General features: G+C 46.4%; 2 protein-coding genes across 5 annotated transcripts in view; both read left to right on the top strand.

The window, feature by feature from the left end:
- Nucleotides 1-9,335: 9,335 nt before the first annotated feature.
- Nucleotides 9,336-50,733, top strand: Ascc2 (activating signal cointegrator 1 complex subunit 2). Of its 3 annotated transcripts, XM_051200471.1 has the most exons (20): nucleotides 9,336-9,444; nucleotides 12,021-12,118; nucleotides 17,104-17,262; nucleotides 17,596-17,766; nucleotides 19,247-19,376; nucleotides 26,196-26,263; nucleotides 28,297-28,407; nucleotides 29,502-29,614; nucleotides 34,537-34,611; nucleotides 36,098-36,205; nucleotides 36,403-36,471; nucleotides 36,656-36,730; nucleotides 37,950-38,136; nucleotides 39,414-39,628; nucleotides 40,409-40,528; nucleotides 46,322-46,415; nucleotides 46,501-46,622; nucleotides 47,084-47,180; nucleotides 48,340-48,419; nucleotides 50,377-50,733. In XM_051200471.1, the coding sequence occupies exons 2-20, from the start codon at nucleotides 12,038-12,040 to the stop codon at nucleotides 50,546-50,548; spliced, it is 2,247 nt and encodes a 748-aa protein (XP_051056428.1). In that variant the 5' UTR covers nucleotides 9,336-9,444; nucleotides 12,021-12,037; the 3' UTR covers nucleotides 50,549-50,733. The 3 variants fall into 3 exon arrangements, with proteins under 3 accessions (XP_051056428.1, XP_051056429.1, XP_051056430.1); XM_051200472.1 differs by lacking the exon at nucleotides 17,104-17,262; XM_051200473.1 differs by lacking the exon at nucleotides 12,021-12,118 and having other exon boundaries at nucleotides 9,393-9,444.
- Nucleotides 50,734-70,366: 19,633 nt separating this feature from the next.
- Zmat5 (zinc finger matrin-type 5) overlaps nucleotides 70,367-70,847 on the top strand; it is a 26,950-nt gene continuing 26,469 nt past the window's right edge. The window contains exon 1 of one of the 2 annotated variants that reach the window (XM_051200242.1): nucleotides 70,367-70,476. The gene's annotated coding sequence lies outside the window, so the exon portion shown is untranslated. The remainder of the gene's footprint in view (nucleotides 70,477-70,847) is intronic. The other variant, XM_051200241.1, reaches the window with a different exon arrangement.

Below are 70,847 nucleotides of genomic sequence, written 5' to 3' on the forward strand. Positions count from 1 at the left end.
GCTGAGGTCGGATCTCAGCATCTACATAAAAGCCAGATGCAATAGCATGCATGCCTAATTCCAGTCCTGGGGTGGACAGAGACAAGTGGGTCCCTGGAGCTCACTAATAAACTAGCTGAGCTGAATCAGTGAGCTCAAGATTTAATGAGACACTGCCTCAAAAAAAAAAAAAAAAAAAAAAAAGATGGAAAGCAACTAAGGAAACCATTGAAGATCAATTTCTGATGTCTACATGCATATGCACACACACATGAACATGTATACACACATACACACATATTCCCCACCCCCATATGCAAAAATAACAGTGAAAATTAGATACCTACTCTTTATAAATTACCCAGTCTAAGAAATTCTGCCTATATCTGCACCAACAGGTAAGATAGCTTCATCTCTGGGCCTTCCACAGTCCTTGGCATGTGTCTTGGCTGGAGTATTTTAAGGAAGTGAATAATAAGCAAAGAAATGTTAGATGCAGTTGTCTGGCCCTGGGCAAGTTGCCCATCTCTGGGCCACAGTTTCTTGGTTTGCAATTGGGAAGTTTGGTATAAAAGATTATACTGGGACTGGGGAATTAGTTCAGTGGCAGAGCAATTGTCTAGCAAGGACAAGCCCCTGGGTTTGGTCCTCAACTCTGAGAAAACAAATGAACAAACCAACCACAAGGATATCAGAAGATTATACTGGTACTTAAATCATTTTACTCATTCATCAAAGTTACTGGCCCTAGCAACACATGGATACAACTTGAGGGAGGCAGAATCCACAAGTTCAGGCCAGTCCTGATCACACAGAAAGACCCTGGTCCAAAAGCCCTATTTCAAAAACAGGTTTACTTCTTTAAATTGCCATGTGGGGAATCAAACCCAAGCCCTTGTACATCCTGGGCTAATAGTCTAGCACTAGGTCACACTCCCAGTCCTCACTCAGCAATTATTACTTGTGAATTTTTAGGTGCCAGGTACCAAGATAAGAACTGAAGATAAGGTTGGTGAACAAAACAGATGAAGCCCTTGAATGTCTGAACACATACTCTAACAAGGGAGGCATGGACTAAATAATCACATAATCAGTACAAAAGGATAAACTGCCCAGTGCCACACAAGGGAAGTGCCAAAAGTAGGAATGTGTGTATCAGGGGGCTGGTATAACCCGGATAAACTGAAGCTGGAGTTTGGTGGCTCTTGCCTTTGGCATTTGAGGTCTTGAGTTTGAATTCTCAGAACCTACATAAATGCCAAGTGTGCTACCAAGTGTGGATGTCACCCCAAGCACTTCCAGGAAAATGGAAGGAATAGACAGGGGAGTCCCACAAAGCTTGAGTGGCAGCTGCCTGATAAAAACATGTGAGAACAAAGAGACCATGTCCTAAGCAAATAGAAGGCAAGAACCAATACCCAACATTGTCTTCTGAACACACTCATCCACCACACACACACACACACACACACATCCCACAGAAAATATGAACACACACACTATCAAGTTTCCCAACATCCGGTCTGTTAGAGATGCCTTGAAAGTCCTTCCTCTCAATGAAATCAAATTTAAGAAGAAAAGTTTAAATGTTTATCTTGATGTCTTCACACCGCTCTCCCCGCCCCAGTGCCCTCTGGACTTTAACTGTGTCCAGCCCCAAAGGAGCCGTTTCCACCTCTTGCTTTGGTGGTTCTGACATCCCACACTGGTGATTACAGAGAACACTAACTGCCCCTCTGATGGGTAGTCTGAATAGAGCGTCCGGGCTGCCAGGAGCAGACCTGGACCCTCGGAGAGCTTTAGGCTGAAGCCAGTTGGGAGACTTCAGTGCCAATGCCCACTCAGCTGCCAGGCAACACTGAGCAGGTCCCATCCACTTGCTGGAGTGCAAGAGGCTTAGATCTAATGTTTATTAAGATTTCTCATTACCTTGTACTGCTGCCCTCTGATTTCTACAATGTGTTAACTCAGACAGTCTTGTTTTAACCTTTCTGTAGTTCACGGACTGGGGACAGGAGGCAAGACAAGGACTATTTGTAGATTATAACGAGAGGATAACCAGCTGCCTTCAGAGCAAACCTTCCACCTTCAAAGCCAGGAGGCCCTGGCCTTCATTATCTTTGAACTCAGTTTTTTCACTAAAGCCAGGGCTTGGGAGAGCAGGCGAGAATGTGAGCGGCTGCTTTGCTGTTAGAGGCCCAATGCTCATTCTCTGGATTCTTCCAGAATCAGCAAAAGCTTTGATGGACTCAGCAGAGGGCAGGGGGGTTGGGGAGATGCTGAGCAGAGGCCTATTGAAAGAAAGCCTGGCTTAATGGAAAACTGCTGGGGACAACAGTTGCTGACTGGGGACCGAGTGGATTATGAAACCCTTTATTTATGTAACACTTTGCAAAGACATTTTAACTGCTATTAGTTATTTCTCATGAGGGTGCTTCTTTACACATTGTCAACCCTCACTCCAATCTCTCTCATTCAGTAGTCTTCCTGGCTTTGGTAGATTGCAAATGAAAACAGCCTCCGAGTATCTGTATAGAGACAAAGAGCTTGTGTGAGGAAGAAGGCTAGTTCCTCCCTCCCTCCCTTAAATCACAAGTACCTTATGCTGCTTGGGAAGTAGCTTCATCAATAAAGTGCTTGCTATGGGGTCCTAGTATGAGGACCCGAGTTGGAGCCTTAGTACTCATGTAAAATGCTGGATGTGGGGCCAATGAGGTGGCTGAGAGAGTAACTCCACCTGCTACCAAGCCTGAGAACACCTGCATTCAATCATTGGAACCCACATAGTAAAAGGAAAGATAAAGTTGTATTTTGACCTGCATGGATGCCCACATACATAGTGTGTGTGTGTGTGTGTGTGTGTGTGTGTGTGTGTGTGTGTGTGTGTAGCTTGAGACAAGGTTTTTGTTATTTAGCCCTATCTGGTCTGGAACTTGCTATCCTCCTGCATCTGCCTCCTTGGTGCTGGGACTACAGGAATGTACCACCACACCCTGTTTTAACTTGCTTCTATCTAAGACATGAAAGAATTGACACTGTGTGAGCTTCAGAGCTTATAGCTTGAGAAATCTGGAAGCTCCTACTTTTACCCTTTTGGGGTCTCATGGTTTGAACATAAAATGTTCCCTATAGGCTCAGGTGTCCAATGCTTTGTCCCCAACTGGTAAAGCTATTTGGGAATATGATGGAAACTTTTATTTTTTTTTTAATTTGTTTTATGCAAGATCTTGCTTTAATTAAGCCTTCTGTGCTGGCTAGTCATTATTGTCAACTTAATTCAATCTAGAATCACTTGGTGAATTGAACTAAAGGCTCAATGAAAGTGGCCTATGGCCGTGAGAAATTGTCTTTATTAATGAGTGGTGCGGGAGGGCCCAGCCTGCTGTAGGTGGCATCATCCCTAGGCAAGTAGGCCTGGGCTGTTTAAGAAAGCCAGAGGAGTGTGAGTCAGAGAGCAAGCCAGAAAGTAGCCTTCTCCATGGTTTCTGCTTCAGTTCCTGCTTCAATTCCTGACCTGACTTCACTCTATGATGGTTTGTGACCTGGAAGTGCAAGCCAAATGAATCCTTTCCTCTCCAAATTGTTTTTGGTCAGAGTATTTTATCACAACAACATAAATCAAATGAGAACACTTTCCAATGACTGAATTCCAGTTGTCATCTGATTGCATCTTCCTGAGAAACTCTGAGCCAGAACCATCTAACCAAGTCACTGGGACTGTGTAAGATAACAAGTTATTATTAGTGTTCGACCCACTATGTTTCATAAGGACTTGTTTGCAGCACTAAATAACTAATACAATTCAAATACCTAAACTTTAAGTGTGTTAGGTTTCCATCACCATGCAAAGTACAAATCTACTTGTAAAGAGAAAGGATTTGTTTTAACCCATAGTTTTGGGCCACAGCAAATTTACCCTTTTGCTTTGGGCCTGTGGTAACATCTTGGCAGGAATGTGTACAGAGCAAAAGGTCCTCATGGCTGTGAATCAAAGGAGGAAGAGACCAGGATTCCATAATCCCCTTCAAAGACTCATTCTGGATGACCTCAAGGCCTACTAGTAGACTTTGCCTCTTACAGGTTTACTACCTCTTAATACCAACATAGTTCAGGCACAAAACCTGTAATACTTAAGTCCTTGGTGGAGATGGGGTGGGGATTCCAGATCCAAAGAATAGCACTGAGTAGGGAGTTATGTGAGGTAAATTGGAGGGATTACTCCATAGAGTAATTAAATTGGGACTAGTAGGAAAACCTAAGAAAAGGTTTGGACCAGTCAACAATGCCCTGAACACGCTTGCTGGAAGAATGAAGAACAAAGAAAAGCACAACTGATTCATTATGTTGACCCAAGTCAGGCAGGACTCAGGCCTGGATACTGTGTCCTATGCTGATTTTCTCATTCCAACATGATAGCTTTCTCCCTAATTACCCTCACACTTGGTCGGCAGTAAGCACTATGGATGCTCCTCTCCTTTGCCAATTGAAATGTCTGCCCTTTAAGTTAGCTGCTGTTCTCATCTGGAAGGAAATACAGGCCAAGAAATTCCTCTGTATTTGTGCATAATTGGTGCCTGGTTTGAGGCTTCATATGTTTTGTTGTTTTATGTTGTTTTATTTTGAGCTTTTTTTTTCTTTTTCTTTCTTTTTCTTTTTTTTTTTTTTTTTTTTTTTTTTTTTTTTTTTTTTTTTTTGAGACAGAGTTTCTCTGTGTATCCCTGGCTATCCTGGAACTCACTCTGTAGACCAGGCTGGCCTGGAACTCACAGATTCATCTGCTTGTGGCTCAAAGTACTGGGATTAAAGGTGTGCACCACCCCCGCCCAGCCAGAAACTTAACCTGCTGAGTTGGCTTTTTAATTTAATTCTAGTTGAATATGTGCTATCTCGGACAAAGATGCCTCCTTTGGAATCTCACGTTCCTTGTTCTGTTTTGGGACAGGAGAAGGATGAAAGGAACGTAGGGATAAACACTCCAAAAATAGTCTCCCTACTTTTTTTCCTTCCCTTCTCCCTCATTCCCTTGTAGCCTTCCTTGTTCTTTCCCCACTTCGGTGCTTCCTCCCCCTCCCCTTCCCCTCCCTCTCTCCCTCCCTCTCCCTTCCCCTCCCTCCCTCCCTCCATTCCTTCCTCTCTCCCTCCCTCCCTCCCTCCCTTCCCCTCCCTTCCTCCTTCCTTCCCTTCCCCCTTCCTCCCTCCCTCCCTCCCTCCTTTCCTCCCTCCCTCCCTCCCTCTCTTCCTTTCTCCCTTTCTTTCTTTTTCTTTCTTTCTTTCTTTCTTTCTTTCTTTTTTTCTCCCTCTACTTCCTTCCTCTCCACTAAACTTTCTTGAGCACCTGTGTTGGTTAGTTTTCAGTCACTGTGACAAAATGTCTGAGAATATTGACTTACCAGCTGTCCTACAGTGTTCATTTGCTTCCATTGTTTCTAGGCTTGTGTTAAGGCTAACATGTGGGGTGCACATGTGGAACAGAGATAGTCACCTCGTGGCAACCAGGAAGGAAGGAGAGAGAGGGGAGAAGGGAGGAGAAAGGTCAAAGGGGAAGGAGCTGGACCACTGGAAGCAAGAGGCATCCCTCCAGCCCCAAGGCTCCCACCGCCTCCTAGGACACCTCAGCTGGCATCCACACCTTTAGCACAAGGTCTTTGGGGTCATTTCAGATACAAAGCATAGCAACCTGCTATGTGTTGAAATTTTCTATATTATCTTATTTAAGTCTTATAGTGATGAGGTGAGAATTAGGGGACTTAGGTATACTTTTCATTTTTATTTAGAATATTTTGTACATTTACTTAGTGTGTGTATGTACACAATCCCACAACATGCAGTGCAGACAACTTGCTGGAGTCAGTTCTCTGGCTCCACCACACGGGTGCTGGGGTCAGTTCTCTGGCTCCAACACATGGGCTCTGGGGTCAGTTCTCTGGCTCCACCACATGGGCTCTGGGGTTGTCCCCTCTACCGTGTGGGCTCCACAGAAAGCAACTTTACCTACTGAGCCACCTCACAGGTCCAAAGGTGATTGTTTTTATTTTTATTTATTTTTTATTTGTTTTGGTTTTTCAAGACAGGGTTTCTCTGTGTAGCTTTGTAGACCAGGCTGGCCTTGAACTCACAGATATCCTCCTGCCTCTGCCTCCAGAGTGCTGGGAGTAAAGGCATGTGCCAGTACCATCCAGCCAAGTGATCCTTTTTAAAGATAGGGCATTTGCTACAGAAACAAGAGGGGCCCCGCCTCAACAAGGTGAAAGGTGAGAACAGGCTTCTAAAAGTTGTCTTCTAACCTCAGCATGCACACTGTGGTACTACCTCCCCCACGCCCCTCACCCCCCCCACACACACACACAGAGAGAGAGAGAGAGAGAGAGAGAGAGAGAGAGAGAGAGAGAGAGAACAAAATGAAATATATATTCAAAATAGAAAGAACTCTGTTGGGTCATATATGGTGATTCAAGCCCATAATTCTAACATTTACTGGAGTGACTGAGGCAGGATAATTGTGAATTGAAGTCCAACCTAAACTGCATAATAAACAAAATAACACTCTGTCAAAAGAAAGTAGGACAGTGGTGGCACATGCCTTTAATCCCAGGACTTGAGAGGCCGAGACAGGTAGATCTCTGAGGTCAGCCTGATCTACAGATTGAGTTCCAGGACAGCCGGGGATACACAGAGAAACTGTGAAAGGGGAAAAAAACAAAACAAAACAAAAAACAAACAAACAAAAAAAAAACTAAACTGAGCTGCGTTTGGAGAAATTAGATTATTTTCCATTCCTGATGTTTGTTGTTGTAGTGCTGGGAACTGAACCTCTGAAACCTACGGTCCCAAGTTGGATATTTCATCGGATGTATTTTGTCTGTGTATCATTAAGGTATGTAGCTCCAAGACCTCAGTGATTTGAGTATCTTTGTACTCATAGGAAAAGGTGAAACCAGTACATTCATTTCCCCCAAGAAGTCCTAACTTAATTGTTGCTCATACCAAAGTCTGTTACACATGATTTCCTCCCAACCAGCCACCAAAATACAGACCAGATTTCCTTTGCGCCCAACATGTATGTTGACAAAGAAAAACAAGACAGCCCTTTCCATGGCAATAGACAATTGGGTTGACTAAAGTATGACAACAGTAAGGGGAATGTACACTATCCTGACACATTTTGTGGCATGTGGCCACAAAGCTTTTTACCAGAATTGAGTCCCCTCTAAACTTAGCTTTTGAGTCTTGGGAAGGCCCTTGGGCAAGAAGGTCATGAAGACAGGTCCCAGAGCCACAGGGATGGTTATGTTCTCATTCTACTCTCTTACCACCTCTAGGACTGATTTATTCTCTATACTTCTCTACAAAATGACCTGAAACTTGCTATACAAGCCAGGCTAGCCTTGAACTGGTTATCCTCTTGTCTCAGGCACCCAAGAGCCAGGATTATGGGTATGTATCACTGTAACTGCCTTCTACTTCTTACAAGTTTTGTGGTCAAGGAAATAATACACATGAAATTCAATATCCATTATCTGGACTAAAGCAAGGGTGTAACACTATTTTCATTATATCACAACTACCTCTACCATGTCCTCAGACCCGGGTAGATGGGTGATTTCTACTTGGCAGGCCAACTCTAAGATGGTTCTTTTTGATCCCCATATTTTGGTGCTCATGCCCTCAGCAGAAGTTGTGATTGGCTTCTCACTAACAGAACACAGCAAAAAAATCATGTTTTGACATGGTAAGGTTATTTCTGTCTTCCTAGAAGCTCTCTACTGCCTTCTCAGTTTGCATTCTTTGAAGCAAGCTACTTAAAAAAATTTGTTTTTCTATGTACAGTGGGAATTTGCCTGCAAATATGTCTGTGGGAGGGTGCTGGATTCCCTGGAACTGGGGTGACTAACAGTTGGGAGCTGCCATGTGGATGCTGAGAATTGAACCTGGGTCCTTCGGAAGAGCAGCCAGTGCTCCTAACCACTGTGTCACCTCTCATCCCTATGCCTAGATCCTTTTTATTTTTTTCTTTTTGGATTTTTCGAGACAGAGTTTCTCTGTAGTTTTGGAGCCTGTCCTGGAACTCACTCTGTAGACCAGGCTGGCCTCAAACTCATAGAGATCAGCCTGCCTCTGCCTCCCGAGGGCTGAGACTAAAGGTGTGTACCACCACAGCCTGTCTCTATGCTTAGATTCTTAACCCACAGAGAATGTGGGTGGGCTGTGTTGTTATAAGTTACAAAGTCCATGAGAATTTGTTACATAGTGAAACATAACCAATTAGTAAAACTCCCTCATCCCATTTCTGGTTTAAAACCCATCACCCCACTTCTTCAATGAGTTCACACATATCACTTGACTTCATAGCTATTTTTTTTTTTTTTTTTTTTTTGTTTTTTTTTTTTTTTTTTTTGTTTCTTCTACAGTGTGAGCTCTTCCATGGCATAGTCCTGGCTGGCCTGGATTTCTCAATCATTCCTCAGCCTCCCAACTGCAGGTATTACAGGTTACACCACTACCAGCAGCAGATGAGTATTATCAACTAGCTTTCTGTAATAACTTTTTCCCCGGTTTTTAAATTTATTTTACATACCACCAGTTTCTCATCCCTCTTCTCCTCCAGCTTCCTCCCCCAACTGTGATGATTCTTAGTCAGGCTTGCGAGCCATTAGCTCTGCATCAATTGAGACATTTCCATGGAAAAATTGGATCCTGCTTTTAAGATAGCTTTCCTCAGTCTTTCTGATTTAAACAACTCCTGATGCTGGTGATACACTTGTAATCCCAGCCCCTAGGTGGGCTGAGGCAGGAATATAGCTACCAGTTCCAAGCTACCCTGAGTTACATCGTGAATTCTATGTCAACCTGCCTACAATGACCCGTCTAAATAATTTTGTACTGTGTAGATACACATATAGAAGAGTGGAAAAATCTTAAGCGTACAATTTGCTAAGTCTTCCTAAGTAAATCCATGTGTATATAGCCACCACCAAGATGAAGACCTCCATTGTCATTTGTGGGTCCAAAATTCTCTAATACTTGTTACTTTTGTTGTTTAAAACATTCAGTAAGTGGAACCACACCCTACACTAGCTTACCTCTTTTTCTGCTCTCTTAATATCACGTTTGTGATTTTGACTCATTAAAACTTTTCTGGATTAAATTTGTAAAACGGTAACTGAAGCAGTGGAAGTTTGGGATTCTGAGAGTTTCCCAAACAGGAATGAATGCCTTAATCCAAACGTGGCCACCAAAAGGGGAAAGAGGCATGCAGGGTCAAGCCCCAGCGCCTCTAGGGGGCGGGGTCCTCCTGTAGGGGCGTGGCCCGCCCTAGCATCCTCTACGACCGTTGGCTCCGGGGGACGGGCCCGGCGAGCAGCGCAGGGCTTCCTGTCTGCGCCTGCGGAATCGCCATTTGACCCCGGAAGTGTTGGCTCTGTGGAAGCTGTCACCGTGTACCGCGCCTGGGTGTGGAACCCGGAGGTGAGTGCATGCCTGGTCCCGCCGGTGGAGCTCGGTAGAGTCAGGGCCGAGCTTCGGGCACCCTCGGCACCCCAGCTCATGGGCTTCTCGACGGGGCTAGGCTTACACTGCCCCAGGGGCCGTGAGTCGCCAAGAGAACCGGAGCCTGGGGTTCCGGTTTGGTTTAAGGTTTGGTCTCAGAGTGACCTGGGACGAACCCCAGTCACCTCCTCCTCTCCCAGCTACAGTCTCCTCGGCATTCATGCATTCAGAATATGTTTGTTGACCGACTCCCATGTGCCTGGTACAGACCTAGGCTCCGGGGACACAAACAGCAAGACAGACAGCTGTTGTGCTCGTGGAACTTACAGTCTAGAGGAAGGAGACAGTCAACAAGTAAATGCATAAAGCAATTACAGACATGACAGTGAGTCACAGGGACAGAGATTATTTCAGGGAGGATCTGGGAAGGTTTCTAAATAGATTAATGTTGAACCGAGACCAGCAAAGTGATGGATGACTGAGGCGGCAGTAAGTAGCCCTGGAGATGCTCACTGGCCATATAACAGTTATTAATTTATCAAGCCGCTTCCCCGAAAACACTTTCTTAACTTTGGCCTTTGCTGTCCAGCCCAGAAGGTATATGTTGCACAGCTATCTTTTTTTTTTTTTTTTTTTTTTTGACTCAAAGTCTAGTCTTTGCTTTATTTTCTACCCATATTTTAAGTGAAAACTCAAATCCTCTTTGATGCCTTCCTCCTGTAACTCATCTCTCTTTGTTAAATGCTTCAGGAACCTTGCATATTCGGCAAACATCATGACACTGTTATTTGTATGGCAATTGACTTTGTCTCTGTTATTCTCATGAAGACTAAGCTTTGTGAATGGCACCACCCAGTCAGTTCATTGCCCATGTTGGTATTTTCTGAACGTCATTACCTGCTACATAGTAGGGACTGAAGTAGCTACAGCCACAAACTTGTAATCCCAGCACTCAGGAGGCCGAGACAGGAGGAGTGGCTCAAAACCAGCCTAAGCTACATGAGATCCTGTGTCTATCCTGTCTCAAAATTAAAAAAAAAAAAAAAAACAATGATAAGAGGAGAAAAGAGTGAGCCAGTTGTTGCATGTTGTAGTGTAGACAAGTACTCAGGAGACTGAGGCAGGAGATTACTGGAGTTAAGAATTAGCCTATATCACAAGACCTTGTCTCATAAATACTTTAAAAGGTATATTAAAGTGCCAAGGAAAGCCCTTAGACGAGTACTCAATATCTAACAAGCATGTTGCTATTGTCTTGTCCATACGTCTCATGTCACCAGGGCTGGGCCAGATATCTGACATTTGGGACACCTGGTAACAAATGGCTACTTATATCCTCAGTTTATCTGTGAGGAGGTAGCGATTTCCTCCTTCTAGTCTTGATTTGTTTTCCTGTTGTTGTTGAGACCATAATGGCCTTTTACTGGCATGTCTTTTGAAAGGCTTAATTGACCTACATTCCATGATTCAAGCAATACACATGTCCTTCCTGAGAATAAGGCAAGTGGTGTTATAAAAAGGGAACACAGAAGAGCTTGTCTGCTAGGCTGGCTTTGGGAACTGTGTTCACATATATGTGGGTACAAATGTACATGTGTGGCGTCAAAGATCAACTTCAGGAGTTGAGTTGTTCTTCAGAAGTCATCCATTTTGTTTGTTTGTTTGTTTGTTTGTTTTGAGACAGAGTCTCTCATTGGCCTGGAGCTTGCCTAGTGACTATGCTGACTGGCTAAGGAAGCTTTCATCTTCCCCTTTCTCAATGCTGAGATCACAAGCATATACCATCACATCCCGCTTTTTGTGAGTGGTTCTCGGGATTGAACTCAGATTCCCATGCTTGTGTAGTCTGGACAACACTGACTGAACTATCTCCAAAGTCCACTTGGGGGCCATTTCATTACTTTATTTTTGTTTGAGGTTGAGCCCAGGGACTTGTGTGTGGTAAGCACAGATTGTCTCCCTGAGCTGTGCCCAGCTGACCAACTCCTGGCATTGAAGCCAGTTTGGCACCTCTGTGGAAGGAATCATGTATTTACAGAATCCTATGTATTTTCTCTTCCTTCTGTTTGTCATGCCGTCCTCTGAAGCCTGGAGACCTTGTTAAGTCTTAACACATTCTACAAATGAGGAAAAGTCCATTTCCCAACCCCTGAAAGATCTAACGTCTTGTGAGATCTGAGAAGAGTATTCTTGTTCTGAAGAATGTAGCTCAGAGGCAGAGCTAGCCTAGCACTTGTGATGAATTCTCTCCCCATCACAGCAGTGAAAATTTCTCATCACTATCATTCATCCAATGTTTGGCGAGGCCTGTGCTGGTTTTAGAAAGGGAAAGAACTGTGAGTAGCATCTTCTCAGTGCCCACAGGCTGTTTCAGTACAGGGTGAGGCCCTGGTTCCATCCCAGCACTATAAAAACAAAAAGAGAAAAGTAGTCTAAGAACTTAGGAGTTCACTGTGACCAGGAGTTGATGGTGGTGCTGGGATCAGTTACAGAGTAGGCCCTGCCTCTAGGAGTCAGTGTGTCTGCTCTTTTTTTCCCATCCATATTCCTTTTAGGAGGGTCATACGGCATAATGTCAGCTCTGCCCCTGGACCAACTCCAGATCACCCATAAAGACCCGAAGACCGGAAAGCCGAAGACTTTGCCAGCACTGGTGAGCCAATGTCTTGATGCTGTTTAGCCTGATAAGAATCAGCTTTACAATTTCAGAAACAAAAAATAAAGTCCTCGTCTTCTGTTCCAGGAATGACCCTAGGTCCAATGGCTACTGTGGAGTAGTTGAGATACTGCTAGCCCCTTGCAAGCCTAGTGTAGAACTTGGTTTCTGAGAAGCAGTGCAAATTTGAGTAGTATTTTCTATGTCAAAGCATTTAATTTCCAGTCAGTCTGAAAGCAGTTCTGACATAGTCTGAGCTGGGCTAGAAATGGTTCTGAGTCCTGGTTTGGTGATTGGCCTTTGAGGGGGACTTAATGATTCATATAGGAATATATATAAATATATACGTTTAAATCTAATGTGTGTGTGTGTGTGTGTGTGTGTTTAAATCTAAGCTGCTGCTCATACTTCTGTTGGATCACTGATTTCAGAGGTTGGGTCAGTCTTTCTTATCTGGGACAAGAAGTGAGACATACATAGCCTCTGACAGGGCCTGTAAGCCCAAAAACTAAGGAGACTGAGGACCTGCCAGTTCCCAGCATCAGAGAGATTAGAGAGCCGTGGAGAAGTGCCAGGCTGCTAAAGGAAGAGAGAGAGTGGGGATCTGAGTCCTTGTACCCTCTTGTAGATTTCCCCAGAACATGAGCTTACTTGCACAAGGTGGGAAGAAATGCTTCTGGAGGCCTGAGTAAAGTCGTGGGAAATGGGCACTCAGTCTTTTAACTTCTGCATTTTGGTTGGCCTTTATAATTTCCCATCCAGTCTCTAATAATAGAATTTAGCATGTACAGGGTGCCTCATGTGAGCCAAGCCATTCTGAACAAGTCTTCCAAATTAACTTTCCTTCTTCGTTTTCCCCCTCTTTTTTAACTCGTTTTTTGAGAATTTTGTGCGGATTTGGCCCCCATTCCTCACCCAGCTAATTTTGTATCCTCTTGTTTTCTGAAGCCTATTAAGTCTGGTTGATGCTACCCATGTGCTCTTGGATGCGAGGCCTTTCTTGGAAGGTGCTCAACTCACCAGTGACTGTGCCTTTAGAGAGAAATGACTTTACCTTCCATCAGCTCTCAGTTACCAACAGTTCCATAGCTAGGGATGCGACTTCGTGTCCTCCTGCCCAGTTTTTCTCTTTTAAGCTGCATCACAGCCCTATGAATGGATGCTTTGATTGTCACTATTTTACAGAGTTCAAGGTCACAAAACCAGGAAACAAGGGAAGCTAGAACTGTATGTACTGTTCAGTGCAGGAGCCATCTGTTAGGAAGCATATACCTGTGTAACAGTCGTAATGTGTCTAGTACCCTGGAGTAGGGTATTTATTTTTTATTTTTCTTTCCTTTTTTTACCCTTCAAGACAGGGTTTCACTGTGTAGCCCTGGCTGTCCTGGAACTTTCTCTGTAGACCAGGCTAGCCTCAAAATCGGAGATCCGCCTGCCTCTGTCTCGCAAGTGCTGGAACTAAAGGCATGCACCATCATGCCCGACTTGGAACAGGAATTTTAACTAATCAAATCAAATGAAATTCCATCATATGATATGCTTACTGTGTTGTTTAGGCAGATGATGCAGTTGCATTGTCACAGAATATTCTGTTGGACAGTGCTGATGGCGATTTGAGTGGCAACCTCAGTCCTTTCCCTTGTGGGACTAGGGTGGGGACAGGGACTAGCTCAAAAACAATTGTCTAGCTGAAGACAGGTCTTGTTGGTCATAATGAAGAACATTAAACTCCTGAAACATTGTCCTGAGATTTGCATAGTGTTTTGTCTTTTGAGTCTCAGCTTGGGGCAAAAAGATCTCTGCCCTAGGAACAGTCATTACGGTACCTCTGCAGAGTGATGGGTGGAGCATATTGGTGTCTATTGAGTAGCTATTATTCAAGGAGCATGCACTTGAAAAACTTGTAAGAAATAGTGTTGGACCCTTGAAGGACAGTAAGAAAATGAGTTCCTATCAAGATACGTAGAAGGCTGTATTTTCCTAGTTTTCCATAGCAGATAGTCCCTAAGCCGGTCTTATTGAAAGGTGGGGTTGAACCTGGGTAGGAGAGACACACCTGGAACCTGCTGCTTCCCTGCTCTGAAACCATCTATGGCTACTTATTTTAGAGTAGAGTTCCCTCCTACAAAGCTTGCCATTTTAAGCCCTTCAGAGGCAGGATCTGGCCATTCATTCCTTTGTCCAGCTAATGAATGTGTGGACTATCCTCTCAATGCCAAGCACTGTGGAAGTATCATTGAAAGATATAGTAAACTGAGTATTTAAAGTCAACATTTGATTGTTTTTTGGCATTGGTAATATACCAGTGAAACCATTGCCAATGGTCAAGACAGTGGACATTTTTACTTTCCCTGAAAGTCCCCTGTGAACTTCTATAATCTATTCCTTTCTCCCTGTACCCAACAACAAGTGATGCCGTTTAGCAAGTGCCATAATCAGGTGAACACAATGCCCTAGTCCAGCCTAAAGGAGAATTAGGAAGGGTTTAGGAGGCAGTAAGGTCAGAAGGACAAGAAGTGAGATTAGGGTAGCACATGTGTGCCATAGATCATACTTGTTCTGCATCGTAAGCTTTGCTTCAAGACCTGCCTCAGATGCCTATTTAACCTCAAGGCCTTTCAGAAAGTTCCTGGACCTTACTAAGTATTTTATCCTCTGACAGACAAGAAGAATATTGTCTCTTTTTAGCTAATTGCAGATGAAAAACAGAAAGAAAGAAAGAAATTGACATACCTGTTCCACAGCTGGCATAGCATGGGCCCTCAATAAGTGATAGATTTATTGTCATCATTTGGCCATCTAAACCCATTCTCCAGTGCCCAGCTCTGCCTGTTCACAATGGTAGTACACACCTTTAATCCCAGAGTCAAGTGGATCTCTGTGAGTTCAAGGCCAGCCTAGCCTACAGAGTGAGATCCAGGACAAGCTTCAAGCTACAGAGAAACCCTGTCTTGAGAGATCAAAATAAATAAGTAAATAAATTCCAGAGGCGGGCAGAGCTCTATTAAATCTGAGCCCAGCCTAGTCTATGATAGCAAATTCCAGGCCTGCCAGGGCTGTGTGGTAAGAACACATGAGAGAGAGAGAGAGAGAGAGAGGGAGGGAGGAAGGGAGAACCAGGCAACTTTCCTCCACCTACAAAGTCCTTTTCCTCCTCCGAGGCTCAGTTTAGGTACTGCCTCCCCAGAGAAGCATCCCCTTCCCGGGGGGTGGGGGGGTGTGCTCCTATGACTCTTCAGGCCTACGTTGTCACTTCATCTGTTTAGGGCTCCCTTGGTGGCTTAGATGTGACTTGGAGAAGACCTGAGACTCTGAGCTGAGACTTTCAGCACATAGATGCTCTTATTCTTGTGTCTGACACAGTGGGACCCTGTAAAGGGTGTCAGCAGGTCAAGGAGGAAGGAAGCTTGGAATGCAAGAGGAGATAAGCTCTCTTCAACAGATTAGTGGCTGAATGCCGCCACTCTATATGTGGGATTTGAATGGGAGCAGCTCCCACAGACCTGTATGCTAAATGCCAGCAGTGGATCCTTGTGGAACCTGCATACTCCTCAAGGTTCCTAAGGAGACTGACCCATCAGTCTTGACTGTCCTAGAGCTGGCTCTGGAAGTGGGAGGCTGTGCTTGATAACAGCTGAGGCCTGGTCCTCCTCCTATTACAACCTCCCCAGAAAGCTGCTCTCAGCTCTCACGCAGACTGGGGTGAAAGCCGAGCCACTGAGCCCATGGGCTCTTCATTATGTGAACAAAGTGGGGTTTGTTCATGGCATGGCTAGGGTTGGGAGAAAGAACTTGTGACTCTAGGCTCAGATCTGCAGCTACTTGATTAGAATCTTTTAAAAAAAAAAAATTAGAGGTTTTCTGTTTTGTTTCTGGTTATATAAAAGGAAAAAAGTGATATATACAGTATAATGCTGTTTATATGAGAAAGGAAAAACAGGCTGAAACAAATAATTGATATGCATACACTATATTCTAATGTAAAAGCCTAGAAAGGTAAGGAGGACAACAAATGGTCAGTGATTTCCCCTGGGAGGTCGTGGGGACTAGCAAAGTGCGCGCCTCTCCCATTTCCTCCTCCTCACCTTTTCGTTTCCCCTCCCTCCTGCCGCGCCCCTCCTGGTGCTGGGGATTGACCCCAGGGCCTCACATACACACTCTGCCACCGAGCCATACCCTCAGCCCACGTAATAAAAAAAGATGTGTACCTGGTACTCGGATAATTAAATATTAATTTAAAAAATACATGTTCACTGTTCTTAAATGGGAAAATAAGGTCAAACATGGTGGTTACACCTTTATTCCAGTATTTGAGAGACAGAGGCAGGTAGAGCTCTAAGTTTGAGGCCAGCTGGTCTGCATAGTGAGCCCTTGTCTCAAGAAAAAAAAAAATACTGAAAAATATGTTGAAGCCATAATTCTCTAGCTCCAAGATAACCAGTGTAAAATTTGGGGATTGTCCTCTTCTTTAAAAAAAAAATTTTATTTATTTTTATTCTATGTGCATTGGTGTTTGCTTGCATGTATATCTGTTTAAGGATGCCACATCCCCTAGAACCGGAGTTAAAGACAGTTGTGAGCTGCTATGTGTGTGCTGAGAATTGAACCTTGGTCCTCTGGAAGAGCAGCAACTGTTCTTAGCCACTGAGCCATCTTTCCAGACCCCCTCCTTACTACTTTTTTAAAAACCTGTATCGATATGCAAATACATAGACTTTAAAAACATTCCAAACCTGGTTATATTGGAGTTTTGTGTCCTTTCTCTTCTAAAAATTCTCCCAAAAACATGTTTTTTAACAACCACCTGCACTCCCTGGGTGCAACCATGGCATCTTTGTTAGATACACTGGGTTCTTTATACTTACAAGCTCCTTGGAGGGTCTCTGGTTGGAACAGCCAAGTACTATCATTGCTGTGGGTTGGCAAATGGGCCCTCGCTGACTAACCTCTGCCACGTTAACACGTGGTTTTTGGATCCGTAGCACCCTGAGCAGAAGGCAGACCGGTATTTTGTGTTATACAAACCGCCCCCTAAAGACAACATTCCCGCCCTAGTGGAGGAGTACCTGGAACGCGCCACCTTCGTAGCCAATGACCTCGACTGGCTCCTGGCCTTGCCTCATGATAAATTCTGGTGCCAGGTAACATTCTATCAAAATTAACACTAAGACAAAGCACATGACATGTCTGTCTTTGGTTGGTTGCTGTTTTCTCTTCCCTAGGAGTTGCTTTTTTGTCTACTTTACTTGGATCCTTAACAGCAAATAGTGGTTTGGATTGTTGACTCATATTGCAACCTTCCTGATGTTTTACACACTGTCATTTAAGAAACTTGTATTTAGCTCTGGGCTCATTCATACCTCCTTGGTCCTTGGGTTGGAGTGTTTGCGATGTGTCAGGGTTGATGATGGGCCTTGTGCACCTGTGTAGTCTACCTAAGCAATGGGTCCTTGCTTTCCTCTCTCCTGGCATAGGTTGTTTTTGATGAGACCCTGCAGAAGTGCCTGGACTCCTATCTACGCTATGTACCCCGAAAGTTTGATGAGTGGGTGGCCCCGACCCCTGAGGTTGCTGACATGCAGAAACACCTACATCGAAGCATCTTCCTCATCTTCCTCCGAATGTCCACTCACAAGGAATCCAAAGTAAGCTTCTGATCCTGTGACACGCCTCCACTTGTCACCCAACACCTCTGCCAGGCTCTGCCCATGGGAAGGAAGGCTCTGAGAGTGTCAGCTTTCCTCTTTGTCTCCCTCTTCATTCCCATCTTTTGGGGAAAAATCTGTGCCACTCATTTCCCTTCTCTAATCCACCAGCCTACCCACAGTACACTCAGTGTTCTCATCAGCAGGGACCCAGGGTCCTTGTCACAGTTGGCAGTGCCTTTATTCATGTGACAGAAGGTAAGGATGTTGAGTCTGACTCTTTGAAGAACTCTTATGTATACTTTTTAAAAAAGATTTGTTTATTCATGTATTTTATGTATATGAGTGCTTTGTTTTCTTGAATACCAGAAGAAATCTGATCCCATTATAGATGGTTGTAAGCCACCATGTGGTTGCTGGGAATTGAACTCAGGACCCCTGGAAGAACAGCTAAGTGCTCCTAACTACTGAGCCATCTCTCTAGCCCTCATATGTTTGCTTTTTAAAATATTTATTTTATTTTTAATTAATTTATACATGAGAATATTTCTCCATTTATGTATATACATAAATATGTGACTGGGTCACCAGACTTGTTGGCAAGTACCTTTATACACTGAGCCATCTTACCAGCCTTCGGAGTCACTACTTCTAATGTGCATGGTCCTTCATGGAATCTAAAAAAATCCTGTTTTAAATATTTGTTTTGTGAGGAATAGTAGCACAAACCTTTAATCCCAGTAACTCAGGAAGCAGAGGCAGGCAGGTTTCTTCAAGTTAAATCCAACCTGATCTACTTAGTGAAACATACTTTAAAAAAAAAAAGATATATTTTATTACTATTACAAATATTATTTTGGTTTTTTGAGACAGGATTTCTCTGTGTAGTCCTGGCTATTCTGGAACTTACTTTGTAGATTAGGGTGACCTTGAACTCCTGCTTCTGCTTGCTGAGTGCTGGGATTAAAGGCATGTAACACCACCACCCAGTTTTGAATACTGATTTTTACAGGCATTCACCAACAAACCCAATAGATATTAATTTTTAAGCTGCATTTCATTATAATTAAATTTCAAATCTATGCATATATTTGAATGAAAGTTTCATGTATACCAAACAATGACTCAATCCCATGTCCTCTTACCAGTGTTTTGTTTATCTTGTTTAATCTCCCTTGAGTTTGCTTATTTTGGTGAACTGTTTTTATATAACCACAGACACTGGCTGATTTGCCCATCAATACTTAAAAACAGCCTCTGCTGACTTTTTCATGGTATTTCTGTTTTTATTTACATGAAAATGCAGAATCACTGTAATTCTCAGTCTTTTCATAAAATTCAGACATATATGTACAGTATAGACATGTGACCATTGATTAGCCTGTTCCCAGCTGATGAGCATCAAGGTGGTTTCTCAAGAGTTTGCTATTGCAGTGTCTGTACACTCGGCCTCCATCCTCTCTCTGTACTTTTCCCTTAGGATCACTTTATTTCTCCATCTGCATTTGGGGAAATCCTCTACGATAACTTCCTCTTTGACATCCCAAAGATCCTGGACCTCTGTGTGCTCTTTGGAAAAGGCAATTCACCACTGCTCCAGAAAATGATAGGTATGTAGGATGTAGGACCTGAGGATGTACAGGGGTGGCCCCCACATGCCAAAGCAGAGGTCACAAACGCTTGGTTTAGATAGCACAGGAGTGTTGGAGGCTTGTGGTGCTGGGATACAGATGTTTTATATATCACACATAGATGTGTCGGCCGTGAAATATGACTAGGGAGTTGAAAGAAAGTTAAAACATTGTATCTGGCAGTGCCTTGGGAATCTGCAAATCTTTCTGGATGGTGCATAACCACAATCCCAGCACTCAGGAGGTGGAGACAAGAAGGTTATGAGTTTGAGGCCAGCTTGGGCAACAGCCAAAACAGAGTGTCTGGATTTCTTAGTGTTAGGACAGGTGTCAGTCAGTGGTAGGAATGAGAAATTTGCCTTGGCAATGAAAGTCAGATTGCAATGACATTAGCCTTCATTGGAATGTGGCCTGGTCTCTGTCATGACATGCATGTCCTATTTGTTATCTCTACTGGATGTACACAGGAGCTGTCTGGGATCAGTGTTGACATTGCCCCCATTTATAAATGAAAAGACAGGTTGAGCTGTAAGGGACTTGCCTTAGCAGTCAACAGCCGCCAAGTGGGAACTTACCTGGATAAAGGTGACCCTGGAGCTCTTGCTCTTTCTGATTCCTGCTTCCAGGATAACGAGGCTGCCTCCAAAATAGCAGCTATATGCAACATTGCTGAGAGCAGATGGGGACATAGTTTGGAGACTCTGTGATTGTGAAAAGAGTTGGATTCCCTAACACAGAAGTGGGCTGCAGGTTCACTCAGAAGTGCGAGTGGTGGGGGTTGCTGCAAAGATGTCAGTTCATTTGAGCTCTCCTGCCAGCCTTGCCCATCCTCAGACTGTAGGGTGTAGTCTTCTAAATATCTGATTGCAAAAGCTGGGTAGCACTTGGGGAGCCTGAGGTAAGAGCCTCACGAATTCAACTCCAGCATAGACTTTATAGTGAATCCTGGCTTAAAAAAAAAATCTAGCCGTGTGGTGGTGGCATATACCTTTAGTCCCAGCTCTTGGGAGGCAGAGGCAGGTGGATCTCTGTGAGTTCAAGGGCAGCCTGTTCTACAAATCGAGTTCCAGGATAGCTGGGGCTGTTACACAAAGAAATCCTGTCTTGAAAAACAAACAACAACAAAAACAAAACAAAAAAAAAAAACCCTTACATAATTATATAGTTATATGTAAAATTTAGGTTTTCATATGTAACTTTATGTATGCAACTATATTTGTTTTATATACTTATAAAATTATATATAAAGTTTGTAACTTTACACATATAACTACATACATGTATATGTATGTATGTATGCATGCAAACTTTATTAGGGAAAAAAAAGGAAGAGAGGAAGAGAGAGAACTATCCCAAGGGATAGCTGTCCATTTGTTTGTTTGTTTTTTTTTTTTTTAATTACTCACTTAATATATTTATTTATTCTCAGTTTTTTGAGACAGGGTTTCTGTGTAGCCCTGGCTGTTCTGGAACTTGCTCTGTAGACCAGGTTGGCTTTGAACTCAAAAAGATCTGCCTACCTCTGCCTCCCAAGTGCTGGGACTAAAGGCATGCACCATCATCCAGCCTTACATGTGAAATTTTACACCTGTCATTTTCATTGAAACAGTCTTTGGTTTCTTTGTTTGAGTCTAATTATTGCCCGAGTATGGGTTAATATTGTTTATTTTCCAAGAGGAACACCTTTCATAAATTCATTGTAGACTTAGAGGATGGGGTGAATAAGTAACAGAAAGCATAGTACGTTAGGGAAATAGTTACCAGGCCAGTTTGGTTGGAGTGGAAGGTTCCAAGAGAGAGCAGCAGGAACTAGGGAGAGTCACTGGGAAGGTTCCATTCAGCTTTCAGAGAAGCAAGAGTGCCCACTGGTCCTCCACTGGATACCCTATCTCACATCCAGCTCTCTTTTGGGGTGTATCAGCTTCACCAAGTCAGTGAAGTCTCAATTTTAGTTAAGGAAAGGCTGATGGCCTGCCTTCTTTAGGTTGGTGTGAAATTAAATGGGAAAAAGTGGACAGCACACATAACACTGGGTCTGGCAAGACGCAAGCGCTTGGCAAGTGTGAGCTCTTACTGTGTTGAGGCTGTGGGGCCTCCAGGAGCTTGGAGCAGGAGGTCAGTCTGTTAGGGGGTGGAAACAGTAGGCAATTGAAAAGCAGGCACATCATCATGGGAATGAAGGTGAGTACCTAGTTGGCTACTGGAACAGAAAGGGACATTTGAGATGCAGAGCAGAACCCAGAGAAACCTTAACAGTTCTGGAGAAAATGGAGGGCAAGAGAATAGTGTGGAGAAAAACAGGCTTCAGGACCTAGTGATGTGGGTTGTGAGTTAGAAGCAAGGAAACCTTTGAGTGTGTTGTTCAAGATTGTGGTGAGGAGTTGCTGGGAGATGAAATGGCAAGGACAGACCAAGAAAGCCCTGCCTGCTGCCCTAGGTTTTAGTCACTTGTGCCACTGGCTCCTTTAAGAATCAGAGGAAAGATGGGCTTCACACATTTTGAGAGTGTTTCTTTTTTGTTTGAATTTCACTTTGTGTGGGAGTAGGTCTATCCATCCCCTAAGTGGATCCTGGAGATCAAACTTAAACTAAGGTGATTAAGCATGGTAAAAGGAGCCATCTTGCTGACTTAGATTTCTATTGCTGTGATAAACACCATAGCCAAAGGAAGCTTGAAGAGGTAAGGGTTTATTCAGCTTACAGTTCCATACCACAGTGCATCATTGAAGAGGCGTGGCAGGAACTTAGGGCAGAAATGGAAGCAGAGGCCATGGAGGAATTGCTCTCCATGTCTTGCTCAGCCTGCCTTCCTATACCATCCAGGACCAGCTGCCTACACACATTACCACCTGCAGTTGTCTGAACCCTCCTACATCGGTCATCAATTAAGAAAATGTCCCTCAAGCTTGGCTACAGTCCAGTCTGGTGGTGGCATTCTCTGAATTGAGGTTCTCTCTTTGCAAACTACTCTAGCCTTGTGTCTAGTTGACATAAAACTAGTCATAATACCGTGCCTTTATTTACTTTTATTTTTAATTTATCTATCTATATTGGTTTTTAGAGACAGGGTTTCTCTGTGTAGCCCTGGCTATTGTGGATCTTACTCTGTACACCAGGCTGGACCTTGAACTCTGAGATCTACCTGCTTCTGCCTCCCAAGTGCTGGGATTAAAGTTGAGTGCCACCACCACAAGGGTTTTTTGTTTGATTTATTTTGTTTTTCCTAATGATATGAAGCCCAGGCTTCATAGTGCTAAGATTATAACTGTAGGCAACCATGCCTGGCTTTTTTTAATTTATATTTATTTATTGAGGTTATTTCTTACTATGTAGCCCAGATCAGCCTAAAAGTTGCTACATAGCCCAGGGTAGCCTTGAAGACATGCTCCTCCTGCCTCTGCTTCCCAAATGCTGGGGTGTTAGGTGTACACCACTGTGCCTGGCTCCACATACTTTTTTTTAAACCACCAGGTTGAGGATTCTAAACTGACTTATTACGGAGAACCTCATTTTTGGCTCCTAGAAGGTAGTTGATTCAAAAAAAGATGCAGACCAGGCATCGGGAGCTTGCGCGTGTGCGTGTGTGTGTGTGTGTGCGTGTGCGTGTGCGTGTGCGTGTGTGTGTGTGTGTGTTGGCAGGTGTGGCGAGTAGAGAAGGAGCCTACAGAAGCACCCTCCCAACTCACCTCAGAGCAGCGCTCTTTTTAATCCTTAAGTAGAAGGCCCAAGAGCAGCCTCCACTTTGATATACAAAGTCTCTTGGGCAAAGCATTACTTGTAAGAAGACTGATGAGGAAGAAAAGCCAAGAGAGGGTGAGCTGCCCTGTGGGCACAAGCACAGTCCTTACTCTAGCCTTCTTAATAAACTGACAAGGTTGGCATTGGGTATCGGCTATCAGCTTTTCAAAGCAGGGCTCATCAGTCAGTCTTTCTTGAGCACATCAGGAGAAAATGAGGTCGTCACTCCTTCGTAGGTTTAGTGATCTTTGTGGCAGTGTCTCCTGCTCGCCCCGGGCTTGTCTGAGGAGAAGAGGCAGTTCAGAGGCCACCACTTGTTCCTTACCTTTGTAGTATTTCTTAAGACAGGTTTATTTATTTAACTATTTATTTTCTGTGTATGGATGCTTTGCCTGCATTTTTGTGTGTTCATATGCATGCAGTGTCTGCAAAGGCCAGAAAGGGGCATAAGATCCTCTTGCACTGGAGTTATACCATATGGGTCCTGAGAATCTAACCCAGGTCCTCTGGAAGAGCAACCAGTGCTCTTAACCAGTGAACCACCTCTCCAGCCCCAAGGTACATATTTATTTTTATTTTAAATGTATAGATGTTTTTGTCTACACACACACACACACACACACACACACACACACACACACACGTACGTACGTGCACTCTGTGTGTGCCTGACACCCATGGAGGCCAGAAGAGGGTGTCTGGTCTGCTGGGACTGGAGTTACAGATAGTTGTGAGCCACCATTTGGATCTTGGGAACTGAACCTGAATCCTCTGCAAGAGCGGCAAGTGCTCTTAACTGTGGAGCCATCTCTCTGGGCTATTTTTGGTTTTGGTTTTGGGGGGCTTTTTGTTTTTTGTGTTTTGTTAGGGTTTTTTTTTTTTTTTTTTCGTTATTTTGTTTTTTAATCAAAAGCAAAGGAGATCTTTGTTGTCATTAGAATCAGATAAAGAAGAAAAGAGACTCTGAAGACCTCAAGAATAGATTGTGAAATTTAAGCTATCTTTCTAGGCTTGGTGGTGCACACCTTTAATCCTAGAACTCAGAAGGCTGGGGCAGGTGGATCTCTGAGTTTGAGGCCAGCCTGATCTACAAAGAGAGTTCCAGGGCAGCCAGGACTGTTACACAGAGAAACCTTGTCTCAAAAAAGGAAGGAAGGAGGAAGGAAGGAAGGAAGGAAGGAAGAAGGAAGTAAGCTTGAGTTATCTTGATGTGTGTCAGAGGGAAAAAAAAAACAAAAAAAACTTCTATTTTTCTGAAAAGCAATGAGGGAATGTTCTGAGTAGTCAGGGGGGTAAGAGGGATATGCCTTTGCTCTGGAAGTGCCTATGTCAGAGTACTACCAGAGAAGGTGTCTTAAGGTGGAACTCTGGGAGGTCATTTCAAGCAGAAGGAAGAGACAGGGCTTGTTGTCTGAGGTTAAGGATGATTCAAAGAAGGGCTCCATTGCAGGGATTGGAAGCAGGGTGATCTAGCATGCCAGCAGGGGCTAGATTTCTCAGGGCTTTTTGTATCAGGAGTTTAGACTTGCCCTGGAGGATCAGGACAAGAGGAACAAGGAACAAAGTTGGTGGAGGGGCTGGCTCAGATATTCTTTGCAATATGGATAAGGAAGGTGTAGATGGTCCAGGCTCACCTGTATAGATTATGGGGTGAGCATCTATGGGAGGTAGGAGCCCTGAGCTAAGGAGGCAGAGCTAGAAAATAGCTTTTTGGAATCAAGGAGTAAATGCCATCCTGAACTGTGCTGATGAAAAGCCCAGCTACTTCCTTACTCATTAGCCTTACCTGGCATTTGATTTCCTTCATGTTTAGATTCCCAGGAATTGGACTAGGGCTACAGAGTAGTTCAGATTGTATGCTCTGGCCTTTGTACACAGTGCAAGAGAGAAACAGAGACAGAGAGGAAAACTTCTTTCTCCCACATAGTTTCTTTGTCCTACTCTTGGCCAAAGCCTTTGAATTCCCTTTATCTTTCTCAGACAGTACTAAAATCTAAACATTGTCTGGCACTTACATAAAAACCAGACCTTTGCTGAGCGGTGGTGGTGCACATCTTTCATTACAGCACTCAGGAGGCAGAGGCAGGTAGATCTTTGAGTTTGATCTGGTCTACAAAGGGAGTTCCAGGACAGCTAGTGATGTTACAGAGAAACTCTGTCTCAAAAAACAAACAAACAAACAAAAAACAAAACCACCACTGCCAACAACAACAAAACCCCAAAAAACAAAAACAACTAGACCTCCACAGAAGCAGGGGTTCCTCAAACTGACTACCAGCCTGAGAGGCAGAAGTGATAGTGAGAGATGAGGCATCTGAGGGCATTGGCCTTTCTCATCATGTCCCTAGCTATGATTCTTTCCCTGGTCTTCTTGACATTTGGACAGAGAAACACTGGGTTCTGTTCCAGCTACCGTATGCTCTAAGCACACCATGCAGCGGCAGGTAGAGAGTACTAAACATCGGAGATGAGCTCCATCTGAACAGAACGACCACAGATGTGTGCCAAGTCCATCTCCATGTGTTGCTCCTGCCTTCTGTTTGCAGGAGAGTGAATTGAGATGGTAGCACGTTCAAATCAAAGACTTCCAGACATCTCTCCCTGGCATCTCCTCACACTTTTTGAGGTGTAACTTGGCAAGACTCCTGAATTATTGTAGGTTTGTTGGATGAAGGAATTACAGTACCCAATTTTCCTGGATAATGCAACTCCCAGTTCCACAATGCTGTCATAGGAGGCATGGTGCCTAAGTTTGGTCACTCCCTAGGGACATCAGGACTAGCTGGTTTGACCAGGGCTGCTCTTTGTTTTATGTAATTCAGAGGTACTTTAAAAGTTAAATTGTACTGAATAACTTCCTTTCCCAGCCCTGAGAGGGTTCTCAATGAGGACAAAGCTCAGTGCCAGCTGGGCCTGAGACAAGATTCATCCTAGATCCTCCCTACAGACAGGCTTACAGAAAGGGAGAATGGTCACAGAGCATGCTGATAATCAATTTTAATGTGTCCTCTCCATCCATCCTGACCTCTCCCTGCTTCTTCCTTTCTCTTCTCTTTTTAGGAAACATATTTACCCAGCAGCCAAGTTATTATAATGACCTGGATGAAACCATTCCCACCATACTTCAGGTACCATCTCTTATCTCTGCCCAGGGTAGAGTAAGCTGGGTAGGGGAAGACAAGTCTTTGGCCTTTTCTTGAAAAACCTAGAGAAATGTTTGCTTTCCACTCCTTCTCCAGACACACCCTGAAGTGTGGCACAGTAATAGTGCACTTACCTAACAAGTGCAAAGCCCCGGATTCCACCCTCAGCAGGAGAGAGGGGAGAAGGAGAGGGAAGAGGAGGCTGGAAAAGAGAACTTGTCTCCCAGATTTTCTCTTTCTCCTACTTGCCTTCTTGAATGAGAATGAAATCTAAAGATTATCTGGCACTCACAACCAGGATTTGGTTTGCATTTTGTGTCATTTCTCTAAAAGTTACTTCTTTCAGAGACCTGTATTTTTCAAATAGGAACTGTGAAGGTTTATAAAAACTATTTCATGAAAGAATAATGTGTATTACAGAAAATATGAGGAATGGGGGCTGGAGAGATGGCTCAGCAGTTAGGAACACTGGCTTTCTTCTAGAGGACCTGGGTTCAATTCCCAGCACCCATATGGCAGTTTATAATTGTTCAAAATTTATACATACATGCAGGCAAAACACCAATGTACATAAAATAAAAATAAATTACTTTAAAAAAAGAAACTATGAAGAATGTTAAAAATCTGACAAGAGTTGGGCATGGTGACTCATATCTGTAATCCCAGCTCTTGAGGAGCAAATAGTCTTTAGTTCAAGGCTTGTCTAAGCTATATAGTAAGACTCTGTCCCTGTCTCAAAAAAAAAAAAAATACAAAAACAATCATTAAATAATATTATTATTCCTCCATAACCCACTGTAGAGATCCCTACACATACATCTGTTTAAAGTAACTTTTGGAATAGTTACATGCTAGACTGTTTAATGATAATGTGGCAGCACTCAGGAGGCACAGGCGGAAGGGACCTGTGAGTAGAGACCAACCTGATCTATGTAGTAAAATCCAGGCCAGACTCAAAAAACAAAACTAATATTTTAATTATGAAAATAAGGATAATATGCCCTAGCAAGATGGCTTAGTAGATAAAGGCGCCTGCCACCAAGCCTGAGGACCTGATTTTGATCCCTAGAACCTACATAGTTTAAAGAAATAATGGGTTCCCACAGTTGTCCCCTGACTTCACACACATGCTCCCCACACACAGAAAGGAAGAAAGAAAAGAGAGGAAGGAAGGAAGGAAGGAAGGAAGGAAGGAAGGAAGGAAGGAAGGAAGAAAGGAAGAGAGGAAGACGACACTACCAATTCAGTCTTGCTTGATTTTATGACTGGTTAAGTTTTCAACTCTCTGATAATTTGTCTTTTGTTTTAATAAAGCTCTGATACTCACAGAGTATGATGGCACACATCTGTAACCCCTGCACTTGGGAAGTAGAAACAGGAGGATTAGGGGTTCAAGTTCTTCATTCTTATCTGCATAGTGAGATCAAAGGCATCCTGGCCTACATGAGACCCTATTCAAAACAACAAACAAAAGATACACATACATACATGTATAAAATCATCCTATAAGTAATCGTCTTCAAAGGAGCCTAAACATTTCTTAAGTGTTGCTGAAGGTATTTCTCAGACATTATCTATATTGTTGAGTCTATCAGGTCAAGTCATAGGTGCAGAATTCTTGGGGCTTTATATTATATGCATACTGTGTGTGGGAGTACTAAAGATGGAACTCAGGGTCTTGTTTTTTGAGGCAGGGACTCACAATATAGCCTTGGCTGGCCTAGAACTGGAAATGTAGAACAGGCTGGCTTTGAACTCACAGAGATCCACCTACCTCTGTCTTCTGAGAGCTGGAATTAAGAGTGTGTAATACCACACCTGGCCTGGAACCCAGGGCCTTCCATGTACTTGGCCCTACAAGGGTTGCATTTAATCCTATTCACCATCCCACATTGGATGGTCTGTCCCTAGGTTCTAAGTCAGTTCTTGGGTCTCCTGTCCCTAGTTGCCGGGTGGGGATTGTAGGTGCTTGTTCAGGATGTGAAAAAGAGCCCCCCTTTTTTTTTTTTTTTTTTAAGGTCTTCAGCAATATCCTCCAGCACTGTGGCTTGCAAGGGGATGGGACCAGCACCACACCCCAGAAACTTGGGGAGAAGGGTCGGTTGACACCCAGTGACATGCCTCTCTTGGTAAGGTTGCCTCTCAGCCCAGCTCCTTCTGACTGGGATCCTTAAGCCTGGCTACCCTGGGACTGAGAAAATTGCCAAAGCCTCAGAACACAGTTGTTTCTTCCCCTGCCTTTGACCTCTTCCTTGGACGCAACCCGTGTTTCTACCTGCCCTGTGGGTTAGGCTTTTCTGCAGGTTTTTTCCTCCCCGGGAAACTTTGTGGAGTAGCAGAAAGGACAAGACACTAGGATTTGAGAACTGGGTCTACTCCTTACTTAGTTTTGCTCAGCAGGCCCATTCCTTAACCAGTCATTGATTGCTTGAGCACTATACTGAGGGACTGCGTCAGGTCCTCCTCTGCTGAGCTTGGGGGATAAAGCAGCAATCAGGTGCAGACATGGTGTCCATCTCATGGCACTTAGAACATTAATGAGGATGACATCCCAAAAGTAAACTCTCGGGAGCCTGGGTGCTGTGCTAAGCTCTACCAACAGCTGAGATGTGGCAGCTGTGAGCTTCCTTCTTGACATTTGCCACCTGGTGGGGAAATATCCATTGAGCAAGTGTTTCAGAGGAGTACAGGCCAGGAGCTGTGGGAGCACCCTGAGCCTCTTAGCATTCTGAGCCTCAGTTTCCTTGTCTGTAACATGAAGAGCCACCCAGGCTGCTCCTTCAAGTTGGCACGAGAATCAGCAGAGCAGATGAGCAGACACCCTGTGTTCTAGGTACCCTCTTCAAAATGTGAGCAAAGGGTGGCCTTGCTGCTCCTGTCTCACCAGGCTGGGTGATCTCTCTCGGCAGTGTTCAGACTCAGGGTTCATTTTCCTGCAGCGTAGAAGAGAGACTATGTCAGAATTACAGGTGACCTTAGCCATCATTGAGTGTAGGCCACTAAACTGCAACGGCAAACTCTGAGACAAGATGATTACATAGCTCAGGTTGCTCTCCTAGAGATGGACCGACCATTCAGGCTGTCTCTGGAGCCTCCACTTCCCTATTCCTCTCGAGCAACTTCCTGCCTGCTGTGGACTCTAGCTTTGTCAGTTACGATTCCGGCCCTCTGCAGAGCTGTCTGTGGGGCTTGAAAATAATACTGTGTCTTTTCTTGACAACAGGAATTAAAGGACATTGTCCTCTACCTATGTGATACCTGTACCACACTCTGGGCCTTTCTGGATATCTTCCCTTTGGCCTGCCAAACCTTCCAGAAACATGAATTTTGTTACAGGTATAGTGGGACTTCTGCCTGTTAAAGTAGGGGTCTGGTCCGTGCATCACACACATACCTATTGACTTGTTCCTTAGAATATACCAGTCCAGGGGCAGGAGAGATTGCCCTGTGATTAAGAGCACTGGCTACTGTAACAGAGGACTTGGGTTCAATTCCCAGCACCCACATGGCAGTTCATGGCTGTCTATAACTCCACCTCCAGAGGATCTGACACCCTCACACAGATATACATTCAGGCAAAACACCAATGCACATAAAATTAAAATAAATAAATCATTAAAAGGAAAAGAATATACCAGTCCATCTTCCACATTGTGGAGACACACAATGAGAAACACAGATAAGACTCATGCTGAGAGGAGCTCTCCCAATTTTGGTTAAGAATAAAACAAGAAGGGGGAAAACCCACAGAAAGAAGATGGCAGTTTTAAGTCTGTCTTATTTTGTGTGTCTTATCATGGAGCACAGAGTGACAGCCAGTAAGAACTAACATAATGAGGAAGCATCAAAGGTGTTCCTCTGTGCAAGCGTGTACAGGAGGAAGACTCCTAAAAACAGCCTTGAATACTGAGCAAAAAGCTGGACACACTGGCTGTTCCTTCATCTCAGCTCCTCAAGAGGCTAAGGCAGGAGGGCCACTCAAGCTCCAGGATTTGAGGCTAGTCTAGTCAGCATAACTAGATGTGGTCTCAGAATCTAAGGAGAAGAAAAGGGATCAGAATGTCCTAGACAGAAAGGTTATGCTGACACAAGGGTGTTGAAGCGGATGTGAAATGTACAAAAAGCACAGACTAACCACCAGGTGTAGTGGTGCACGCCTTTTATCCCAGAACTCGCGAGGCAGAAGCAGGTAGGTCTCTGTGAAATCATGACCAGTCTGGTCTACATAGCGAGTTCCAGGACCTCCAGGGCTACATAAAGAGACCCTGCCTCAAAAACAATAATAGAACAAAACAAAACAACATCAACAAAAAAACCAGGACAACAGGAAAAGGAGTTGGCAGTAAAAAAAATGAGGGATTCACTGTTTGGTGCCAGAGTGTGAAGAATGTTGAAATCCTGGCAGGAGTTGGGTCTTTATTCTGTAGTTAGTGGGAACCATTGGAGAGTTCTTGCAAAGCTTGTGCTAAGATGGAGAAGAACTCAGAGGAATTTATGGCAGAGAGGGAGACTGCCTAGTTAGCATCATGAGATCTTCCTGTGCAGTGAGAAGGTGGGGAGCATGGGCTTGGACATTCCCAGGCTGGTGTGAAAGAACCAGCAGCCTGCATATTGACTGGCAACAAGAAGTACTGGCCCATTCCCAGTGGCCTGTAACTGTTGTTCTTGCCAGGCATCTCTCCCAACCATTTGCAGCAGCTTCTGGGAGCTGCCCAATCCCATTTTCCCACCTATCTATCTGTCCATTTTGGCATTTACTCACCCATTCAGCAAAACATTTATCTAGCTCTGACATGTGCCAGAGATGGCAGCTGTTCCTCTGACTCCTCTTTGGTCTCCTCTGTTTATGAGAGTCAGACCTTAGAGTTGATCAGCTTCACAGGGATCATTAAAATAAAGTGCCAACTAATATTCTCCAGAGAAGAAAGGGCTTGGGATAGGGCTGTAGTTGTCCACTTTAGGGAGGAAAGGTATTTCAGTATGATAAAAGAGCATGTGGAAATGTAGAAAAGATAGAAAGCCAGAAACTGTGAAATCATTCTTAGGAATTACACTGCTCTTGGCATTTTTATACTCTGCCTGTTTGCATTTTTCTCATTTTGTCCAAGCATCTCTCCCAGTAAGCACAGATGGCCTCCGAGGGAGGAAGCTTTGGAAGAGCAGATTTTTCCTGCAAGAGACGCGGAAGCACGAGTCCCCACCCATCTTGGAGTATGGGGAAGAAAGGGTTGCGCTTTGGAAGTGACTCTGCCTTTGACTCATGCTTAGCCTGCAGCTGGCCCAGCCTGTTACAGCCTGTGCTGCTAGCGACACCCACACACACGCAAGCCCAGTTCCCACAGCTCTGGGTTAAGGGCCACACTTACCCAGAGAGCTCTTTCACGTGGCCGGCTCAGAACAGCTTCCTCCATTTCCCTCTCCCATCCACTCATCCAGTGCGCAGCTTATGCTCTTGAGTCATGAGTCAGTAGTACTTTCACTTTGACAGAGCTCAAAAAGTGTAAAATAGCGACTGGAGAGATGGCTCAGCAATTAAGAGCAGGTTCTTTCTTCCAAAAAGGAGAGCTCATTTCCCAGCACCCCTGTCTGAGGCTCACGACTGCTTATACCACCAGCGCCAGGTCTTCTGGCCTCTGGGCACCCTCACATATGTCTCACACACGCAAATAACTTAAAAACGTGAAATATATGATGAACTGTCTCCCACCCCCTCTTATGGTTCTTTTCCTCACGTGTCAACACTGCCAAAGTTTGGGTGGGATTTTCCAGAGATATGCAGTATAGGAAAATATGCACAGTATACCTTCCCCTCCCTTTGCTTTTGCAGGGATGGGCCTGGAACCAAGGCTTTATAAATGCTCAGTAGGAACCCTACCACTGAGCTGGGGCTGGGGGAGATGGCTCAGTGCCTTCAGAGTGACAGGGTAGTACTGTGCATCTGGCATACTGGACACCAGAGACAGGTTATTGTTTCTGTGGCTTTTTTCCCAGTTATTTGCTATTTCAAAATAAATAACATTGTACATACATCCTTTTGTACCTTTGCAAGCATATTTGAGGATTAATTCCTAGAAGTAGAAATTCAGGGACAGATGGTATGTGCATCTTTAATTCTCCCATATCTTGCCAAATCACCTTCCATGGGGGTTGTTCTGGTTTACCCACCAACAACACAGCCTGGCAAGTGTTGAATCAGCTTGGGCCAAACTGCCCTCTCTGGCCTCTGCTGATGCTGTGTCTAGTAGGACCTGTCTCTTTTGGCTTAGCTGTTTCTGCCACATGCAGTGCTGCAGTGAGGCAGACGTTGCAGAAAGCCAGCCAACGGATGTGACATGCTCACAGAGCACCTGCAAGCACTGTGAGCGCTACACTGGGCACTTAAGTGCATCTCTGACTCTGGGACACAAGATGTTTGGAGGAAGAATTCCATCATAGAAAAGCAGCAACTCTCAGTCAGTTATCAGGGCAGCATGTTCAGTGTGCAGTGAATTTGGCCCCTGGAAGGAAGAATCCTGTGGTTAAGTATAGCCGGGAAGTACACAGTGGGGAGGTAGGCCTGGAATGGTACAGGGTTTGAGGACAGGGAGGGGAAGAGATACAGGAGGAAAAGGACAGCTGCTTCCCTGTGTTGCTCACCTATTACTAGTCTAAAACTCCTGGGCTCAAGCCATCTTCCTGCCTCCGCCTCCCAATTAGCTGCAAGTATAGTCATGTGTAACTGTGCTGAAACTCATAATGTATGTGTGTATGATTTTTTTTAGAAAAATTTAGGTTTATTTTATTTGTGTGAATGGTTTGCCTGCATGCATGTATGTGTAGCATGTGCATGCCTAATGTCTGTGGAATTCAGAAGAGGGCATCAGCTATCCTGGAACTGGAGTTACAGATGGTTGTGAGTCACCGTGTGGGTGTTAGGACCCAAACTCTAGTCCTCTGGAAGAGCGACAATTGTTCTTAATCACTAAGCTACCCTTCCAGCCCTGTGTGTGTGTATAATTTTTAATTCTTTTGCTATTGAGACAGGGTCTTGCTGTATGGTCTTCCAACTTGCTATCATCCTGCCTCAGCTTCCCAAATGCTAGAATTACAAGCATGGACCACATCTAGTTTATAAACTTTTGTTAAGAGTTGTAGAAAATAGGCTGAAAAGATGGCCCAGTGGTTAAGGTACTAAGTTCAATTCCCAGCACTCATATCAGGCACCTCACAACCATCTGTAACTCCAACTGCAAGGGACAGCACCTTTTTCTGGCTTCTGTTGGCATCTGTACTCATGTCTACATACCAACTGCCAAATAGACACACACACATAATTAAAATCTTTTTTTTTAAGAGTTATAATTGTTGGGCCTTTAATCCTAGTACTTAGGAGACAGAAGCAGGGGGAACTCTGTGAGTTCAAGGTCAGCCTGAACTACAGAGTGAGTTCTAGGACAGCCAGGGCTTCACAAAGAAATCCTGCTTCAAAAAGCAAAACAACAACAACAACAAAAAGACTCATAGTTAAGCTAACTGTCATAAAACAAATGTAGAGTGTATGATACGTACATGTAAGTCCTGAACACATTTAGCCTTTTCTGAATAAATACATTGTGTTGATATTGTCACATGTAAACCATTTGTAGAGATTCCAGATCATGCAAAAGAACAAAACAAAACAAAACAAAAAAATACTTCTTTATATCTTAGAACCAGAGTGAGAAAGATTGTTGGTAACTAGGCATTTTGGGCTCCTAGAACTGGCAAATTTTGAGTAAGAAGGAAGATTGTCCCATAAACCCAGGGAGTACTGTGTAGCCCTCCGGTCACTTTGGTGGAATAGACACAGCCGTGGTCACTTCATGATGGAGCAGCACAGTACATCATTCTGTTGTGGGCTCAGGAAAGCCCCGGGGTAGCCCCAGAAAGTAGGTATAGGATGGGATGGGGGCAGGGGGTTGATTTAGTAAGGCAGAGTGAGGGCCCAAGTTTGATCCCTTCAAGACCCATGTACAAATGTAGGGTGTGGTGGTACTCAGTGCAGTACCAGTGCTAGGGCCCTCTGACAGTCAGCCTATCCTGATTGGTGAGCATCAGGGCTGCTTTCCTGAAGCTCACACTGAAGTTAGCGTGTGGCTTCCACACACACAAGAACATGCACGTTATGGATTTATGGGATAAATAAATGAACCTTTTTGCTCCTTTGGGATGGCTTTGTTTTCCACCAAAATGTGGTGTTTATGAATAATGTGGCCTTTTCCCCATGTTTACTTCTGCAGACTAGCTTCCTTTTATGAGATGGCAGTTCCTGAAATGGAGTCTGCAATTAAGAAGAGGAGACTTGAAGACAGCAAGTGAGGCAGGGACAAAACTAAGAATGTTGTGTGGGAAGGGAAGCCTGAGCACAGGCTGTAGCATCCTCACTGCTAGGGCAAAGGGGGGACCAAGGACTGTGGTAGCTTGGGCTCTTAGTTCCGGGCTTGGCGCTCTTCCAGCGCTCTGAGGTTTGAATTTTACTTTCTGTTTTGTGTGCTGAGGATTGAACCCTTGGCCTTGTGCATGCTGAGCACACCTCAGACCTTAAAGATTGTTTTGTTTGTGTGTGCAGGGTCGGGGGGGGGGGGGGGAGGAGGGTTCAACACAGGGTTTCTCTGTGTATCCCTGGATGTACTGGAACTCACTTTGTAGACCAGGCTGGCCTCAAACTGAAAGAGCTCCAGCCTCTGCCTCCAGAGTGCTGGGACTAAAGACAAGTACCACTGCCACCCAAAGAAGATTGTTTAAAAAAAAAAAAAAAAAACATGCTTTGTAAGGATCTAAAGAGAAATACTTTGGCAAGTAGAGATTTATTGTTTACTTGCTTTAAAAAATATTTATTTAGGTCTTTGAGAATTTCATATACTATATTTTGATCATATTTGCCCCCCCCCCCAACTCTTCCCGGATTCACTTCTCCTTCCCTACCTACCCAACTTTCTTCCTTCCTTTCCTTCCTTTCTTCTCTTCTTTCTTTCTCTTAACATACCAAGTCAAATCTGGGCTGCCCATATACTCTTGGATATGTGGCCATCCTCTGTGGTGTGCTCAACCTACTGGGGCCACACCTTTAACGAAAACTGACTCATTTCTCTCCCAGTAGCTGTCAGTTGCCAAAGCTCCTCAGCTAGGGGTAGGACTTTGTGCCCACCCTCCCCCTCCATACTGGGATTTGGGCTGGTTTGAGTTTGCACATGCCTTGCTCATTTTGTCACAGCTGCTGTGAGTTTCTATGTGCAGCTATCCTGCTGGGTCAGAAAACACTCTTGTAGCCACCCACAGCCTCTGTCTCTTACGATCTTTCCACCCCTTCTTCTGCAATGACCTCTGACCTTGGGAGAAGGGGTTTGATGCAGATGTACCATTTGGGGCTTAGCATTCTGTGGTCTATCATTCTCTACACATTGACTGGTTAGTCTGCGTTAGTCATCATATACTGCACAAATAGAGATTTAAACATGAATTGTACATTGGCTTGCTACAGGCCACCTTGTGAGAATTGTCTGAGAGTCCTTCTGACCACTAAATCCATTATTTCAGTGTCTCCCAAATCCTGGCAGATCATAGCTGGTCCCTGTATGTAAGCTCAGCAATTGCTTCAAGCTCTTGGTGACTGACCTTGCTGTTCCTGGCCCTCTGTTTCACTGAAGTGGTCTGGAGCCAGCTGGCTACCCCCCTTTTGTCAGCTGCTCCTATCAGTGACCTTTAAGACTACTGTAGCTGTGGGCAAGCATCTGCAACTGCTAGGAAGAAGTTCCATGGTTCCTTTCATCTCATACGTTTATTTCTCTCTGGCCATCAAAGGCTGCTAGGTGACATGTGGCAGAGGCTCTCCCATTCCAAGAAAAAGCTAATGGAGGTGTTTCACATCATCCTGAACCAGATCTGCCTCCTTCCCATTCTAGAGAGCAGGTAAGCTTCAAGGAGCCTCTACACATAGCAGGCGCTTGTCATCACCTCTCCTTTCTTACTCTGCCAAACATATCGGGAAACCAGAAAAATGCCTTTCTCCATCTGCCCAGAGACTACAGAGGGGTAGGGTGAGCATCTAGGGATTTGCAAGTCATCCTACACTGCATGAGCTCATCTTCCCTCATGTCCTATCCTAGCTGTGACAACATTCAAGGCTTCATTGAAGAATTCCTTCAGATCTTCAGCTCCTTGCTGCAGGAAAAGAGGTGCGTGGGGCTGAGCCCCTCTCTCCAGTCCCATGATGCCTTGCACAGTGGAGCCACTAATATATACTTGCATGGAATGGAGGTTCTGGAACCTGTGGTTGGGTAGCAGACACGGAGTGACCTGCCAGAGTACATGTTGCTATGGTCCCAACCCTGACTTTCTTTTCTGTACTCTACCCTGCAGATTCCTCCGGGACTATGACTCATTCTTCCCTATTGCTGAAGACATCAGCTTGCTACAGCAGGCTTCATCAGCCTTGTATCCTACTACAGCTCACCGGGCCAAGGCCTGACTAGATCAGACATGGCATGCTGGGGCCCAGAGGGGCAGAAGATGACCCCCCCCCCAGAGCACTCACATCAAGAAGTCTAACAAGGTCCCAGTTCTCTCTTTCTAGAAGTGACAACTGCTCTGAAGCCTGGGGCAAGGGAAAGGCTGCTCTCTTTAGGTGTGCTCTGAGGGTCTGGGTCTGTGTATTCAAGTTGTACTCTAGAAACCTGAACCCCATTGTAGGAGATGGGGACAAGTGAACGGACAGTTAAGATGTGTCAAATGAGAAGTAGGACTACACCTCACATAGCAGTACTCAGGGTGGGCACCAGAGGAAAATACCCAAGCCAAAAATAGAACAAGTAAGAAGAGATGGCCTGGTCCAAACTTAGGTTGAGGACAAGAGTGTTTGCAGGGGTTGGGAGGGCAAAGAGAGCTGACAAAGGGGTCTTCTGATCATGTGTCACTGTGTACATAGCAGTGGGCAGGAATGTCTGCTGGGGATGTGGCAAGTGAGCTGGAGTTGATGACAATTCAGGGCCCTTGTGTGAGGCTTGTGGAGAAGTTGGGCTATATGCTACGGCTGGCAAGCATGGGAGTCGGGGAAGCAGAGTGGCCTGGGCGGTTGATACTCTGGAAAGGCTCCAATTGGCTTTGGGAGGAGAATGACTGGCCTGGGACCACTAGAGGCAGAGATGGCTACTACAGGCCTCGCTGCATGGATCATGAGGGTTTGGAATAAGAGTAGAACAAGGGTGTGGCGCAACTGAGATTTCTCGCCCAATGCCCAGGGTGTCAGAGAGAAAGGTGGGCTAGGGAGGAGCTGGCCTTTGGCCCATTTCTGTTGCTGCATCAGGTTCAGTCCTGCCTCAAGGCCCTCAAGTAGGCCCTCAGCCTTTTCAGAATACCCTCAGCCTTGTGGGCAGAAAGTCCAGTGAAAGTACTGTTGGCCCTCCTGAATATCAGAGCAAAAGAGTAAGCTAAAATTCTGGGACACTGAATGAAATCCACAGCCCTGTCTGCTCAGAGCTGCTCTGCTGGGCTAGTGTCTGGCATGCTGTTCCATGTGACACGCACTGGGCAGGCCAGCAAGTCCTTGGGAAAAAGCACATGGTCAGATGCTGGACAGGGAGGGAGTGAGAAGTCAAACTACCCAGATCTGGGGAGGTGGGTCCTGAGTAAGCGAGCCCTTAACACTGCTTCATAGGGATGAGACCCGGACTGCCTACATCCTGCAGGCTGTGGAAAGTGCATGGGAAGGGGTGGACAGACAGAAAACCAAGGACATTAAAGACCCATCAAGGGCCAAGGATCCTAATAATGGTGTCACAATGACAGTGAAGCCAGTCACTGAGATGCCTTCGCAGCTGGAGAACTCAGAGGAGGATGAGGAGGTGTGTATCTGGGAGTTCCTGCCCCTGACCCCTGATTCCTTAGCCTTCTTGGCTACCTCTTGAGAGATAAGTCTCTCTTTCTCTCTCATTTTCAAACAAGATATCTTATGCAATGGTCCAGGCTAGCTTTGAGCTCACAGCAATCCTCCAACTGCTGGGTTTGCAGGCGTGCACTACCATGCCCAGCTCTTTTGTCTCTGTGAAATGAGGAGGTGAAGCTTTTGCTTGTGGAATCCTTCCCCAGTCCCCGGCCCCCAGCCCCTCCCACACCGAGTAAGGTGGAGCTCCTCTGGTGGCAGCGAAGCTCGGTGCCCTGGACCTAGTGCTTCCTGTCCCTGCTTTTCCCAGGTCAGCTGAGTCTGTGTGGAAGGGCCATGGAGCCCAGGACTTGTCCCTGTGTGGTACAAGCATGGAGACCACACCATCTCAGGGCTAGCTGCTCCGTGCTAGTCTGGTCTGCTGTGTGCGGCATATCTCTTGTGTTGAGTGTGGTTGCTCCTCTGTACATAGAGATAAGTGCAGTCCCTGCTTCCATGAGGTTAGTGGGGTTCCTGGGCTATGTGGTACACTTGATTCTAGCTGGTCCTCAATACCCAGTGGCAAATGCTGCTATTCTTCCTGTTAGACCCTGATCCGTTCTTCCCTATTAGGCAGCTTCTCATCCTTGTGATCATCATGATGTTCTAGTGTTGGAATCGAACCAGGTCCTTGCTGGTGCTATGCAAGCATTCTACCACTGAGCTATATCTCCAGCCCATCTCCTTAAAACGCATTATAAAATGAAGCCACATTGGGCAGTATGTGAAATGAAATCTCCTACTGAAAAGAACGTTACTTAAGGGACATGTCCACATGGTCCCACTGGTAGTTGTTCTTGCCCTTTAAAGGCAATCAGTCCCCTTGGTAGAGCTGGGCAAGGACCTTGACCATTAACACATGACTATCTGTGGAAAGCCTCCTGCATACCAGGTGCTCTTCTTCATTGAACCATTTGAAATAATCCATGAGATCAATGATATCTTGTCTATTTCATAAGGTGGGAACAGTTCACATACAGTGCCCCAAATCACAGAGGGAGGGCATAACTCACCTAGGAAGTCATAGAGCTCCCCAGTTCCCAAATGAAAAATTAGGGGCTCAAATTTAAGTCACTTGACAAAAGGTCTACAGCTAGGAGGGAGAAGGCCAGGGCCCCTGATGACAAATGCAGCGCTGTTAGACTCACCCTTTCAGTTGACTGCCTTGTCTCTCCTCCATCACCCTGGCTTGCATTGTAGTGCATGGGTGCAGCAGCTGCGCTGGCCCCGACTGTGTGTGGTGTGGAACTAGACTCCCTCATCTCCCAAGTGAAAGACCTGCTGCCAGACCTTGGGGAGGGCTTCATCCTGGCCTGCCTGGAGCACTACAGCTATGATTCCGAGCAGGTGATCAACAACATCCTGGAGGATCGGCTGGCCCCCGAACTCCGCCAGCTGGACCGCAGCCTAGACCGGTGAGAGAGAGATGGGAAGAGGTCCTGAAGGCAGGGCCCCCTTCTCCCCCCTAGACTGGGGGGGGGGACAGCAGTGCTTTCAGCAGCTCGAGCTAGTGCACCCCAGGTCCAGACCTGCCTCGCTCTTAGTACAGCCCCAGTTTCTGAGTTAGGGCAGCCACTCACTTTCTCTGCACTGAACCTCATGGTTGTGGCCAGTGCCATCCTGAAAGCCTCAGGAGACAGCAAGTACAAGGGCACAGTGGATGCTGCTTCCACGAACAAATGATGTTTACGAGAGAAATAAATGAAGTTAGCTCTGTGCCCTTAGACACATTCCTCAGCCTGTTTGTGTTCCATTTTAAGCACGACAGTGCTAAGACACACAGGGAGGTAGATTAGGAGCTGAGGGTGGAGCTCAGTGGTAGAGCATGGGCTTAGCTTGTGTGAGGTTGTATATCACATTCCTCTACCAAAAGCAAATACAACTGTTCTTCACCCCCCCACACACCCCCAGAAAAAGAGGTTGAGCGACCTATAACTCTGCCTCATAGGGCCATAGAACACTGGTATGCATGGCACACAGGGAATGAGGGTGAGGTGTGGCTGTGGGTTCTTGACAGGGGCCAGGTTAAGTAAAACCTAATTGAAGGCTCCCCGTTAAAGGGCTTAACTTATGTCCTAGGCATGGCTTTGGGATGGAGTGGACAATATGATGGGGAGAACCCAGTGGGGTTTGGGACACAAGTAGATGTCAACCAGCAGGGCTCTTTCAATTGATTTCTGTCTTGTGCTTTCCAGACAGGTGAAGCCGGACCCTACACCCCTGCTGACATCTCGTCACAACGTCTTCCAGAATGATGAGTTTGATGTGTTCAGCAGGGACTCAGTGGACCTGAGCCGAGTGCACAAGGGCAGGAGGTGAGTCTAGCAGGACACAGGGTTCTGCATCCCAGCTCTGGAGGTACGGAGAGAAAGCAAAGGCCCTTCTTGATGGGCAAATGCTCTGCCTCCATGTATGTGTGCACCCAGAAAATTGCCTGGGACTCGAATTACAGGCAATGGTGAGCTGGCATGTAGGGCCCAAACCTGGGTCCTCTGTAAGAGCAGCCATCTCTCCAGCCCTTCAGGGGTCCCCCTGAGGCCTAGCCTTGTGCACTGGTGGCCTATAAAAGCAGAATCTTTAATGATGTGCCTTAAGTCCAGCTTTGTGTGGGGTGACTGTTAGTGACACCTCGTAAGTGGTAAAAGTCCAGAGGGTCAAATCTGTCCCCTTGTCTCTTCTACTACGTCTTTTAATGTGTGGACTGTTGCCTCTTTGGGCGTGGAGCTAGTCAGTGCTTCCTAGAAGCCATTTTTTGACATGATTATCTCCAGGCTGTGACAAAACAAGATAATTAAGTATAGTGAGTAAGTTTTTTCCAAAGATGAAAGAATTCTGTTTTAAAACTTTCTTTTACTTTTAGTTTCTCTTCTTCCTACTTTTTCAGCATTGTAATCCATTCATGACCTATTCATTCATTCAACAAATATTTGCCTGGTGCTTATTGCCCTGGATTAATTTAGTACAGGAGCTGTAGTGGGAAGTAAAGCAGACACTGCCTACATCCATGTGAAATATGCATTATTCAGCTCATCAAACAAGCACAATAGTGAGCAGCCTCCTGGGCCTTTGCTAGGGCCATCAACCTAGACAGGAGGGCTCCCCTGAGAAAGTGACGGAGAGCTGAAGGGTGTGTAGGGTGGCTCTGCAGAGCAGGGAGGGAACTTCCCAAGCTGAGTGAGCAAAAACAACAGTGGCTTCAAAGCCAGTGTAAAGGTCCCATGAACTCATGAATTTTGTGTTTTAGAAAGGTCACCCAAGTTGGGCATGGTAGGTAGCTCATGCCTTTAATTCACACCCTCAGAACCTTTCCATAACTGCATACTGTGTTCTAATCTAAGGGAGACCCTGTCTTCCAACTAAGTAAAAATAAAATACTTCCCAGGTTTCCCCTGGGAAGAAACTGGAATCAGTGGTGATGGCAGAAAGAATGACAGCCAGGTAAAGAATGGGGGCAAGGGAGTTAGTAATTCTGCTTCCAAGTCCTGTTGTCACATTGATTCATAGAACCCAGAAATCCAGGGACTCTGTTCAAGTGCAGCCTTTGCTCTCCCCATCATAGTGGGGACAAGAGGGTCTGGGAAGGGAGGAGACTGTCAATCTTGTGGCCTTGTTCTGGTAAGAGCCCTGAGCGGAAACATCAATTGCTGCTTCAGTTAGGCCCCAGGGCTGCTCCCCTTCCCTGGGGCTGTATGCTGCCAGAAGCCTGCTGGCTGTGGGCTCGGCAGGCACAGGCCAACTCTGAAGCCATCTGACTGACTGCACAGGATGCCCTAGCACACTGCTTCATCAGTCAAATCGTGACATTCCCTAGATCCCGGGCAGAACTGTTATTCCTATTGATGGTTGCTGTCCGGGAGAGCTAAACAGCCTCCCCCTCCCCCCAGGCCAGCAGAAGGCGCAGGGAGCCTGCCTGGTAAGTCCCTCCACAGAGTTTAGCCTCTCTGGATACAGGTTTCCCCTTGACATTCATCTGTAGGTTCACCTAGGTCACTCCTCATCCCCACCCAGTTGGAGGTCACCTATAAGCTTTTGCCAGTGGAATGCTCTCAGCTGTCCAGGTCATCAGAAGAGCTGGACATCAGCCAGATGTCCTGAAGGCTATGTCCCAATTCCATGGCACTCTGACTGCCAACAGAGACTGGATGACCAGTGTTTACCAATCCCACTCTGCTGGGCAGCCCAGGGCAAGGATTGTAAAGAGGTAAAGCCTTCATTCATGGTTCAGTATTTATCCACTCAGCAAATATTTATTAAGTGCTTTACTAGCATGAGATCCTGTTCAAGGCACCAGGAAAACAAGGTGAACAGGGTACCCTGGCTTTGCCCACAAAGGGCAGAGACCGTGGGAAAGACTGATCATCAAATAAGCAGGTGCACCAGGAGTTCAACAGGGACACCTACCTAGTCAGGGAAAGGTGGAAGGGCAAGGTAGCAGGTGGAGAATCAAGTAGCACAAAGCAAATCACACCTGTGTACATATGCATTGAATGTGAGGAACATGCTTGGCAGCTCTAGTAACAAGTAGGCTCTGGTCTTCCCTTACAGGCAAAGAGCTATAGGGGTCAGAGGAGATTACTCTATAGTTTTTATTTGGTTACAAGCACAAGATGGGCCTTTTCTGTCTTCTGGGACCCTGGCTTAGGGGTTCTTAGAGGACTTGTGGGGGGCGCTCCAGCTGTTTAAACTCCAGCTACTAGACATCATAATGCCAGAGGGAGTCCAGATAAGGTATTCTTGCCTTTCTTCTATCTTTTGTTTGTCTTGTTTTCGTAATGCTAGGGACCGAACCCCAGGCCTTGCACATGCCCAGCCAGTGTTCTGCATTTGTGCCACTATCCCAGTCCCTGTCTCTTTTAGAAAAGAACAAAGCTTGCCCACAAGCTTCCATGTTTTCCTCATGTGTCATCAACAAACTGGGTCAGACTTTGGAGTGCAAAACTAGAACGATCTGAACCTGAGTCTGGACTAGGCCTGGCTCACACAATCCCAGCACATGGGAGGTTTTAGAGCTTGAGGCCAACCTGGGCTATATCGTGAGCTATTTCAAAATAAGTAAAAAGAGAAAAAAAAGTCTGTTAGGAGAGTACCTAGACTGAAGGGTAGCTTTGGTGTATACAACATGTGGTCCTCTAACTCCTTTGGACTGCTCTATAGAACCCTAGAAGACAATAAGAGGTCCCCCTCCACAAAGGTTCTGTGGCCAGGTATGTCTGTGTTTGGTCTGCCTCTTGGAGAATCACAGAGTACACTAGCATGTAAGACTGACAAACAGAAGAAACCGAATTCAATTTTTTGAGCACAGCAAATGCTGGTCCATGTCTGTATCTTTTTTGTCTTTTTTTTTCCCCCCTTGGTTTTGTTGTTTTGTTTTATTGTTGTTTTCTGTTTGAGACAGAGTCTAGTGCAACTCCAGTGAGCCTCAGACTCACTAAGCAGCCTAAGAGGACTCTGAACTCATTGTCTTCCTGTACTACGTCCCCAGCACTGGCATTGCAGCCGTGCACGCTGCTGCCTCACTCTGCTCAGCTTCACACATCATCTCATTTCGTTCCCAGCTCACCCCTGCGAAGTGAATACATTAGCAGAAACTAAGGGGATTTTTTATTTGTCTTGTTTTGAGATAGGGTCTCACTGTGTTGCCCTGGCTGGCCTGGAACTCACAGAATAAATACATACATACGTACGTTACAGATGGTTGTGAGCCCCCATGTGAGTAGTGGCAATTGAGCCTGGGTCCTTTACAAGAACAGCCAGTGCTCTTAACCACTGAACCATCTTTCCAGTCCATATCATGCATGGAACTATGATTTAATGAGGCTAGAGGCTTGATGTAGTCACCCAGCTTAGAAAGTGTAGAGCAAGCCAAGCAGTAGTGGCACATGCCTTTAATCCCAGCACTCAGGAGGCAGAGGCAGGAGGATCTCTGTGAGTTCAAGGCCAGCCTGGTCTACAAAAGCTACACAGAGAAACCCTGTCTCAAAAAAACACAAAAAGAAAGTAAGTGCAGAGCAAACCCAAGTCAGGCCCTGAACCTTCTCTTAGAAGCTGTGACGCTGGCCAGGTTTCTCTGCCTTTGTGTGTCCCAGAGCTTCCTCACCTGGAATGTTTGTTGTCTGTCCAGGCCACTAAGGACCTGTTTGAATCCAGTCTTTCTAGAACAGGGTTGAGTGGATGAGAAGAGAAAGGGCGACGAGCTTCAGGAGAGCAGGCATGCTCCCAGCCTTGCTGCCACTTCCTAGGAGGCCACGAGTTCAAAGGCAGTGAGAGAGCCCGTTGCCTGTGTCTAGAGGAGGGTGAAGGCCTAGCTTATGAGTGGATCTTTCCCAGCTGCTGGTGTGGGATCCTCTTTCGTCTTGGCTCCAAATCCAGTCAAGGAAGCAAAGTGCAGTGCCCTAGACAGACTGCCCAGGCCCCTGGCTCTGCGACCTGTCCTCTCCCAAGGCCCGGGGGGGGGGGGGCTCTATAAAGGGTGACTTCTCCATTTGGCCCTGCAAAAGGCCACATAACTAGACACTACCCACCTTCACTGCCCAGTGATGACAGAAACCAGGAGCCTCAGGGAGCTGCCAGACAATGACGACACCTCTCCTCTTCATGGACCCTGCACAGAACCTGGCATCTCAGAAAGCATGGCTGAGTGCGTGAATGTGTTCTCACCAGTGGTACCAGCCTCCTGGGGAGGCTTGGGTCCCTTTCAGTTTTTTACCTCTTTGCAAAACTAGCAAGGAGAGTCAGATGTAAAACCAAGGCCACTGTTACAGGTCTGGGAAGGATTCCTAGGTTGGTCTTTTTGCTTGTTTGTTTGTTTTTAATTGTTTTATTTAAGACAAGGACTCATGTAGTCTAAGCTGGCCTCTAGCCCACCATGTAGCTGAGGCTGACCTTGAGCTCCCGATCCTCTTGCTTCCTCTTCAGTTCTGGGATCATAGGCTTTTGCCACCATAATCAGGGGTCTCTGTAGCCCAGGCTGACCTTTAACTCTTGGCAGTTCCTCCTACCCTAGACTCTCATATCCTAGAGCTATAGGCATGAATCATCACAGCCAAGTAAGATTCCTGTTTACCTAAGGTTTCTCTCAGATCTAAATCAAATACAACATCCTTTGTGTCTCATTGTGGGCTCCTGATGTAATCAAATACCCTCCAGTCATGGGGTTTCCTTGCCCCTTCCTCCAGACCCACGCTGGCACCCTCTCTTCTGTCTGTCAGGTGGTAGCCCACCTCCATTCAGCATATTTTGTGCCTTTCACCCCCAATTCCACTGTGAGTGCAGATACATACCTGACCCCTTTCTGAATCTCTTCCCTGCTCAGCCTTAGAACTTGGCCTGGCACGTAGAAGCCCTTAATAAAGATTGTTACAGGGCGGCAAAGCCTTACTGACCATACTGAGACTGCAGTTCCAACCTGCTCCCAGACACCCTACAGACCCAGATGCCGGCCACCCACCCAGAGCCAGTCATTGGAAGGTCTACACAGAGTCTGCACGGTTCTGTCTCACTTTATTTTTCTCGGACCCCTTCTTCTTCTTCTTGATACATTCCAGAGACCAGATAGCATCACTAAGCTGGATTCGTTGCCTGGCATCTCTAATTGATTTTCCCTGCAGGGCCCAAAATCCAAAACCAAACAAACAAACAACCCACATCCCTTGAGCCTGTGTATGTGGCTGACAAGCCAAGATTCTCTACAGGTTTGCAAAGCCATGGTGAGAGGCCTGAGGCCCTGCCGACACCGTGATGCACACAGTTCAGGGTGAGCCAGGTGTGTCCCTTCCCCTCCACCGCTGCCATCTGTCCCCACTTTCGACACAGCTGATAGCAGTTGGACTACCAGACTTTCCTCCTCCCACGGTTCTCTCGCATGGGAGCTGCAGAACAGGATGGGAGCTGCAGTAGTGAAGGGGGAAAGAGGAAGAGGCTGGACCCCCCTCTTGCTTCCCCGAAGAGAGCTTGAGGCTTTCCTGGGCTAAGTACAAAGAATGCATGTGGCCTCAGCAGGGTCTGAGGTATAAAGAAGTGAACCCAGCATCTTTGTGGACCTTTTGCCCTCCGCAGTCTTTCAGAACTTGATGGTGTCCTCCCTCTCTCCCTGCTGTCCCTGGCTCCAGGAAGGAGGAGAACGCCAGAAGCCTGGTGAATGACAAGCAAGCTGTGTTGGCTCAGTGGCATCGCTACCAGCAGTACAGTGTGGTAATGGAGGAGGTAGGCTGTCCAGTCCGGGCCCCTGCTGGGTGTGGGAAATCCAGCAGTCCCCCAGCTGCTCTGACCTATGAGTCTGCTGTTGCAGGTCCCACTGCAGCCAGGAGAATACCAGGTTGATGACTATGAGGATGAGTATGATGACACATATGATGGCAACCAGGTGGGCGCCAACGATGCAGACTCTGATGATGAACTCATCAGCCGCAGGTGAGTTGTAAGGTTGACATACTAGTGTCAGGAAGCCAGGACTCAGCCCACAGCCAGGATTTCCCACCCCCACCCTCTGCTCCTTCACCCCAGCCCATACCAAATCAGAAACTTTTTTTTTATTTTTCTTTTTGATCTTAGCAAGTCATGTTTTTTTCCTAAGTGCTGAACATTTTTGTTAGCAGAATCTTGTAGGGATTCTCCTGTGCAGATCAAAGCAGAGGCTTCCCTGATGAACAAGAAGACTGGGGATCCCTAGGGCCCCAGCTCAGCTACCCCCTGCTCTCTCTACATCAGACCATGGGACCTTTAAAGAATCTGGGGACTAAAGCAAAGCCTGTTTGAAAACCCCTGTGGGGGTTCCCTGGCCTCCTGAACAGTGCACCTCCCCAGCCTGCTCTGGAGGCAGGAGGCCACTCTCCAAGTCAGTCTTTGATCTCACTTTCTTTTTCAACCCTCAGGCCCTTCACCATCCCTCAGGTGCTGAGAACCAAAATGCCCGGAGAAGGACAGGAGGAGGAATATGAAGCGGAGGAGGTTGAAGAGGAGGCCCCCAAGGTATATCCTGGGCAGGTGGCAGATTAAAAAGATGCAGCTCTGAAGGGCAAATTAGACACTGCCTCCAGTCTCTCCTGCCTCTGACCCTGCTGGTTTGGGGAGGGTCCCTTCAAGCATAGACTGTTTGGAGAGCTGCTAGCATTGATCTCTACTCCATTGCCCAGGGGCTTCCCAGGGGACAGATTAGAGGCTGGGTCTGTGAACAGCTGAGTCATTCATTAGGTGCTATGGTCTGGAAGAAGGAAGGGTAGATGTGGGCTGCTGTGCCCAGGCTAACGGTTCTTAAAAATTAGTGAAGACTTAGAGCCCTGAGGCTCTGAGGTCATCTAGACCTAGTAGGTCTGAAAAGTCAGTCTTAGCAGGTAAACTTCTTCAGCTGAAATCTTAACTTGAAATTCAGCATAGAAAACCAAAGAAAAGTGATTTTGTTCCATTTGAGGGCAGTAGCCAGTCAGCCCCCAACAGGAGACAAAGCCAGCCGTTCCCAGGGCTGCATGGAGGCCCTGGTGGGAACTAGCCCAAGTGATGGGAAGTACATGACCTGCCGGAGGGCTCTCAGACACTTAGCTCCATCCCTCTTCTGCCTAACCTGTGCTAAGTCCAGGTTTGCATATGAATCTCCCATGTCACTAATGCCACTCCTTTGGATTTTTATTTTATTTTATTTTTAAGATATGCTATTTGTCAGCCTGCCTGTTTCCTGAGGTCCCAACTTTCCCCTGCACAGATCCACCATACACCTTGAGCATACAAAGCTGTCCTCAAAGGGAGCTCTCACATAGCCCTGACCTGCACCAGAGTGAGCCCTGACCTTCGAGTTTCAGGGCAAGCCTGCCTCCTGGGGCCTTAGTCAGTTTTCGTGGCCTTTTGTGTCCTTTCCTGTTGGCCATCTCTGCCAAAGCCACACACACTCCCATTGGTGTGGCAACTGTGGTCTTTTCACCACGACAGCCTGCCTCATATCCCTTTAGCTTCTTCCCTCCCTAAAGGAAGCTTCACCTGGCAACAAGCTAGCTCAATCCTGAAGATTTCCCACCCTACCTGCGGTAGCAATCCCCACATGTTTGATGCATCAGGGTTCCTTCCAGCATGGATCCACACAGCCCCTGGGAATAGAAAAGCACATGATTGAAGATTTTGTCTTCTCTTCCTTCTACAGCTGGACCATTTCATCCAGGATCCTGCAGTGCTGAGAGAAAAGGCTGAAGCCAGACGCTTGGCCTTCCTCGCCAGGAAAGGGTGAGCATTGGAGGGGCTAATTCACCTGGAGGAGACCCATCAGGGGAGCCAAGCTGACTGTGCAGGAAACTCTGGGGGTTTCTAGCCCTGGCTGTCCTGAACTAGCTCTATAGACCAGGCTGGCCTCAAACTCAGAGATCTGCCTGCTTCTACCTCCCAAATTCTGGGAATAAAGGTGTGCACCCCCCACTGTCCAGCCCCTGGGGACTTTGGGGTACTTAGCTCTTGTCTAGCTCTAGCAAGTAACTGTTACTATCAGTTTCATCATCTGGTTTGGCCCAGAGATGTTAAATAACTCAGTAAAGGTCATACAGCATTAAGTATCACCCAAAGATGGAAGCCAATCAAAGTGTGTGCCTGTAGTCTCAGCTACTTGGAAAGCTGAACCAAGATTTCAAAACCAATCTGGGCAGCATAGCAAAACCTTGTCACACATGGAAGCCAAGCGTCACAGTGTGAGCCTGTGAGCACCGTACTCAGGTGACAAAGGACAGAGGGTGCAGGAGGGTTTGGTTTTGTTCTTTACCCTTTGGGAGGCCCACCACCCAGTCCCAAACAGGAATCACACGGATTCATTCTTTCTTATGAATGCCTGCCTGTAGCCTGGCTTATTTCTAGCCAGCTATTTTTAAGTTATCCTGTCTACCTTTTCTGGGCTTTGAGCTTTTTCTGTTTCTGTGCATCTTTTCTTACCTTCTTACTCTGTGTCTGGCTTGGTAGCTGGGTGCCCCCCCCCCATCCTCCACGCCTCTTTTTCTTGATTTTTCCCTCCTGTCTTTTCTTTTCCTGTTTATTCTCTCTGTGTGCCAGCCCCACCTACTTCTCTGTCCTGCCTAGTCATTGGTGGTTCTTCTTTTTATTAAACCATCCGGGTGTTTTAGACAGGCAAATAACACAGCTCTACAGAGTTAAACAAGTGCAGCATAAAAGAATCCACACATCTTTACATCATTAAACAAATGTTCAATAGGATAAAGGAATGTAACACATCTTTAACTAATACTCCACAAGAGGACCTCTGGTTCTAAGGGTACATAGTGAGAGTCTGTCTCGGAAACAAATAAAAAGGGTTGAGCGCAGATGGCTCAGCTTTGTGTTCCGCACCCGTAATCATTACTTCACAGTGTAAGTCTGTCACTCAGCATGGCAGTGTGTGCAAGGCTCCTGGTGGAATGAAAAGAGCCCAGGCGGAAAACACATCCTTGGACAAGAGTCATGGTGGGACACAGGGCACTTGAGCTAAGGCCTTGGGGTGGAAAGGTGTGGAAGAGGAGTTTTGTTTTTACAGACAGGGTCTCGCTGTGCAGCGTTGGCTGTCCTGTAGACCAGGCTGGCCTGGAACTCAGAGTGCTGGGATTAAAGGTGTGTGCCACACCGCGCAGGTGGGGAGGAGTTTTATTAGGGTAAAAAGTCCAAGAAACACTCTCAGAGAGAGGGTCTTAGCAGGAATCCCTGAGATGGCGGTCAGGTCCCCTCTTTCTTAGTAAAGAAACTGGCCAAATGGGCCAAGAGTAGAAGAAGCATGGGCCAGGGGTAGAAGTCCAGTCCCATCCTAAGCTCTGGGCATAGGTGACCTCACCAAGAGACATTTGATTTCATTCTGAGGGTAACAGGGAGTCACAGGTTATTGATCAGAGCAAAGCTGTTGTGATTTTCTTCCATACATCCCCCTGAGGTAATGCTCTGAGTAGATCCCAGAGGCTGGTGGGCTACAGAGAACCTCAGCCTGGTCTGTGAGCACATTTGGCCTTTGGAGGCCACCAGGTTAGAACCTGGTGTGTAAAAGTAGAGCATTGAAGCTGGTGTGGGTGGCAGAGGGAAGAGCCCATCATCCAGTCCACTGGCCTGGGCCAGGGTATGACCTCAGTGTAGCCACCAGAGTGCACTGTGGAAGTCTTCCTGTCAGAGCCTCTTCCAACTGATGCCCATCATTGTGGGGTGGGCGTTGCTCCTTCAGGTACCGGCCTGAGAACTCTGCAGCAGTGACTGGCAGCCCCCGGGGTCATGGGCAAAGCCGAGAAACCACCCAGGAGCGGAGGAAGAAAGAAGCCAAGAAGGCAACCAGAGCCAACCACAACCGCAGAACCATGGCTGACCGGAAGAGAAGCAAAGGCATGATCCCATCCTGAGGTCACAAAGCTGCCTGGGTGAAGGAGGCCTTGCAAGGCCACCACCATACCTCACCTGCCAGCCAGCCGTGAGCGCCTTCCTATCGAACACAAAGTGCCTTATCCCTTGGTGCAGGGACTCAGTGTCATCAAGCAGGCTGTCTCCCAGCAGTGCTGGCTGGAAAGGATGGGGAGGAAAAGCCAAGGTGTCCCTTACTTTGTGCAGCAAGACACCACCTCACGGAAGTCCTGGATGGCAGGAGACCTGTATATTCAGAAGCAACAAGAGGCCCGTGAATAAAGTTTCTGACCTTTCAACAATGTCCCATGACATGCTCCAGCCTTTTCCCTCTCTCATTCCTCAGTGACACCGCCACCTGAAAGACAAGAAGGCACAGTGGCCCCCATTCTCTGTCAGTCGACTCTCCGTGCTTGCCCTCAGCGCCACTCCTAATGTTGCTTGTTCTTCCTTGCTGTGTGAGCCCAAGCACATCAGCCCTTTCTGTGTGCCTGTGGAAGGAAGTCACCAGTGTGAGGCCTAAGGTCCCCTCTGTTGCTACCTCATGTTTCTCCTCCTCAGGAGGTGGGAATGGTTTCCAGTTCACAGTACAGATCGGGAAGTGAGATCGGTTGAGAGTGTGTTCCTAGGCCACAGGCAGGAAGTGGAAACTCAGTCTGATCCCTAGCTGTACAGGTTGTAGATCCATGTAGATGATGTCAACCCCTATGTCACAGCTGGAACAAAGATACTTAGCCAGTTATAGAGCCTTGTAGTTATGCCCAATTCTAGAGATTAGAAGCTACTAAAAAGAAGTGAAGATACACTGCCAAGCCCTATTGAAGTGAGTGGAACTTGGCTGCAGTCCAGGTGTGGCCCACTGCAGTGGGCATCAGCTAACAGGTCCCCTGGGCTTTAACTGATGTGCAAGGGAACCACAGTGAGGTCTTTGCTGGGCTGATCCTGACCCAGCAGGGCTCAAGTCTTATCTGCAGCCCTCTGGATACCAGGGACATTGATTTGATTGCAGTTAGGACGAGCAGGCAGACAGACGCTTGATGAATTGTTTTGTTAGGCCAGCCTGCACAAGTGGAAATCAATGGCAATCCCTGTGCCTTGCTGGCCTCTGGGAGCATTTGAGATGCACAGCGGTTATGGGGTGGTGTCCTCCCCAAGGGCTGCCAAATTAGGTGAGATCTGGCAGAGTAAGCCATGCTGACAGACAGCAGGAAAAGTTTCCTCCTGGAAGCACTTAGCAGTGGCCCAGCTCAATGGCAGGGTCATTTCTCCCCGACTGAGCTCACACCCAGTTGCTGTCTCATGCAAGGCTTTTGGAGCTCTGCCTGCTGCTGGTCCCCTGAAACTACCCAGGGCACCGCCTGGGTTTCCTGGGAGCAGTCTGGCCAAAAGAATAGAACATCACCATCTTTCTGTTTCCCAGCATGTCAGGCCATATCAAGCACAGTCCCCCAAGGAGCAACATGTTGCTTGCACCCTTTAGCTTACTAGGACAGCCTTTTGTGGCCCTTTAAAACCAGCCAAAGCATTCCTGTCGCCCCTTCCCCTCATCCTAAATGAGAGCATTGGACCAGGTGACTGGCGCTATTTGGTGTTGGTGAAGTCTCTAGAGATGGAGACTGAGGCTCAGTGGTAGAGCACTTACCTAACACACACAACTATGGGCTTGTCCTCAGTACTACATGCACAAAGGAAGTCCCCAAGGGGATTCCAAGTTTAAGATTAGCAAGAGTGCTGGGTGGGTGGCCCACCCCACTGCTCTGTTCCGGTATTTTCTAAGTGCCTTTTCTGTGCCCTGCAGAGATTGTGACCATCATAGATGTTTCTGGAGAAACTTAAAATCTTGTGCCTCTGAAGGGACACAAGACTCAAGTGTCTTTAACCCTAGTCTGTGAATGGCTGCAAGAGCAGCTGTGCCCTGGGATGCAAAACCAGAGGTGGATTATGAGACCTCAGAGCTGTGGAAGAGCTGAGCAAATAATCTGCCCATAGTGACAGCCATGGCTGCATGTCCCTACCCAGCTGCATGCAGCCTGGGGGTGAAAACCGTTGGCACAAACCTGCATGTTACTACCCTGCCAGAAGCTCAGGTTCAATAATATGTGCAGAAAAACAAAATCAGAGTCAGCCAGAGTTAGACTTGTGGCACACACCTGTTTCTTGGGAAGTAGAGACAGAGTTCAAGGTTAGCCCAAGCTACATGTAACCCTGTTAGTAAGAGTGAATAAAAACAATCTTTCTGAAGAACAAACTTTTTTCTTTTCTTTTTTTTGGGGGGTGGTGGTGGTGGTGGTTCGAGGCAGGATTTCTCTGTGGCCTTGGAGGCTGTCCTGGAATTAGCTCTTGTAGACCAGGCTGGTCTCGAACTCACAGAGAATCACCTGCCTCAGCTTTCCGGAGTGCTGGGAATGAGGCGTGTGCCACCACCGCCCCGCCTAAAGAACAAACTTGAAAGCAGAATGTGTGAACGTAGTGTCAGGCATTGTTTGTGAGAATGTTGGATCTCCTTTCTCACCCTGACAAAGTGTGTAAGGGGGTGCGTGGGTGATGCTTGTGGCAGGGCCACGATTACTTCTATTGGGAATAAACACGTTTCCTGAGCCTCATTCAGGCCAGACCTTCTCCTCTGTCTTCTCCTGGAGTTCATTCTCTTGCTTGGTTAGAAAATTGAGGCCACACAGCAAGGACCCTGGTTAGGGTCAGTCCCAGGAGTGTCTCCTGAAGCCTTACTCTTAGCTCCAAGCCACATTGTCCCCTCTCACTGCAACCAAAGAAGACACAGCAAGTACTGAGAACATGTGAGAGTTTACTGTTCAGCCTACCGAATAATGCTTTTGTTTTGTGGGTGTTTGGTTTTTCTCCCCCTCCCCTTTTTTTAACTTAAATTTGAAACAAGCTTGTTTTACATGCCAATCCCAGTTCCCTCTCCTTCCCCCCGCCCCAACTCCTATCCCATCCCCTTTTGCTCTCCAGGGAGGGTGAGGCCTTCCAAGGGGAATCTTCAAAGTCCATCATATCATTTGGAGCAGGGCCTAAGCCCTCCCCCGTGTGTCTAGGCTGAGAGAGTACCCCTCTATGTGGAATGGACTCCCAAAGTCCTTTCGTATACTAGGGATAAATAACGTTTGGTTTTTCAAGACACAGTTTCTATATGTAGCCTTGACTGTCCTGGAACTCCCTCTATAGACCACAGTGGCCTTGAACTCACAGAGATCCACGTGCCTCTGCCTCCCAAGTGCACCACCACCACCCAGCCATGTGTGTTTATTTTTAAAGAAGGAACTGTTCTAAAGCTTTATTTTATATTTACATATATGTGTACATACATGAGTTTATATGTACCATATGTGTGCAGGTGCCTGCTCAGACCAGAGGAAGTTGGATCCCCTGGACTAGAATTAAATGCAATTGCAAGCCACTTGACATGGGTACTGGCAGCCGGACAGGGGCCATCGGCAAGAGCAGTGCACACTGCTAACCTCTGACCTTTCTCTCAGGTCCTTATTATATTTTGTGAGACAGGCACTTGATGTGTAGCCTAGGCTGACCTCAAGTTCAAGATCCTCTTGCCTCAGCCTCCAGTGTGGTGGGATTATAGGTTTGAGACCTCAGGAGAGGAATGGGAAAGGTGATGGTGTCCTGATTGGAGCCTGAACGGCACTGAAGCCTGGGAGAGTTCTGGCCATGTCCAGCCTGTCCCAGGGACCAGCCCCAATCAGCCAATATCCACATTTTCTGCCTGCACTAAGGGCCAGCCTATTGGGAAGCCAAAAGTGAAGGACCGGGTCCCCTATTTTGTGCATGTGTTCCAAAGCCCTGCTGGGTGTCAACATCCATACATCAGCCACCTCTGCCCTCCTGGAAGTCACAATGCACGTGGACATTAAATGAAATGTTTTAGAAAAGCAAAACCACCAAAGAAGCCAAGGGTGCTTGGGCATTGAGCAGAAGCTGGGAGTCACCAGAGACTATGGAGCTTAGCCTGGCTTGGCCAACAATGAAGGTGGGGTGGGGGTATGGAGAGGAGTCAGAGGCTGCAGGGAAGCTGGTTCTGGAACCTAGCCTTGCAGAGGAGGAAGAGAAGGCCCAAGGTAAACAAGGTAGGTTGGCACAGCCCCACCTTTAACTTTCTTGAAGGATTTGGAGTGGAGCTCCAGGGACCATTGGGAGAAAGGCTGGGCTGGAAGCCATACCAAGCTGCTAAGCCATCCCTGGCCTCTGCTCTTACCAAGATTCCTGGATATGGAGCAATGAGGGAGGGCCCTGGCAGAGGCCAAAGGTGTCTGTTGCAACTCTGCAGCCATAACCGAGGTTGAAAGGTTGGCTCTGAGGCTGGAGCAATGGCTCTTCTAAAGGACCCTTGTTCAGTCCCCACATGGCAGGGCTCTGTAAGTCCAGTCTTGGGGGATCAGAAGCCCTCTCTGACCAGGGTGCGGGGGGGGGGGAGGGAGGGGGGGACGGGGACAACTGCATATATGGGATACCCAAACATACATGCAAGTAAAAGACACACACACAAGACAATGAAATTGGAAAGGTAGATGCTAGTGACAGTACCATCGACAGCCCTGTCGTGAACAGGGTGTGGGTGAGGGATGGGTCCTGAAAACAGCCATGAGATTTTGCCTTCACGTCACTCAGAAAAATCTCTACCACCAATTAGTAAGAGGGTTCACACAGCTGTCAACTGGCCCGTAGCATTCTGAGCTTATCAAGCCCTCGCCCTCCCCCCACGACTTCGAGTGCCCCTAGCATAGTATCTTGAGGATCTCTGAGTTTCTGTGGAGCTTTCCCAGGCAGTTTCCTTGCTGTGGGTCTGAATGGCAAAAGTGACAGGCACTGAGTTCTATTTTCCAAAAGTGACATTATGACACCAACTGTTTTACCAGTTGCAAGACACCACTTGTCACTGTGATATCTCATAAGTGTTCTGCCATTCCAAGGAGATAATTATGACTCGCAACCCCCCTCCCAAAAAAAAAAAAGTGGTTTTCGCCCAGGAGCCAAGCTGAACCCTGATTCCTGTGACCTCCAGCACGCTATTTGCTGTATTTGTACACAGGCTCCAGGCCAGCCTTCCATCTCACATTCTCATCTCCTTGTTCAACATTCTTTCACCATACTCTCGGGCCTGCTCAAGCCTGTTCTTTTTATTGCTAATCCATCCATAAAGGAGGATGAGGCAGTCAAAAGACACTGAGGGCCAGGAGTCAAGAGGTGGGGAGGTGGCTCAGCTAGTCAACTGTATGCTGTCTATGCAGGAAGATCTGGGTTCTAATCCCCAGCACCCAAGTAACAGCAGGTGCAATAGGCCAGGGATAGTGAGTGGCTCAAACCTTTAATGCTGGCACTCTGGAGGCAGAGGTGGGTGGGTCTCTGTGAGTTCCAGGCCAGCTTCGTCTACAGAGGGGGAGTTCAAGCAGCAGCAGCAGCTGCTGCAGCAACAACTCAGTCCTTTGCTTAAGGAGGCAAAGCCACAGCAGAATCCAAACACATCAGCCAGCCTCCAGAGTCCACATCCTAAACCCCTCAGCTCTCCTGCTCCTCTCTAGTTTGGTACTTGAGCTGGGGGGGGGGAAGTATTCCGTGTATGTTTGGCTTAACATGGAGCTGGAAGGGTCATCACCTCCTTGATTCTAAACATGGTCCTTCTGCTGCCACACTTGTAATTCAAGTCCTTTTGTAAAACAGGGACGGAGGAAAGGAAAGATAGGAAGCTGGCCAGAACACATTTTGTAAATTCCACTTTACCACAGCGTCTCTCAATGGAGGGAGGGAGTTCCCCTAGGAGGGCCCAGTTGGAAAGGCTTCATTAGGCAATCAGGCATTATACGAAATTGCCACCAGAGGCTGGTCATGTCCCTCGCTGCTGGAGGCCTGCACAAGAGGAAGACCGATCTGTGCAGACATCAAGGACAGGGAAGGGAAGAGGATTCAGTTACATAGGGTAAGGTGTGGGATGAGATAAAGGCTGCCCCAGGAGTGCACGAGGCTGCGGGTTTAAATAGTGTTGGAGATGCAAGATTGCCGGGGACATGGTAGCAATCAGGAGGACATGATCAGGCCTCAAAGGGAATAGCAAGCAAGAGACACTTAGATGACTCAGCTGCACAGTCAGCCCCAAAGCTCTCAGCCTGCACCAAGTGGATCAAATATGCTAATTTATGCTGCTCCCTGAAGTCTGGAGAAGGAGCCCCCATTTACATTTTTAAGAAATGTTTAGATTAATTTTATATGTGTAACTGCTTTGCCTGCATGTATGTCTGTGTACCCCATGTAACCTAGTGCCCGCAGGGGCAAAAGAGGATGTAGGATCCCTTGGAACTGGAATTAAGGATGGTTGTGAGCCACCCTGACAATGTGGATGCTGGGACTCAAACCTGAGTCCTCTCCAAGAGCAACAAGTGCTCTTAATGCTTGGGCCATCTCTCAAGCCCGTGCCTGTTAATTTTTTTTTGTATTATTGCAGTATAACAAAATCAACCTGGTAGGCTTGGGCTAAGCATACTGTAAATACTGAGGCATAACATCCCTACCATCCCCAGAGGCACTGTAATCTTTATCATTCCGTTTCCCATATGAGAGGATAAACAGCCTTCCAGGTACCCCAGATGGAGACTGGAAGGGCTAGGATTCCTTTATTTTTGAACACTCTGTGTGTGTGTGTGTGTGTGTGTGTGTGTGTGCGTGCACATGCAAGCATGCTCATGTGAAGATCAGAGGACAACTTTCAAAAGTTGGTCCTTGCAGGGTGGTAGTGGCACACACCTTTAATCCCAGCACTTGGGAGACAGAGGCAAGCGGTTCTCTATGAGTTCGAGCCTAGCCTGGTCTACAGAGCTAGTTCTTCCAGGACAGGCCAGGACTATACAGAGAAACTCTTTCTTAAAAAAAGAAAGAAAAAAAAAAAAAAAAGAGTTGGTCCTTCCTACCTTACTGAGGTGGGGCCTCTCAGTGCTGCCTTGGAACATTCTCCAGGCTAGCTGGCTTCAGGCAGACTCTCCGGTCTCTATTTTCTATCTCACTGTAGGAATGCTGATATTATGGATGTACCCCACTACATTTGTTGTTTTGGGGGGTTTGTTTGTTTGTTTTTTAGTTTTGTGCATGTGAATGTTTTGCCTGTATGTGTGTCTGTGCAGCATATGCTTACCTGGTTCCCAAGGGGACCAGAAGAGGACATGGATTCCCTGGGATTGGAGTGATAGACGGTTATGAACCGTCATCTGGGTTCTGGGACTTGAACTTAGGTCCTCTGGAAGAACATCTGGTGCTTTTAATGGTTGAGCCACCTCTCTGGTTCCCACATTCAGCTTTTTACATGGGTTTGGGGATTGAGTTTGAGTCAGCCCGCTCGTGTGGCTAGCGCACTGAACCAGTTCTCTGGTTTGTAGGGGTAGGATTTTAGTTCAACCATCCCGTTTCTATAACCTATGACAGCACAGACTGCGGAGCAGAGGGGAGCTCCCAAAAGAGAGGTGTGAGGAAGCCTGGATCTGCAGAGCAGGCAGGGGAGCCTTAGACGGCCTTTGAGCAGGGGAGCTGACGTGGGTAAGGAAGGGGCTGATGGTCTGAGGAAGTTCCTTGCAAGAGTTTGGGAACACAGCCCAGTGGTGGTGACACATGGCTTTAATCTCAGCACTCCAGAGGTAGAAGCAGATAGATCTCTGAGTTCAAGGCCAGCCTGGTCTACAGAGTGAGTTCCAGGATAGTCAAGGATACACAGAGAAACCCTGTCTCAAAAAAACAAAAGAAAGAAAGAAAGTTTGGAAACAAAGCTAGGACAGGAAGCAGCAAGAAGAAGGCCATCAGTGCAGACTGCCAGCGGAGTGGCTCCTGGCCAGCATTGTCCACTCTGGAGACAGAGGCAGGCGACCTCTGAGTTCCAGGTCAGCCAAGGCTACACAGAGGAGCCACTGTGCACTCCTGCCACCACATTCCTCCGATGAGCACTGTGGGACAAGGGTGTCCCCAAACTGCAAAATCATATGAGTGGACTCAAGGGGTCTAAGATGCCAAATTGTCCAAACATAGCTCGTGTGTATGTGTGTGCTCGTGTGTGCGCGCGAGCGCGCGCATGTGCGCGTGCGCGTGTGTCAGTAGCTCACCCCATACAGCATGTTCATCCTTTGCTGTCACTCAAGCAGCTTCCTTCAGCTTTGACTCATCCAAGGAATTTGTATTCCATCCCGACTTTGCCCATTGCTTAGACATTTACGATGTATTGATTTCTGTCTGTCCTCAGAAAACTTGAAGCTCATTTGTAGGGCAACCCCCGTTCCTTGTTTTGGGAAGGGCTGGCTGTGTGCCAGGGATGGACTCTATCCCTTTTTAATAAGGTACATGGCTTTCTACTATTACTACAAAGGCAATAACATGCTCAGTATAGTTCCCACAAATCAGTAAAGAAAAAAAATGATAATCCCCCTCTATCCCACCCCTCCCCCGCATGTGGAAAGAATTGCTAATTGCTGTTAACTCTGGAGTTCTTGGAGCCATTTTTTAGGTTTGAAAGGAGGAATATACAGCTTGGTTTTCAGCAAAAACAGGATCATGCTGAATACACTGTTTAGGCTGTGCACCCTGCTATCTGTGAACATTTCCTTCCCACTTTGTGTTTAGTGACCACTCACACCCCACCTCAGGCTACTTCAGTCTGGCTGCCCCTACAGTGTACACTCGGTTATTTCTAGTTATATCCTCTTAGGAGACAGTGAAGAGCCTTCTGTCTAAGTATCTGCCTACGTCCATAAGTTTCTCAGGATAAAGGCTTAAGAATAAAATTATGGGGTCATTTATTTGTTTGTTTGTTTGTTTGGTTGGTTTTTCAAGACAGGGTTTCTCTTTGTAGCTTTGGAACTCACTCTGTAGACCAGGCTGGCCTCGAACTCACAGAGAGCCACCTGTCTCTGCCTCCCAAGTGCTGGGATTAAAGGCTTGGGCCACCACCCCTCGATTTGGTCCTGCCTTTTAAAAAAAAACTTTATTTATTTGTTTTATTTGCATGCATGTTTTATATGCATGCTTGGTGTCCACAGAGTTCAGACAAAGGATCTTCTGGTACTGGAGTTACAGATGCCTCTGAACCTCCATGTGGATGTTGGGAATCAAACTCAGGTCCTCTGTTAGAGCAGCAAGTGCTTTTACTCACTGAGCTGTCTCTCCAGACCCTAAGCTTTTTTTAAGACTTATTTTATTTTTTAATTATGTATATATTGAAGATGTACATGCATGTGAGTAAGGTGTCACGAAAGGTCCAAAGAGGGTGTTGGATTCTCTGGAGTCACAGGCAGTTGTGAGCCACCTGATGTGGGTGCAGGGAATCCAACTCAGGTCCTCTGCAAGAGCAGCTCCTAAGCGTTGAGAAATCTCTCCTGCCTTTCTATGTTGAGATGGGGTTTCTCTGTGTAGACCAGGCTGACCTTGACCTCACAGAAATCTACCTGCCTCTGCCTCTGCCTCCTGAATGCTGGGATTAAAGTCATGGCTCCTACTTTTTATCCTTGAGATGTCTTGTTAGATCACCAGCCTTGATCTTACTTCTCTCTCAGGCTGGTCCCTAATATGAGATTTTTGCCTTCACTTCTGGAGTACCTGATATCAAAAGCATGTATCCCCAGGCCCAGCTCTTCATCTGTGTTTCAGCCTGACTTCTCCTGCCTGTAGATCTTCCCTTCCACTGCTGGGCTCCCATCCCAAAGATGCTGCTTAACGAAAGGCCTGCACCAGGTCCCCAGCATGCAGTTCATACTCCTGAACCAGTGAGTATCCTGGTGTTTGTCTTCCAATAGTGAATTCTAGATGCACTCGGTGTGCAGGCCTAAAATGCTCTGAAGATTCCTGGGTGGCTCCTGGCTACAGATTTCATCCGGTTGCCAGGGAAGGATAGGTTGTACAGGGCTACCCTACTCAGGTGGCCAGAAAAAGCCAGGATCGTAGCTTCCATTGGACAATATCATCCTGCCATTTTACAGATAAGGACACTGGCTCCAAGAAGGTAAGTAACTGGCTGATGTTCACACAATCAGCCAGTGGTCACATTTGTAGTCTAACTCAAGACCATCCTGCATGCCATTAGAGCTGTTCTGGGGACTGAAATGCATGCTTCTGGATTGTTCACATTAAATGCAAGTGACATTGTAAGGCAATCAAGTCAATATCTGGCTTAAAGGAAATGGTCCATGAAGAGTTCTTAAACAGAAAACTTGTTGACATGAGCACAGCCTCGTAAGGACTCAAAAGCCTCAGAGCAATAGAGAAACAGCAGTCTTCCCAGGCTAGACCTAGGGAGATGGCAAAGTCTTCCTCAGGTCCAAGTGGGGACCTTGACAGTGTGTGCAGGAAGCATCTCCATAGCTTTCTCCCCAGGGTGTTTACAGCCTGGAGACTGCTCCCCTAAGATCAGCTAAACCTGCCCCCTTGTTGAGCTGTATGCCATAAACCCTGCCACTTCGACTACCTGCATGAAATAACTCCCTGCGTGTATATGATAACCCTGCCTCTGTCAACACTGTCTAATAAGCATGCTGCACTTGTGATGCGGTGGCTGCTCCGGTAGAGAGCCCAGACCATCCATCCTAACTGCCCCTTCATGAGTCCCTTCTGTCTGTTTTTACTGCATTCCCTCAATGCCCAAAACAGGTCTGTTCTTGGAGCTGTGCTGGGCTAGGCAATGGCTCACATCTTTATGCAACATTTGGTAGGCTGAGGCAGGAGGATTGTCACAAGGGGTTCTGAGCCAGCCTGGCCTGGCACACAGCAAAACCCTCTTTCAAAAACGAAAGGTAAAAGGCAGAAGGGAGCCCAGTGTTGGTGGTACACGCCTTTAATCCCAGACTGGGGAGGCAGAGGAAAAGGCAGACGGATCTCCGTGAGTTCCAGGCCAGTCTGGTCTATAGAGTAAGTTCCAGAAGAGCCACAACCACGTAAAGAGGCCCGCTCTCAAAAAAAAAAAAAAAAAAAAAAAAAAAAAAAAAAATTAAAAAAAGGCTGGTCAGTGATGGTATACTCTTTTAATCCCAGCATTTAGGAGGCAGACTTCTGTGAGTTTGAGGCCACCTGATCTACAAAGCAAGTGCCAGGACAGATTTCAAAGCTACACAGAGAAACCCCATCTTAAAAAACAAAACAAACAAAACATTAAAAAACAATAAAATAAAACCTCTCTCTTACCTGATTTCCTCTGTACTATCTCTCTGTCTCCCTCACATCAGCTTCAAGAGACCAGGTACCTATCTTGTCCCTAACATGTACCCAGAACCTAGGATAGTGCCATACAGAAAAGGCCCTGGCCTTGGGAGATGGCTCAGTGGGCGGTGGTTGCTGTGCATGCACAAGGGCCTGAATTTAGATCCTTAGCACTCTGCAAAAATCAAGGCAGAGGCAGGCAGTTCTCTCTAAGTTTGAGGCCAGCCTGGTCTACAGAGTGAATTCCAGGCTAGCCCAAGCTACACATAGAGATCCTCTCTCAAAAAAACAAGACAAACAACAATTTTAAGAATCAACTTTGGGGACTGAAGATATGGCTTAGTGGTTAAGAACTCTGGCTGCTTTTCCAGAGGATCGGGGTTCAGTTCCCAGCACCCACATGGCAGCTCACAATTGTCTGTAACTCCAATTCCAGGGGATCTGATACCTTCACACCAATACACAAAAAATAAAGTTAAATAAATTATTTTTTAAAAAAAGAATCAATTTTTAAAAACCAAAAAAGTAAAGAATAATTGAAAAAGACACCTGAGGCTGACCTCTGGCCTCCATGCATATAACCATATGCATGCATTCGTACATATGTGCATGCATGCACACATATACACATATGTACACACACACACACACACACACACACACACACACACACACACAACAACAACCTGTTCTAGCTAAATGGATGCTCATTATGTAAAAGTCTGTGGTGTTGGAAGTGAAGCCCAGGGTCTCATGCATGTTAGACAAGTGCTCTACCATTGAGCTACATTTCAGTTCCATTCAGACTTGTGTTTGCATCTGGCTTATTGGTTATTTAATGGGCATTTGTTTTTTTGTTTTGTGTTTGTTTGTTTTTAATGGGACCTCTATACTGCCTAGACTGGCCTTGAACTTCTAGACTCAACTGACTCAGCCTCCCTAGTAGCCAAGACTATAGGTGTGCACCACTAAGCCCCAGTAGAGAGACTTTTCTGAATAGGAGAGAAATTGGTGTCTGAGGAGGAGCTCAGGAGGACAGTCCTGCTTGCCTAAAGCTACTTTCTAATAAATTAATTCAAAGGCATTCTAAATTCTAGAATTTGTAACATGATAGATAAATGACTGATATTGGGGTTCAAACTTCAAAGACCATAAAAGCAAAGTAGAGGGCCACTAGCTCTCACCTCTACCTAAGGCTGAATGGGCTGATTCTGCTGCCTCTCCTCAGCATGCCTGGAGAATCCTGAGACTTCAGGGTCTTCCTATCTTCAATGTGACTGGAGAATGAATGTCTGATACTGACTACTGAAGACCCCGCTCCTATCTTTCATACCCCTCTAGTGCTGAGATTAAAGGCTTGTGATCCCAGGCGCTGAGATCATCTTTGTGTGAGCTGTTTCTCTTTAGGACTGGATCACTCTTGTGTAGATCTGGGAGGCCTTGGACTCACAGAGATCCATCTATCTCTTAATCCTGAGTTCTAAGATTAAAGATGTATACCACCACCTCCTAGCTTCTGGCTGCTGTGATTAAAGGTGTGTGCCTGGCTTCTATGGCTTGTGGCTGACTTTGCTTTCTGAATCCTCAGACAAGCTTTAGTAAATCATAAATAATGTAGCACCACACGAATTTGTGTTGCTTTCTGACACTTTGCTGGACTTAAGCAGTCCTCCCTCCTGCCTCAGCTCAGCTTCCCAGATGGCACAGCACGCTCTCTCGTTCTCTCTCCAGGGTCTTACTATGTAATCAAGTTTGAGTTGGAATGTACTGCCTCAGACTCCTAAGAACTGAAATTAAAGTATGCACCACTACACCCAGCTTCCTTTTTGAAGCTGGAGGTAGATGCAGGGTGCCTTCTTCAATCAGTCTTCACTGTATTTTTTGAGATAGGGTCTGTCACGGAACCCAGCAGTCACTGATTTCGCTGGCCTGGGTGAGCTCCAGGGATCCTCCAGCTGTTGACTCAGAGTTGGCATCACAGATGTGTTCTGATGCCCCATCCAATGCTAAACAGAATCTGACCCAGAGACCAAGGCAGCAAAGGGGACAACAAAATCTGAAGGTGAAGTTGCCACCAAGCTTTTTATCCCATTTTAGCCACCCATCAGACATCTGTAGGGGCCAATAAAGGATAGGCATTTTAGCAAGGACAGCCTGAAAGCTTGTTAGAAGTAACCAAGGCAACTGTATCACACAAACATCAGAGGGGTGATCTGCAGGGAAGCCACCAGGCGGCTGATAATGTCCTGCTTGCCTGGGTGACCTCTAAAATGACTGATTTTGAAATCAATGAAGAGCAAATGCTTGTGGTCTTGCTCTGGCAAGCTGCCTGACATATGGGTTTCTGGAGCTTGCAGGAGGAGTTCTATTGATTGAGGCTTTTCTTTGGCAACAGCTCCTCCTGGCTTTGTCCTAAGTGTAGCCTTCTCAAACACTACTAGTTTTATTTGCTGTGTTCCTAAGTGCTCCAGGTCTGGGAACATTCCAGCCTTGTGGCTCAACTGGTGTTGATGGCAAAGCTGTTTGTTGAGAGCATGCTTTGAACAGGTAAGAGGTAAAGAGCTCTTGGGGGTTTGTTTGGTTTGTTGTTGTTGTCTTGTTGTTTTTGTTTTGTTTTGTCTTGTTTTTGAGACAAGTTTGTGTAGCCCTGGCTTCCTAGAACTCACTTGGCAGACCAGGCTGGCCCTGAACTTACAGAGATCCACTTGCCTCTGCCTCCTGAGTGCTGGAATTAAAGGTGTATGACATCATGCCTGGCAAGGGTTTGTCTTTTGTCCCCTTATAGTGGTCCTATTATGGTAAAGAAATTTGTGACATAAAACCAAAGAACTATTCAGTCCCCACACGGAAAGCTAACCACTTGGGCATGAATCCCACAGGGCCATATCTGCTTGCATCAATGTATAGCTTTACACACACAGGAGTCAAACTGAACTACTATAGCTTGATTCCCCCTCCCCCATTTAATCTTCCTTCAACATCATATGCCTTGTGCTGGTTAGTCTTTTTCTCTTAAGACAGGGTTTCTTTGTGTAGCTTTGGAGCCTATCCTGGCATTTGCTCTGTAGACCAAACTGGCCTCAAACTCACAGAGACTCACCTGCCTCTGCCTCCAGAGTGCTGGGATTAAAGGTGTATGCCACCACCACCCAGCAACTGGTTAGTCTTTATTGTCAAAATACCACAGCCTAGAGTTACCTGGGAAGAAGGAACCTCAATTGAAGAATTGTCTTGGCCTGCAGCCATGTCTGTGAGGAACTATCTTAATTGCCCATCATGAGCAGTACCACCTCTATGCAGGCTGTATAAGAAAGTTAGCCGAGCCAGGTGCAGTGGCACTTACCTTTAATCCCAGCACCAGGAGGCTGAGGTAGGTGGATTTCTGTGAATTCAAGACTATCCTGGTCTACACAGCAAGCTCCAGGCCAGCCAGCAATATATACAGAAAGGCCCTATTTCCAGAAAAAGAAAGTGAACTGAGCATGAGCACTAGCCAATAAACTGTGCACTTTCATGACTTCTTCTTGAGCTCCTGCCCTGCTCTTGAAGCGATGGATTGTGACTTAGAAGTACAAGCCAAATAGGCCATTTCCTCTCCAAGCTGCTTTTGGTCAGCCCAGAAGAGGGCTCAGATCCCCTGGAACTGCAGTTACACAGTTATGATTCACCGTGTGGGTGATGGAAAGCAAACCGGGTCCTCTGGAAGAGCAGCCAGACCTCCTCTCCAGACTCCAAGAATGTTTTAACACAGCAACAGAAAACTATCTAGAACACACAGGATCTTTGTAATTTCTACATAGCTCTAAAGTCTGTCTACATAGGTGCACTCTGATTTTTCCATAGGGCCTTGCACATGCTATGCAGGAATTCTAAGGCAGAACTATACTGGCATCCCGGAATCTACTTCTTTAGTTAGCCACTTCCTAAAGGCCAGGGATGTCATTTACCCTTGCTAGCACCGTAGGGGGGGAAATGAAAGGAAAAGCATGGTGAGTATAGGTAGTCATTGAGGGGTCTACTTTTTCTTCTTTTAATCCAAAAAAAATGTTTCAGTGGTGAGTGTGTGTGTGTGTTGACTATACCCAGGGGCCCCAGGTTCTTCAAAAATTGAAATAAAGGCTCACAGAGGCAGGGTGGTGGTGGTGCACGCCTTTAATCCCAGCACTTGGGAGGCAGAAGAAATATCCAGGTGTAGTGGCAATCACATGTGATGGGAGATGTCATTCTGTACATATGTTTCTTGTATTAGTTAACGAATAAAGCACTGTTGGCCAATAGGAAAGCAAGATAGGCAGGATTAGGAGACAAGGAGGATTCCGGAAGTATTTGGGAGGATAGTCAACATGTAAAGACTGGAGAGAACAGAGGTCCGGGCCCTCTCTCTGGTAAGATAAGACCACGTGGAAATACTTAGATTAATAGAGATGGGTTAATATTTAAGACAGAGCTAGCCAATAAATAATGCTAGTAACAGGCCAACAGCATTATATGTAATACAGCGTCTCAGTGTGGTATTTGGGGCTGGTGCAGCGGTGGGTCCAGACCAGGCCAGCAGGAAAACAAAACTCATAACATACCTGTAATTCCAGGGTGGCCTCAGACTTGTAATCCTCCTGCCTCAACTTCCACTTTGAAGAAATTATTCCTGAAAATCTAATTCAGCTCTGCTTCATTCAGTTCAAGCATTGACAACGCAGTTGACAGAATGTAATTTCCTAGGCCCTGACTTTCTAAGGATACAACACAAGTGTTCCTAGGGTGTCTCCTATGTCTGATCTGAACCACCAGTGAAGGTTCTGGATTACCTATGTCTCTAGATTTTTCAGGTGATTAGCTCTAGCAGCAGTGTTTTTCCGGAGTGCCCACATTTAAGAGCAGCAGTAACACTCTGAGGTTGATCTGGTTCGGTTTCTTTCCCTCAATCAAGTTCAGACACCTACATCTCCTTGCTCCTCAAAAAACAAATTCAGGGCCTTTTGCCCTGCTTCCTCAGCTTTGTTTCAAAGACCCAACCCAAATGCTCAATTCTATCACCCACAGGTCTCTAGGCTATTTGGAGGCCCCCAACTTCCCTGTGGCTGTTTCTTCTTGCACTGTTCCCCAGAGCTCTTGACTCATTACGTAATGACATCATGGTACTTAGTGTCTCCCTTTCTTTAGGTGTTCAAGATCCTCATGCAATTTTCTACCCTATGCCCTTCAGGCAAGGGCCACCCAAGTATTTGTTGCTGTTATTTTTTTTGTTTGTTTGTTTGTTTTTTTGTTTTTTTTTTGTTTTTTTATTTTTGTTTTTTTGGGTACCTCTTCCTTATATTCCTATTGCTCCAACCATCCAGAATGCTAAGGATGCTTCGTCTGCCCCACCCCGCAGCCTGCTCATTGGCTATTTGAGGTCAGTGCACTATGCTTCACACCATCATGTTGCTTGCTGCAGCCCGAAGGCAATGGAGCCATAGTGCCCTTTTCTGGGTCCTCATAGTCCATGCCTTTGCACCAGCAGCTGCCTCCCAGTGACAGGATCTGTGATAAAGAATTGTGTGTGCATGTGTGTCCGTGTCTGAGAATGAATGGTGCCCTTGGGGGCCAAAGCAGAGTGTGTGATCCCCTTGTAGCTGGGATTTCAGGCAGTTTGGTGCTTGGTTTCAAACCCCAATCCTCAGGCGGCAGCAGCGGCACTGGCCTTTAATCTCAGCACTAGGAGGCAGAGGCCAGCCTGGTCTACAGAGTGAGTTCCAGAACAGGCTCCAAAGCTACACAGAAAAACCAAAGCCAAACCAAACCAAAAAAAACTCAAACCTCTGTAAGACCAGCAAGTGCTCTTAGTCACTGTGCCTTTTTTCCAGCCTCCTAAAGTTTAAAAAAATTCACCAAACTCCCTGTGCAATAGGTTATCTCTATTAACCCCACTTTACAGATAAGTACTCTCAGAGGAGGGGGTTGCAGGTACATACGTTAAGAATGTGGGCTTGGGTGCTGGAGAGATGGCTCGGGGGTTAGGGGACTGGGGGGTCTTCCGGGGGGGCGGGTTTTATTCCCAGGGAACCACATTGTAGCCCAGATAAGCCATCTCAAACTGAGATTTGATGCCCTCTTCTGGCTTGCAGGCATACATTCAGATAGAATACTATATACATAATAAATAATATTTTTTAAAAAAAAAAGAATTGTTGGGCTTGGATTTAAACCCTTGTAGAAACCCTAGCAGGAGGCCCAGAAAGACATGAAGATTATAAAAAACCACTCATTGAGTTAAAGCCTGAGACAGAGATTGGGGCACGACTCCTAGCCAAGACCACAGTGCTTCCTCATGTCCAAAAGAACAATCACTGTGCGATTTAAAAATGGAGGGGCCCTGAAGAAATGGCTCAACAATTGAGAGCACTGGCTGCTCCCCCAGAAGATTTGGGTTCAATTCTCAACACCCACCAAGCAGCTCACAACTATTTGTAACCCCAGTTTCAGAGATCTAATGCTTCCTTGGGCACCACAACACCCACTCACTGTAACTAATGTTTTAAAGGAAATGTCTATCAGGCTTATGCGTTGAAATCATAATTCTTTAAAATTATAGGAAAACTTAAAATGGTGGAGTCTTCAGGGGTTTGCATGGGGCTTGGACATGATCTCAACAACCAATCAGGAAGTTAATAATGTTCAAAAACAGGTGTCTCATGAACAATTTACTTTTATTTGCTGATAACTGTCGTCATACACTTCAAACACAGCAGAAGCTAGAGTCTGTAGGGTGGAGACACTGCTTGCTTGTACAGGTGGTCCATGAAGAGACGCTTCAAACTCATCCTCAGGCTGAGGTCCAGCTCCAGGCAAACAGGTGACGGGTGGTAGTCTTCCTTCTGGCCATTGGCACAGGGATTACTCCTTGTTCTCATACTTGTGCTTTATGTGTTTCCATAGCTTCTGCATTGAAAATACAACAGTTAATTATAACCTTTGCCTTCACACTTTACAACTATGTTTGTTGTCCAAAGCAAAGACTATTGAGAAATCAGTGTCAAACCCTGATTAAAAATGTACAGTTATCCTGGAGGGTGATGGCCCATGCCTTTGATTCTAGCACTGAGGCAGCAAAGGTAGATGGATTTCTCTGAATTTTAGGCCAGCCTAGTCTACAGAGGGAGTTCCACAGACACAAATGTGGTGCATAGACATACAAGCAGGCAAACATATACCTATAAAATTGAAACAATAAAATTTAAAATAAACCAAATAAACCAAAAAGGAGGAAGAGGAGGAGGAGAAGACAACCAGTAGAGGAACTGAGCATCAGTAGCTGAGCATCGGTAGTGCACGCCTTTAATCCCAGCACCTGGGAGGCAGAGACAGGTGGATCTCTGAGTCCAAAGCCAGCCTGGTCTACACAGCCCGTTCCAGGAAAGTTAGTGCTACACAGAGAAACGCTGTCTTGAAAAATAAAAATAGAAAACCAGTCGAGGAACAGGCTGGCCTTCTGTGCTTTCTCAGTACAGCCACATCTCATGACATAAAACATGCACAGAACCTGGAACGGTTTTATGTTCCCACGTTCTTTAAGACATGAGGTAAATGTATCTTTCACTGGTATTCTCTATTATGATTGATGACACCTCATCGGCGTCCCAAGAGGTAGGTAGTCCCTACTATGATCTTCACTCAACTTAATCAACTTAATGCCACAGTTAAGTGGGAAGTTCCAGTATTCCCAGCCAGGGCTTGAGAATTCATACCCTCCACTTTTAACCATTAAAAAGATGCCTGCGTGGGAGGCCTTGGGAACTAAACAACAGTTTTATAAGGTCAGCCACATTGTCTACGGTCACATACTTTTAATGGCTGACCTGCTGCCCTTGAAACGATAAGGGATGCAGGGGTCTGAGTTCCAATCCATTTGCAACCCACTGACTTAGGGACCTTTAAGGTCTCAGGTGTTAGATTTTGCAAATGAGAAAGAACGTGGGAATGTGTGGCAGGACATACCGATACTCCCAGCCCCTGCAATGCGGGGTCACTATGAGATTTAGGGCTCACACTAGGTGAGTTTGAAGGTACAGTTTCATGACAATGATCTCAGCACCCCGGTCCTGGTAAGGGAAGACTTGAGTTTCGTCCTTCCTCCCTCCCTCCCAGTCACCCCTCAGGCGGGCCCAAGGTCAGGACGGCCCAGGCCCTCACCCCCTCGTTGATGTGCTCGTAGATCGCGTCTGCGCCCTGATCGAAGGCGCGCTCGAAGAAAAGGGCGCCCACTACGATGGTGAGGGCGAAGGTGGAAGTCCTGCGGAACAGCAGTGAGTACAGACGCGAAGTGATCGTGGGTGCCATGTTTCCTCGCTACTGAACCGACACCACTGAGCCTGCGTGGAGACCTACTTCTCGCTCCAACCAAAAGTTTCGGTGCGCACTGCTTTATGGGAATTGTAGTTCCTCCCCTGTATCTCAGCGTTGACGTTTTGAACCACACAGAAACTAATAGTGTGCTTAGGATATCAGATTCTTACGATGTTGATATTCACACAGCCAAAGTTTGGCAAAATTTATTACCCAGTTTTTCTCCTCAATTATTTCTTGCTGTTTTTGACTTTTTGAACTGCAACTCCCAAAAGCCCTTTGGCTTCCCCATCTTCCCCCGCGCTGTCTCGCCCTAGCGATCAGTCTTCGCGGATACAACTAGGAAGGACTACGAATCCCAGAGGACAGAGCGCGACTCGAGAACACAGGAGGAGGAGCCCGAGCCGTCCAGCCACGGAGCCAGGTATCTTTGGCTAGACATCCTGGGCCGAGTTCTAGGTCATTTCTCTACCCAGAATGACAACAACTTCGTTCTAAATCCGCGTTATCAGCATTTTCTGGCATAGGGAGTGGATAGAGAGGCGAGGGGTTCTGGGCTTCTGTGGCTTCACCTCGCTCCTCTGCCTTGTCTTCTGTGAACCTGTATTCCGGGTGTAGGTTTGGAGGTGGCAAACGTCGGGTCCTAGAGGTCTAACCATTCATCCACTCCTCAACAGAAAAAGTTGGCTTTGCCTTTGCTTCCTGTCCTCCGGCTCGTAGGCTTTGAAGCCAAGAAGCCTGGCCTCGAAGGCAGGCCATCTGGTTGTAAAAGGCACCCTACAGATGCTTATCTGA

This window comes from Phodopus roborovskii, unplaced genomic scaffold (genome assembly GCF_943737965.1).
Source record: "Phodopus roborovskii unplaced genomic scaffold, PHOROB, whole genome shotgun sequence".
NCBI classification, from domain to species: domain Eukaryota; kingdom Metazoa; phylum Chordata; class Mammalia; order Rodentia; family Cricetidae; genus Phodopus; species Phodopus roborovskii.

Excerpts from the sequence above, each read along its gene's own strand:
- Ascc2 (XM_051200471.1), top strand. The coding sequence starts at position 12,038 with ATGTCAGCTCTGCCCCTGGACCAACTCCAGATCACCCATAAAGACCCG. Across the intron at positions 36,206-36,402 it reads CTTCCCATTCTAGAGAGCAG|CTGTGACAACATTCAAGGCT; the intron begins GTAAGCTTCAAG and ends GTCCTATCCTAG. Across the intron at positions 39,629-40,408 it reads CTGGACCGCAGCCTAGACCG|ACAGGTGAAGCCGGACCCTA; the intron begins GTGAGAGAGAGA and ends TGTGCTTTCCAG.